The sequence below is a fragment of the Cibotium barometz genome, chromosome 51, assembly GCF_041138505.1.
Source record: "Cibotium barometz isolate CiBa-2024 chromosome 51, ASM4113850v1, whole genome shotgun sequence".
NCBI lineage: Eukaryota > Viridiplantae > Streptophyta > Polypodiopsida > Cyatheales > Cibotiaceae > Cibotium > Cibotium barometz.
In genome coordinates, this window is record NC_141096.1 from 19,197,424 (window position 1) to 19,269,512 (window position 72,089).

General features: G+C 42.8%; 1 protein-coding gene across 1 annotated transcript; it reads right to left on the reverse strand.

Moving 5' to 3' along the window:
- Window positions 1-19,628: 19,628 nt before the first annotated feature.
- LOC147609399 (calcium-dependent protein kinase 26-like) lies at window positions 19,629-37,876 on the reverse strand. The gene is made up of 7 exons (XM_086788018.1): window positions 36,397-37,876; window positions 36,005-36,148; window positions 21,017-21,169; window positions 20,805-20,920; window positions 20,451-20,618; window positions 20,014-20,238; window positions 19,629-19,908 (listed from the first exon to the last, which is right to left on the reverse strand). The coding sequence occupies exons 1-7, from the start codon at window positions 37,199-37,201 to the stop codon at window positions 19,771-19,773; spliced, it is 1,749 nt and encodes a 582-aa protein (XP_086644144.1). The 5' UTR covers window positions 37,202-37,876; the 3' UTR covers window positions 19,629-19,770.
- Window positions 37,877-72,089: the final 34,213 nt, after the last annotated feature.

Consider the following 72,089-nt stretch of genomic DNA (forward strand, 5'->3'; position numbering starts at 1 on the left):
TTTCCCTATCCTAATGTTTTTAATTTAATCTGCAGGGTACTGTTGAAAGAGCTTTTGCCAGACCAGGCAAAGCAAGTATATATTTGTGATCCTTTGGTATCAACTATCCTGATTGACCCGTCTAGGTTTGTGTTGGAATTAGGGTTGCAGGAATGCACACACAACTTCAAGAAGATGAGGAAGCTTGAGCACAACACTGTAGTGTATTATGAGTGCCAAAAATGAAAGATCCCAACCCTAAAAGATAATGGGCGTATATACAATGCACGGGGGAAAAAACCTCCTAGTGAGGGAAAAAGTGCCCCGGCGGTCCTAAGTGTGTTCACACACATCACTACTATAATATGGTAACAAATCCCCCCTGGAGTGATGCGGTGAACAAGAGCTAGCACTCATGTATAGGGAAGTGTCTAGCTATGTGGACGAATCCACAAAAGGGAGTAAGCCCAAAGCTTTGCGAAAAGCTTCGAACTTTTCACGAGGCAGAGCCTTTGTGAAAAGGTCTGCAAGGTTATCCTGTGTTGGCACATAAGCCAAACTGATCTCTCCTGCAGAGAGTCTCTCCCTGACATAATGGTAGTGCACCTCAATGTGCTTCGTACGAGCATGGAACACTGGGTTCCGCGCAACTGCCAATGCGCTCTGACTGTCAGTGAAGATGGTGGTGGTAGATGGGTGCCCAACACCCAAATTAGCCATAAGGCGTCTGAGCCACACACACTCAACCGTAGCTGTGAAAGCTGCCCTGTACTCAGCTTCACAACTAGAAGTGGCCACAGTAGGCTGCTTCTTGCTCAACCATGATATGCATGAGCTTCCAAGCATGAAGCAAAAACCACTCGTGGACACGCGTGTGTCATAACAACCAGCCCAGTCAGAATCTGAAAAAACATGTAAATCTGGCGGCAATGATCCCCCCTTGGGATAAAACAACCCAAGATGCCGAGTACCACTCAAATAGCGAAAGATACGCTTCACTGCCTGCCAATGCTTAATGCCTGGGCTATGCATAAATCTGCTCACCTGTGAGACTGCAAACTGAATGTCTGGCCTCGTAATGCATACATAAATGAGGCAACCAACAGCTGTCTGATAGAGTGTGACATCAAAGTGATCTCCAGCATCATGAAGACTCAACTTCAAACCTGTCTCCATTGGAGTAGCAATAGGCTTGCAGTCTTCAAGGCCAAATCTCCGCAACAATGTTTCAATATACTTTGTCTGACACAAAGCAATACCTCCATCACACTGCTTAAATTGTATCCCCAAATAATGATGCAAATGCCCCAAATCTGACATCTCAAAAGAGGCATTCAAATCAGCCTTAAAATCAGCAATATGACTCTCATTTGGTCCTGTGAGCAGCATGTCATCGACATAGAGAGCAATGATTAGATGTACACCATCCACACGTTTAACATACAAAGTGCTTTCTGTTGGACTATTCTGAAACCCATGTGCAGTCAAATATGCATGTATTTTTTCATACCAAGCTCGTGGAGCTTGCTTTAAACCATATAAAGCCTTTTTTAACCTGCACACTTTGTTTTCCTGCCCTCTTTGAACAAAACCACGAGGCTGCGATACATACACCTCCTCATGCAAATCTCCATTTAAGAACGCAGTCTTTATGTCCAGCTGATGTACATTCCAACCATTATGAGCTGCTAATGCACAGATGCTACGAACAGTGGTCATACGACATGTGGGAGCAAAAGTCTCATCAAAATCAATGCCCTTCTCTTGAGCATAACCTTTTGCAACAAGCCTAGCCTTATGGCGATCCACTGTGCCATCAGGCTTACGCTTCAATTTGTATACCCACTTAGTGCCAATGGCCTTCTTGCCAGGGGGCAAGTCACATAAAGACCATGTACCATTCTTCATAATAGCATCGTATTCTGCTTGCATAGCAGCCATCCAATTTTCTGAACTTTGTGCCTCATCAAATGAAACAGGCTCACTTTCATCGCACATACTAGAAACAGCCAATGCATAACAATCTGACGCATAAGAGGCACCATGAGAGCCAGAACGAGTGCGACTAGACAAAGGGGCATCCAACTTGCTGTCACGCAAAGTCTGCACCAGCCATCTAGGCATATTCCTAGAGCCCTCAATCTCTTGTCTCTCATCCTCAAGTGCATCATGCACATCTGCATCAGATATAGGCTGATCTGTGCCATCATTTAAAACCTGCATAGGCTGAAAAACTGCCTCATGAGGTATTGCACTTGACTGTGCACCACTGAAAAGAGGCAACAATGTATCATAGACATCACGTGAGCTGATATCTGTCTCCTTAGTACATGAAACCAAGGGCTGAACTGCATCTTCCACAAATACAACATCACGGCTAACCAAAATGCGCTTTGTCTGTGGATGATACAAACGATAGCCTTTGCTCTCAGCACTATATCCAACAAAAATACATTTGACAGCTTTGTCATCCAATTTTCTGCGATGTTGCACAGGCACTAATGCATATGCCAGGCAACCAAAAACACGTAAATGGCCAACAGATGGCTTGCGGCTATGCCAAGCCTCATATGGAGTGACAACCTGTAATGCTTTGGTGGGACACCTGTTTAGTACATAAGTGGCACACATGACAGCCTCAAGCCAAAAACCATGTGGTAGACTTTGACTCTTAACCATACATCTTGCCATTTCCATGAGAGACCTGTTTTTTCTCTCAGCCACACCATTTTGCTGTGGTGTATACGGCACTGTACATTGGTGTTTTATCCCACGCTCAGCCAGAAATGCATTAAATTCTGAAGACATATACTCCCCCCCTCGATCTGAACGGAGGGTGCCCATCTTACTTTCTGACACATTTTCAGCCATAACCAAAAACTGTTTGAAGCACAAAAACACTTCGGACTTTGCCTTCAAAGGATATACCCATGCATGCCTGGTAAAATCATCAATGAAAGTCACGAAGTAAAGGTAGTTTCCAAATGATGGAGTTTGCATGGGACCACAAACATCATTGTGAACAAGCTGCAATCTGCGTTCAGCTCTCACTGATCCATCTTTGGGAAAGGAAGCACGCTGCATTTTACCCAATATGCAGCCCTCACAAACATGCTTGACAGGTGCCTCAAGCTTAGGCAAAGAAGACACCTTTTCAGATTTCTGCAGGCGCAGCAAACTTGCAAAATTCAGATGACCAAAACGTGCATGCCACAGTTTTGCATCTGAAATAGCCTGCGTATCCATAATAGCACATGCTGAATCCTCTACACATTTGCCATCCATATTGAGCTTATACAGCCCTCGACATAGTGAACCAGATGCTACAATGATGTCACCACAAGAGAGATCATGAACAGTACATCTATCATCCACAAATTTTACAACCAAACCTGTTTTGGCAAATGCAGAGACTGACAGCAGATTCTTTTTGATCCCTGGCACATACAATGCATCAAAAAGTGTAAAGGTGTTGCCATTTGCAACATTCAGCACAATCTGTCCAACTCCTTCAACGGGATAAGAGGAGTTATTGGCACAAGTGACAGTATTCCCTGTGGGAGCAGACTCAAGGAAAGTGAATAAACTGCGCTGCGAGGTGATATGCTTAGTGGCACCACTGTCAAAGTACCATACATCTGAATCTACTGCAGACATACATGTGTCATGCAAAGATGGGTCATAACTGCACTGCGCATTGAATGCCCATTCTGTATCTAGCACAACATTAGCAGATTCATTGTTAGAAGGAGAGGCATCTGCAACAGCCATACCAGCCTCTTTCTTCTTAGCCTCTTTCGCAGCCAGCTTAGGACACGCTTTGATGACATGATCATTTCCCTTACAGTACTTGCAAAATGTCTTCTGTTTGTCACCCTTCTTCTCATCTTTGTCTTCCTTCTTTGGTTGCGCAGCATTTGCAGATTTCTGCTTACTAGAAGAAAAGCCAGCTTTACCTTTCCCGCTTCTCTGACTAGCAACGAAAGCTTGATCTGCGACACGCATAATATTCCTGTTTTGCCTTGACTGGTCTTCTTGCAGCAAAACAGAAACTAACTCCTCAAATGATAAGGCATTGGGATTGCCTTTCATCATCAAGCGAAGAGTGGAAGCAAAACCCTGATAAGAATCTGGTAGACCATTCAAAACAGTCTGCACAAGTGAACTGTCTGACAGGATTTCATCTGCAAAAATGAGCTGCTCTTTGAAATCCTTGATCTTTGTCAAAAAGCTATCCATAGAATCACCTTCGTTCATATGCTCACTCTCCAACTGTTTTCGGAGATAAGCAACACGAGCCTCATTTCTTGCCTGATACAATGTGGCAAGTACATCCCAAGCATCCTTAGAAGTCCTGCAGGAGCGAATATGTGGGATAATGGTACGTTTGACAGACAGCGCAATCAAGGCATGAGCCTGCGCATCTCTACCATCCCAACGAATCTGCTCTGCTGAAAGTGGTGGTTCTCGAACAGCTGCTACAGCACTTGTGCCTGCACCATCATCAACAGTACCTGTTTCTGATGTGTTTGCAGCATTCCCAGCCACAATAGGACGTGCATCAATACCCTGCACAATGTTCCATAACCCCTTTGCTACCAATACATGTCGCATCATATATGCCCACAATGGATAGTTGGTGCCATCCAACTTATCCTCAGCAGCCAACATGCGGAATACATCATTGTTGTCAGCCATGGCCAATGACTGTACTACTAGATGTAAATGCTGTCTGTAAGAGGTAAACCTGTATAAAATCGACCTGTGCTATGTAGCACAGCCCAAAACAGAGGAATGGGCACCTGTCCTGCAGATTTTAATCTTGACAGAAAATCTGCACAGTAGGACGATTTTGCCTGCGCAGTACTTGGAATGCAAAAACGGAGGGCGAAATGACTTCAGATCAAAATTCTGAAACGAACAAGCCCTATGGGCTATCCCACGGCATATACTAACCTGCAGACGCTCGTGAAACCTCGTTGCAATCGGAGGAGATGAAGCGGCAGGTGCCAGTGATGCTGCCCGGGAGGAGGAAGCCTGCTCTGATACCAATTGTTGGAACTAGGGTTGCAGGAATGCACACACAACTTCAAGAAGATGAGGAAGCTTGAGCACAACACTGTAGTGTATTATGAGTGCCAAAAATGAAAGATCCCAACCCTAAAAGATAATGGGCGTATATACAATGCACGGGGGAAAAAACCTCCTAGTGAGGGAAAAAGTGCCCCGGTGGTCCTAAGTGTGTTCACACACATCACTACTATAATATGGTAACAGTTTGAAGAGGACCTTGCTCCTTATTTCTAGGGAGTTAGTCCGGGTACCTGCTTTGTTATGCTGCCATATATAGAGAAGTATGTATTTTCTTTGGATTTCAAGCTGTTGATGGAATTTAAGTTATGAGTTGCCTATGTTAGGTTTCTTATATTTTTTGTTTACTTTCTCAATTTCAAAGGGCATTGGTCTTCTTGTTTAATAAATGTGGTGAAATGCCGAACAATTTTTATGAATAGCCTTCTCGGAATGCATGTACAGTCTAAATTGTAAGTCATTATACTTTATATCGTTTCCTTCTTGCTTCCTAATTGTTGATTGTAAGTCATTCTTTATATCGTTGACTGTAGTAGGGCATGTAAGAGGGCGATTAAACTCTCTGTGTCCTGAATTGAAAAAGGATATAGAGTGGAAATTTCTCAACCAACCCGTTCCTATGCAAAAGGATTCGCACTCTTGTGGCTGGCACGTAGTCTCAAATTTTTGGAAGTTCCTCCTTTCCAAGTACACTAATTTTGACAACTGTGTAAGTTTCTTGTGTCACTGTAATAATATAATTTCTCTATGTTCATTTCATGAGAGATCCCGCATTATTCTAATTGACTTTTATGTTATTTTGTAGTCTGTTCGTTCAGACAAGTTCTGGCTGTGGAGTGTGCGAGCAAAGGCAATAAACATTATCCTCAATAATGCAATTACGCCTGATGACCCTGACTCACCACTTCCACCAGTTGTTGCTGGCACTAGTGCATCAAAGAAGAGAAAAAAGATACCGTTTCATTCCCCTATTAAGCATTTTAGCTTTAAACAAGGAGTCCCTGCTGAGAAGGGAAGCAAGGGCAAGGCAAAGAGGAAGCTTCCAAGGGCAAGGACAAGGCAGGCAAGGTGCCAACAAAGGAGACAAAGGAGGAGGCCAAGGTGACGAAGGCTGAGTCAAAGGAGGAGGCCAAGGTTGAGTCAAAGGAGGAGGCCAAGGTTGAGTCAAAGGAGAAGGCCAAGGCTGAGTTAAAGGAGGAGGCCAAGGCTGAGGCTACAGAGCCCGAAACCGCTTGGAGGCATTTTGTATATGTCTAAAGACAACGTTGTAAAGATTCTGTATTTTTATTGAGCTCGGCTCATATTTGTATAAACATTCTATATTTTTATTGAGCCCTACTCATTATTGTATATTGTGCTTTGCCATAATAAAATAGATTGTTGAGAATTTTTATTCTCATAACTTATCTTTGGTTAAAACTGAATTTAAAGACGTTTGCTTCAAAATCGTTTATGAGTACTTTGTAGAGTAGACACATGTCCATGTAGAAATTTTTCATCACCACATTAGTCATTGCTAAGATACAACAGTTCAGTACAAGTCTTACAATGACTTCTATTGGGCCTAAGTCCCTTGATACAAGACCTTTCTATTCTGTACGACAGATTTTTCCTCCGTCTTCTTCTTTGGGTTGTTCATCTGAAGAATTCTTTGATGCACCTCTTTGGCTTCATCTATCAGTTTGTCTACATCTTCAAGGTCTTTCTTGAAGCTTTCAGATATCTGGATAGGTTGATCATCTGTATCCCCAACAGAGGAATAGGAGTCATCATCAGAAGAAATAGCTAAAATAGCTGGCCTAGCAACCTTGCTAGGAACACTCCTCTCATTAGAAGAATTTGCATCCATGGGTGGCTTTTGTATAGAGATTATAAGTTGTAAGATATTATGTTCTCAATTCCCTTATGGATTGGTCTTTATATACTGTTTTGGATGGACTCCGAAACCATCGACATAAAAAACCATGTGCTATAAATCTGTGTGCCACTAAACCATTTTGGAATAGGAACCCTAGTACCTACACTACTGAGCTGACCATTATTGTGCACATACAAGACAGCTTTAGAGTTGATTTGTTGAGTTATAACTTTAATATAAAAATCTAAATTCATAGCTGTTACAAGATAAAAATTCATTACTTAGTACACTTTTTTGAGGGCAAGGACTTTACAAAATTAACATACTTGAAGTAGCTTCAAAATTCACAAAATTTAAAATCCCCATTAATTGATATACCATCAACATCCCAATCTCTACCGAGGTCTGGCTCTAGTTGTTTTTAAATCTTCCTATTGTTTACCTTAAATTGTGCTCTGCTAATATCCTCACCTCCAATGATATTGAGGTGCTCTCTAATATTTAGGAGGCTCCAATGTCTACTTGCACCTATAACTTTCACTGCACCATTAGGCATGTCGACAGGCAAAACAACTTGTTCATCTGCCTGCATTGGGACCCAACAACTATTCTTTTTCATCCACTGCTCATAATAGAAGCGTATGTGTAGTGTGGCACGAGCTTTGAGATACCGAAATGAGACATTAGATTCTACTATATTGCACTTGAATGTGTCATCCTTATGTATCCCTTCTAGAGTCCTCCACTGGTCTCCAAGCAAGGCTACCATGTCATCACCTAATACCTTCTTGCACACAAACATGGTAGGTGTTTGTGAGAAACAAAATTGATTGAACATCTTGGCAAAAAGATGTATTGGGCATACCCAACTCAGACTCACAGATCAAGAGGGCTTTGCAAACTTCAAAGATCCTTGTATATCACAAAGCATCTTTGATTTCATGCCCATTACAGTCCAAGCATCTGGAATTGGCCATTCTATAGAAGATAGGGGTGGAGATGTGATTATATGTAGCTTACCAAACCCACCATTCTCATTTGGCACCAAATAGGAGTGCCGGTAAAAGAAGACCTTTTCCTTAAGAAGTTTTGCACTTGTTTTACAAGAAAACATTGCCAGACTAATGTCTGCATGCAATGCTTGAAATGTTCCGGTAAGACTTTCCAATGGCTGCTCCTCTACCATGTTTGAAGAAAAAATATCTGCAAAATAAGAAATAAGTTGACTTAGATTAAAACATCTCTGTTAGAAAATCTCACATGCCCCTTTCTTCCTACGATACTTACAATTGTATGGACATTGAGTTTGTTGGGGCGAAGATGGATATCTCGTGCTGTGTAAACATGTTGTACCGTGTGGCCACTAGTTTTCCATTGCTTGCCTTCTTGAAGCCTTGTAAACGACCTTTTTTCCAATGGTGCTCCATTACATTTCGCCGTCGAACTCGGTGAGGCCCCGATTGCAGCAGGCTGTAGATAAACCCAAGGGCTCGTACGAAATGCCTCTCCCACCCAAGCACCATCATTGTCCTTCTTGTTGTGCAAGGATATCTCCTCAATCTCGTCTTTTGGTCTTCTTGGTGCGGCCATATCTTCTTGGAAGCTAGAGTAGAAAGGTTAGGTTTAGAGTAAAAAGGAAAGAGATGTGCAGACTAGGGTTTTACGGGAGCCTTGAAGATAAAAGAGATGGAGCTCCGAGAAGGGAGGGAGATTAAGATGGAGGAGAAAGTTTAGGGTTTCGGGCTTTGATGGTTTCATTAGGGTTGGGCAAATGAGATAGAGATGGAAGAGAAAGGGAGGAAGAGTTTAATTTGGACGTTCAAGAGGGAAAGCGGACTTGAAAATGAAATTTTTGATTACAATGAAATTTGAGATGGGTTTTTTGGGGGGAAATGTGAGTTTTGGGGGGATCTCAAAAATTTCAAAATTTTAAGGATTTTTTGAGCCACAAAAATGGTGGAGCCATACCTACCCTAAACCCCCTACTTTTTTAAAGGGACAAGTGTAATTATTAGTACTGAAAGCCTAATCCCCCTCCCTATAGCCTAGTCTCCCTCCCTATATTCAAAGGAGACCAAATGTGCACAATCCTCTATTCCTATTAGTTCGTTGTTGCTAATTACTTTTATTAGTAAAAGACCCAAAATATGTCCAAATGCCCCCTAATGCAGTGACAATGGTGGCATAGCCGCCTCGTGTGTACAGGGTGTACCTTCTCTAGCCAAAGGAATTAATTCTTCTAAATCAGAGTGTGGAGCTCGTAGAGGGTATGGCATATTGTGATGCTGTTGGTGTGATCTCAGAGTAGGCTTTTGGCATGATTCGTCGAGTTGGCTCAAATGGAATGATTTGCATCATGAGGACCTTGAACATCAATTTTGGCTTTAAGAGAGGATTGCTAGGCACGAATGAAACCCTCGTACTCTGCACCAGATAATGATTCCAAAATTGTGTCGTTAGTGAATGCTTCAATATTATCCTATGGAATAGGATAGCGCACCTCTTGAGGGTGCCGTGTGGAGACACGTGAGGTGCCAGTATCTCCTCGGGGGGCAAGAGGGTTAGTGGGAAAATCTATCTATTGAGGAATGAAGGTTGAGAAAATGCAGTCAGCTTGAGATGTGTTAGTTAGGTGGTGTATTAGGATAGGGGTTAAGTAGCTTACTAGAGACATTAGAATAGATAGGGTAAGTTGACTTTGAAGATGAGGAAGAGGATTCTTCTTGACCGTGACTTGTGCTAGGGGGTGGGTGGGTAGGCTTGTGAGACTTTATAAATTCTTGTAAGTCAGGGATTTCCTCGAGATTGATAGTAGGATATTCAATGTGGGTAGCATCAAAATTGTATTGTACATTTGTTAACATGGCTTCTAAGTGCTTGTAGATATTAGAGTATAGCTTTAGAATGCCAAAAGGATGATACAAGGTAGACTCACATAAGTTAGATGCTGGTGAGTGTTATATACTTCGAGCCACACCCATGACTTATAATACACTCGTAACTATGTGCTACCACCTCATAGTTGGCCAGTGTCTCGAGAATGTCATCTGGGACAAAAAGATCTAATTTTTCGACACTATTGTCCAGAATTTCAAAATTTTGGAGGACCCGACACCAACAACAAAGGTTTAACACTATAGGATGTAATGGGTAAAAGAAGATGTCTTGTGGATTAGTTAATACTATGTCCCCCTGCAAAATTTCCATTATTATTGTAGGGTCAGCATCTTGTTCTCAGTATTTTAATTACAGTTAGTTCACCTAGGCCTATGTCTTCAGATAGATTTATATCGTACTAAAGTAAAGAGAGGGTTAGTGTAGACAAAAACAAAGTGAGAGTTTGAGGAGGGTCCTGAGGAGTTACTAGCAAAACTGACCCAACTCTGAGGCACGCTCAAGGAGTAGGCGTATGTCATCGTTAGGCTCCGGCCGTTGACTTCTATCTTGGATTGCCAACCGACATTCTAACTCTTATAAGCGAGAGTCATTGTTGCTGCTGAGAGTAGGTTTAAAATTGCAGTTTCCCGAACCATCCTTGCAGCATCTATCTCCTCGAATCTTTGGGTTGCGTCCTCTTGGGCACGCGTGGTGGCCATTGCTTCTCTTTCTTGAGCTTCAGTGATTTGTTGGAGCCTTTCAGTATAGCTAGCCTCTGAATGTCATGTAGTTGCTGTGTAAGTTTGTGCCATTGCTTCTTTGGTGAGCCAATTATTTCCTTCGCATTTTGACCTGGCTTGCACTTATAGTGTCATTAAGTGTTCTTATTTTTTTGCATGGGCCTTGTTTGTTTGTTCTCTCTCTTGCTTTGTAAGTGAGTTGCCTGCTCCTCCGCTACCTTCAGATGTGAGGTTAGCTCTTAGATCTAGCTTTGAAATTCTTTTTCTTTGTCCCTGGCATTGTGCTGGAGCTCTTGTACTTGGTGGGCATGAAGTGTAGTGAGCTTATTTGGTGTGGGTGACCTCCTTCTGAAGCTACTCCTTAGCTTGTTCTAAATTTGCCATGAGGTCCACATTTTCCTTGATTTTTGTACAATTGTTTGGCTGAGGAACATATTATTGCTTTCCATGGCTTTATACCTGTTCTCTTGCTCCTCCATGGCCTTCAAGCTTTTGATGATGACATCTTTATGTGTAGCTTCAGCTGCTGCTATGCCAAGTGGTCTTTTAAGGTTTGCATTTGTGTGCATGCGTCATTAACCTGCTTCCAAAGGGCAATGTTACAATCGTGGAGCATGTGAGTTGTGAGGAGGTGGCAACGCTAGACCTTTTGTTCATGCTCCGATAATGCACTCTTGGTTGCGCCTTCTTCTAGCCCAGCTTGTGGTTGGTTTAGCAGCTCATCCAGCCCTTCCATGGTCTCTTGCATGAATTGTTAATAGTCCATTTTTTGTAGGGTGGCCAGCTGGGGAATTCTTTCTTAGCTTCCAACCGCCTTCTTTTGCTTGGGCTTGAGGGCTCTGCACTTCTTTGTCTTTTGCTTGCTTCATTGTGGGCTTCTATTTCATGTACTTGAGCAGTTGTTGCCTCAATGCCTTGTGTTTCCTCAGCTTGTACTAATGCTTCTTATTTGGGTGTTGTCTCTGTTATTGGCGTGTGTGCCAGAGATGAATCTTTGAGTGGGGATAGATTCATGAATATCAGTTGGCGTCCAATTTTGTCATACCTGGACTACCTGATATATCTAGGTATACAGGGTATGAATTTATACCTTATAATATACATAAAGTCATGCCTGGATACGCCCTATCTAGGTATACAGGGTATGCATTTATACCTTATAATATACATAAATTCATGCTTATACAGAGAAGTGTGCTGCATTCCGTATCTTTGGATATGGCCGTGGTTTTTGGCCTTCTCGAGCAGGCTATTTGTTATGTTATTCAAGCTATGTCCTAGGTGCAGGAGTGGACGATGTAAAGTCACTCAAGGGCTAGTCATAAGAGGTTTTTGCGTTATAAAGGGAAAATGCCTACCGAAGAGGGGGAGCAAGAAGAGAAGAGACTCAAGAGCAATTAGCTCTTTTTGTGGTAAATATTTTCATTGTAAATCTTCAATATAATGGAATGGTGCAATTTTTTTTAATTTTCAAGTCAAAAAGCTTTACAACTTTCTTCTAAATGTTTACTTCCTAAGTAAAAAATGTTTACAACTTTATTCCAAATACTTTCAATTTCAAAGTGCTGTTTCTACTTCCAAATTCTTCCTATGCGTCTTCGTGAAGATCTCCATGCTGCATGACGTGCTGGTCATGTGATAGCTTTCCACTTTAGTGATCTTCTCTATTTGGCATTATTTCGTGCTGCCCTTGCTAGATTACTCATAGGTGCCCTTTCCACCATGGGTAATTTTCACCCAAATGTGTATCTATAAAACCAGTTAAACATATCCTTGAGGTAATTTGTACGAGTCTTCCCTCCTCCATGATGCTGGGTGTTTTTAAAATATACTCCTCTAGCTTGATAGTGAGATTTCTCCATTCCTTGTGTGCTCCACATGTCCAGAGAACCATACTCATTCATGAAGTATGCACCATGAGCATAAAGAATGTGCTGCAAAAAAATTAAGAGAGTCAGTAGTTATTCATACTCATTTCTTAATATCCAGTAGGAAGGAGCAAATGTGTTTACCATGTAGTGCGTAATGTTGGTTTCACCCCATGTATCAACCATGGACTTCGTAAAATTAGAAAGCTCATCTTGACATTTTTGTTGCTCCTTTGTGGTTGTCCTCCTTTTGGTCAAAAGTTTCACCATCTTATTGAAGTCTGACCAAACCTTCTCACGTAGAATTACAAGGCTTGAATTGGTGCAGTCAAATGTTGTACATTTGCATAAATCCTTCCACAAGTTCCAAGGCTTGGTTGACTCCTTAGCATTTTCTGGCTTCTCCAAAAAACATCTTGCTTTATTTCCACTCATGGACACTTGTTGTGCAACCTCATGATTCATGCTAGAGGTCTTTTTGTTAACAGTAATCTGCACATTGCCACCATGGCACCCAATTGAGTTGAGTAGTTGCTCTACTTTATGAAGAGCTTCTTCTCGTCGTTCTTTGCCTTGCAAGCATGGTAAATGCATAATCTAAACGGTCAAACACACGCATGAATGCATGCAGTGTATAGAAGTGGACATTCTTCAGGTCAAATGGAATTATAGGATTCCATTCTGGGTCTCTCAAATGCCTGTTTGGCACAGCTAGCATGTTGGCAGACAAGACACCTCCAACCCAGTCAGCAACATCGTCCATGGGGTCATGCTCAATATCTTGATTCTCAAGCATCCTCTTCTTTCTCGACTTTTGTTTGTTTTCCCTCACCATTCTCATGCACCACATGGACAAGGATTTGGGGTGTTGGCACCTTCTGCTGGTGGACACCCAAGCAAGCACTTTTTTGTCTTCAGGTCACCCCCCAAAATGCCAATCTACTGAATAAGATCCCTTGCCCTCTCCCTCAAGTTTTTCTCCCTGAATCTATGCTTTGATGATAGTGGTAATATAGGGTATCCTATCAAACATCCAAGCAAGAACTTCATGTGTCTCTTTTGGTACTTCAAATGCCCCAAGCCACCATATCTCTTTCTCAGATTGGACACTATATGAGGGAAGGTCTAGCTTGCAAATCCTCTCCTTATCCAGGAGTTTGGTTGATCTCAGTATTCCCCTCAAATGTGTCTTCACTGAGAAAAGACGATAGAACGTCTAAACGCACAAGAGAAGCAAGAAAGAAGATAGCAAGGTCATTGTAATGTGGATCTTTGGGTTGATGGGTATTTATATCCTAATGATCCTTCTTCAAATTTCTCTCCACCTTTCATAGACCTATCCTCATTCATTCATTTGTTGGAGAGGGTGAGAATGGGATCCTTGCATATTACAGACGCTTAAGTATATGTGATGCATGGAAGGTTCGATTTCTAAACTCACAAATTCATAGCTTGCAAGTCACTTTGAGTAGTGTGCAACAAGCTCTTGAAAATTGCATATAATAATATTTTACAGCTATAGAGCGAGGGCAAAGAGAAAGAGGACCACATCCTCAAGTTACAGGATACAATCTCGCGTATGAAGAGCACACCCATGGGAGCCACAGAGGGAAAGAGGACAATGAACAACGTTCAGACACTTGCAATTGGTGGTGGTGCTCTCAAGCGAAGAATTCATGCAGCAAGGTTTGTTTGATTTTTGGTTATAAGTTATTCTTATTAGAGTGTATCTATTGTTTGATTTCATTAACTATTAATTCATTATATAATATTGCTGCTATAAGTAATCTTTGTTAGTTCATTACATGACCTTTCTTAAAGATGCGTGTGGTGATAATGATCCTCAAGATATTGGAGATATGTTATGTAGCTGCGTGAGAAAACATGACATTCTTTCTATAGTTCGAGATCCACGCTACAAGAAGGTATGACAGATACTTGCAAATGAGATAATGAACGATATAACTAACATTTTAGGCATTGAGGAAGTTCAGAATGCATGTGATTAAGTGGGCATAAGCACAAAAGGATACCATGCTCTCCATCAATTACTGCAAGATACACTTCGCTAACAAGGCATCATACGAAATATTTTTCCTACCCCAAGAAGATTAAGATTGGCAAAGAGGACATGCAATGAAGATGTGCAATGTAAGATTGGAGAGTACCAGTTCATCAATGATGTGCTGACCATTAGAGCTTGGGAAAAAAAGCGAGGTAACAATGGTAATATTGTGGCTCCTTACAACGAGTTTAACAATATATTTGTTGATCTACAACATCTTCAGAAAGTTATGATCTTATTCTATGGATTACCTAATAATTGCAAGTAACTTTTATCTCTTGCAAAGTAGTAAAAAAAGTTTATGAAAAATCAAAGCTTATTTAATTTTATTTGTCATGCACCATCACAATACCAAAAAGGAATGCTACAAGGGAGACTCCGCTCCGATAGAAGGACTGTGCTAGAACTCAAGGTGATACCCCAGAGAGTGTCCTCCTCTATGAGAGTATGTGTCCCAGATTGTGTGTATGCTGCTGAGAGAGTGCTCCCCTTAACTCCTCCTTGGTTGTCCTCCTCCTCGGGTGGTGCTCAAGAGGATCTCTCCCTACCTTGGGAAAGGGAGAGGGGAAAGGAAGATGGTGCTCAGGATCTCGAAGAGGATCTCTCCCTGCCTTGGGAAAGGGAGAGGGGTGCTGCCTCCATGAGTGCCATCGGAGAGCTGGCCATGCACATATGAGATGTTGAAGGGGACTAGCGGTCAGAGGGGTCGAAGAGCACTGGCGATGATAGTAGTCAGAGGGGTTGGAGGGCACTGGCGGTGACTTTGGTTGGAGTCATCGGAGGGCACCGGCGGTTAGAGTGGTCAGAGCACATCGGCGGTCGGAGTGGTCGGAGCACACCGGCAGTCGAAGGGCACCGACGGCGACGACAGGGCGGTCAGAGTCATCGAAGGGCACCGGCGGTGATGGCGGTCGGTGGAGTGTGGAGGAATTGGCTTCCCGTCCACAGTGCTTGTATGATTTATGCTTGTGTGGGAGAGTGAGAGAGAGTGATCACCTTATGCGACGGTGCGAGCGACTCTATGGTGACAGCGTGGAGGTGAAGCTTGGAGGTTTGGAGCTTAACAAGCGAGCTTGAAGGCCTCAAGGGACTCAAGTTCGAAGCATTGTTAAGTGCCCTACGACAGTTGTGATCTATTGCTCATCCTTTCGGTGAATGCATTGAGTTCCCTCTTGGAGGTGTGGTAGCCTATAACACATGGTAGATGCTCGTAGTTAAGATGTGAGAAATGATTGTGTTGTTATTCATAAATGTCAACAATAGTACTTATGTTTTCCTCCATGGGCTATTCCAAATTGATTAAAATTTGGAATGAAGTCAAGGCTAGGTACTCACACATGTACAAAACAAACCAACTAGGGTTGATAATGTTTTAAAAGTGGGGGAGAATAAAGAGTTGCAAGAATATTTAGTTCACAACAATTTGTTATTCTGTAATGGAAACTTTTGTGTACGTTGAATCCATCATACATGATAACAATTTGTCATTCCATAATAAAAAGTTCAAATTTTAACATTAATGGCACATAGAAAAAGTTTTTGTACAAATGTCATGATGTTCCTAAAATATTTGAAGCACAACAATTTGTTATTCTATGATGGAAAGGTCTATGTTTCTAGAATCTATAGATCTATAGCACATGAAAAAACATTATGTATAAATGTTAAGATACTCCCTTTTTAAAACATTATAATGTGCAAAGAACATACATTAAGGTGTAGAAGGTGCTTTTTTTGTTGAAAGATAAAAGTTGATATGGAATGGTATATTTCATGTTGCCAATAATGCAATGTCAATAAAGTACAAGCTGGTTTGTTGCACCCTTTAGAGGTCCCTACAAGAGCTGGGAGAGTATCTCAATGGATTTTGTGATAACTTCAACAAGGAAAAATAAGGAGAATGATTTTATTGGTTAGTTAGGGACCATCTTAGTTGAGATAGTTATACTTTTAAAGCTTATAGAGAAAATTTTGAATTCAACCTAGAATCATTGTTGGATGAATCTTCAAGGTTTATGGAATGGTATCTTTCACATTGCCAATAATGCCATGTCAATAAAGCTAGATATTTGAGACAAGTTGGTTTATTGCACACTGTAGAGGTCCCTACAATGGCTGGGAGAATATCTCAATGGATTTTATCATAGCTTCAATAAGGAAAAATAAGGAGAATGATTTATTCAGTTAGTATCACTTGAGTTGAGATAGTAACATTTATACCTTTAAAGCTTATAGAAAAATTTTGAATTTGGCCTAGAATCATTGTTGGATGAATCTTCAAGATTTATGGTTTATTTAAGGATATCATTAATGACTATGATGGTGGATTCAAGTGTCACGTTTGAATAATAGTGTTCACTACATTGAACACCTTCCTAAGTGTGTGTACAAAGCATTGTCAATGTAAGAGATCATGTATATATGTGAAGATCTTGAAAGGGAAGCTATTTTTTTAAGGTAGGAAGTATTAAGAGCTATCAAAAAGGTATTATGCACATCTTTCATGCATGGAAGTCATAAATCACTCCTTGAAGAATAAAGAGGTCATGATTCATCACATTTTATGTGAGTTACTCCTTGAAGAGTAAAGAGGTCGGTCATAATTCATCTCACATTTTATGTGAGTCGGTTTCCATCCTTATGCATGATGAACTCATTAAAATTTGCCAAATATATCACATTAGAACCGAATTGTGTAACCTTACGGGGAATGAGTATCTTATCTAGTGGAAGGGCAAGATATAGGAAGATCAATTGGGTGATGAAGAGGTGTTCTCCAAATTTCAACCATAACAAAGAAGGCTTGATTAACTCAAAATAAGAAATCAACTTATGTAGAGAACTTGAAGAGGTGTTTTCCAAATTTTAACCCTAACAAAGAAGGCTCTTAAGGGAGGAAGTATGTTACATCCCTAATAGGATTAACTCAAAATATGCAATCAACTTATGGATATTATTATTATCCCATAAAGAAATGGAGTAATAATAGGAATTGAGGCATTTCAAGTGAATCAAATTGCCCCAAACAAGTGACAATCTTCTTGAGTGTGGTCTTGATTATTTCTATAGCCCAAACATGGTAGATCATGGATTTTTGACCTCTGTAGGCTAGTACCTTGTGTGTTTTGGGATGTGTAAGGTGGAAGCTTGAATGTCATTCTAGCTTTATACGTTGGTATTGTACATGGTATGGAATGTGTAAGGTGTTTGCTTGGGTGCATTAAATGGTTCTACTTTTTGTGTAATCTAGTTAATGTGCATTATTTGTGGTTGGGTTGTTGAGACATTAACTCTTGATCTCTAATGTCTCAAAGTAATTTATCTAGTGGTTGCCTTATGTAGGCTAAGGTTCTTGGGTTCTAATAGGGCGCCCCCTACTTTTGACATGCAAGGTGTAGGGTTACCATCATTGCCACCCTCTAAAACTTACTCAACTTCCTCTTCTTCTTGGAAATAAACACATGGTTTGCCTTTGACTTGTGACCACCAATGTTCACAAAAAACCAAGGTTTAGGGTCAAGTGAACATAAAATTTTGGAAATTGTCCTTCAAAAATAAAAACAAAGGTTTTAAGAATTGTATACTTCAGGGGTATATAATTTTCTGATCGACAAAGAAGAAATTAGACATATTTTCAATCTGATATTGGAAGGGTGTTAAAGGTTTAGAATTTTATATAGAATATTTCTCTCTCTCTCTCTCTCTCTCTCTCTCTCTCTCTCTCTCTCTATATATATATATATATATATATATATATATATATATATGACTTTAAGACTTAACATTAAAGTATACGGGCTACTCAAGGTGGACACTTGGTCTACCAATGAGGTGATAAGTAATGTGATGTAAAATGGGTATTATGACTGAGTGAAGTCTCAATTCTCCAATTGTATCTTCCTCTTCCTTCTATTACTTTAGTTTACAACTTCATCTATCTAGTACCAAGGTCCACCTTGAAATCACCTCTTTAATATGTATGCGTTTATTGTCTTGACTATTCTTTACTATTGTTTTGTGCCAATTGCAAAGGAAATGTTGAATGCACCATAACCATTGGATCTTGAGAGAATAAAAGCTAGCAACAAGTTCCATTGTATCAAAGAAAGGAGCTTTTCTTGCCATTGGTAGGTAGCCTTCCCATATAATCTCTTGTGCTCCCTCTTCCCCGTCATCATCAAAATTTAAAGAAGATGACCACACCATAGTTGTCAAATAAGGGTTGTTGTGAACTAAGTTTTTCAAACATTGTAAGTGAAAGATTCTTTATGGTTGGACCTTTTTGCCATTCTTTCACTATTAAAAGGCTATGTCACCACTGCCATCCATCAACAAACCAAAAAAAGATAGTTGGCCTCTTCTTTGCATTCCTAGTGATTGTTCTAATGTAGCTTATGAGTAGAGCTTTCAACTCCACCTAATGCATTAACCTTGTCCTTGACGTGTGGATGGCTTCTTGTGTTAATGTACAAAACTCTCCAAAAAGCTTCTCATCAAAGAACCAGTTAAGGAACATAGGTGATCATGTAAGGCAAGCTCTACTGGTCAAGCACGTCTAATAGGGTTGGCAACATACAAAACGTGCAAGACCTCGTTAGGTTTAAAACATTGTGCATAACAACAACACTCCTAGGCCCCAAAGCTACTCAATCCCTTGGATTCAATCCTTCGTTTCATGGAGGCAACCAATTTGTAGCCATAAAGTGCTATAACCCACCTCATTAATAAGTGTGAACTTTCTAGAATTTTAAGTGATATAAATGGTAATTTGTACTTTTGCTTTTTGTGCTTTGAATCTTCTATTTCATGTGTTTAGTTTTAGAAGGGAAGGTTCTTTAATTTCTTATACGAGGAAAAGATATTTATTTATTTATTTATTTTTGATTTCGTGAAAAATTCGAAATCTAGAGGAAAAAATGGTTTTCCCAAACAGTGATAGTCACCTCCATGTATTCTGACATTAAGCATGCAAACACATAGCACACACCCAAGCTTTCTCGCCTGTACATGTACATTATGGACATTATGCATGCGAGAACATAACACACATGCACGCAAGCACATGCGTCCCTCTCACCACAGCAGCTTGAACCCCTCCCCCGCCCGTGTGTGTGCGTAACGCTCCTCGGGAGTGCATGCAAGACGTCAACTTTGTTGCAAAATGGCAACAACAATCTCTCTCTATTTCAAAAATCTGGTCTCAGAGTGATTGCCTTCGCTTACAACTTCAAGCTCGAAACAAGCTTTTTATCTTCCCCAATCAACCACTCGTAGTTTGATTTGTAAGCAAGATTAGCCCATCATCAAAGCATCCCTTAAACCTCCACCTCTTGTGCTTGAACTCAAGCTGTTGCGCATGGTCTTCCTTCCTATCCCACCATTACCTTTCCTCATCATGGCCACAAACTCATTGTAATCAATTCGCCCATCCTACAAGGACAAGTAAAGGCCATTAAACAGCAACTTTGGTAAACATTAAACTTGAAAGGCAGTGGTTTTAAGAGTGCCCATTATGGGAACAGCAGCACAACTCACATTATCTTGATCCACCTCCCTTATCATCTCGTCAATGCGCACATCACCCATATTGTATTCTATGCAGGCTTGCTGGAGCTCATCTACCGTAATATACCCACTACTGTCCTTATCAAAATATGAAAAAGCAGCAAATAGATTCTCCTCACGCTCTATCTTGTTAAGATTGAGAGTAGCTGCAATAAACTCTCCATAATCTATGGTGCCACTGTTGTCTATATCAGCCTGCAAATCAATGCATGATAGCATTATTGGCTTGGCATTACCAGAAGATATGGGAAAGGAAAGTTACCTACGTGGGTGTGTGTACATATGTATGTAGGTATGCATGCATGTAGGTATATATGTATGTCATTATGTACGTATGTACATTATGTGCGTGTCTGTAAACCATATGTATGCATGTATTTATGTAAACCACACACTTCAGAACTTACAGCTTCCATAAGTGTTCGGATTTCAGTATCCATGAGACAAGAACCAAGTCTTCTCAACCCAGTTTTGAGCTCATCAAATGTGATGGAACCACTGTCATCAGCATCAATCATTTTGAACATTTCTTTCAACCCCGCTATCTCCTCTTCAGATAGCCTTTCTGCTATGACCTGCATTTAAACAAAAGAAAGTTTTTTTAAAAGATCTTTAGGTGCACTTAGGTGCCCAAAAGTGTAACGTGCCACAGGTGTGGGATTAATCAGTTGTAGACACCTAAGCCCGGACATCTACAAATACTGAATCAAAAGTGCGCATGCCTGCGCACAACCAGAATCAAAAAATAAATGAAGGCATACCCTCAGAGCTATTTTCTTCATCTTGTTCATTGCCGTAAACTGCTTCATTCTTGAGAGAACAGCTGAATCTATAGGTCTGTCTGGAGCCACACCATCTTCTCTAATCCAAGGGTGGCCTGGTGAAGGCAATAGAACCCGATTGTCCCTTTTAAATGGATGCAAATAAGATCAAAGGAAGCGTAGAAAGTACATGATAAAAGCAATTTGCTTACACAAAACTTGATGAGCTGTGAAACGCTTCTCCGGATTTCTGACAAGCATCTTCCTGATCAAGCCTTTTGCACTCTCTGAGATAACAGGCCAAGGGTCGGACTCGAAATCCAGATCTCCCTTGAGAACCTGCTCAAAGATCTGATGCTCCGTCTCTGATTTAAAACCCAATTTGATGCTTTAGTATAGAGACAAAAGAGGGTCTGCAGGCATTTGGTTCACGACATTGCAACAAACCTCATAACAAATGGTATCTTTACTTCGATATTGCATGGGCATTGCCTTGATTTTGTTGCCTAGTCATGCTTCAAAAATTCTAGTGCACAGTGGACTGGAGTGAACTTTAAATATAAGCAGTGTGTGCTCTTTAAGAGTTTTATGTACTTAATCAACTTGAACAAGCATCTAAACATCAACAGCATTCATAAACCATTATAGTTCAAGGTAGAATGCTGTGGTATAGCTGTTGTGCTTAGGGTTTCCAGAGATAGAAAGAGACAAGTGCAGCAGAAATAGAACAACGCAAGCGCACACACTATACCTAAATCCTCTTGTTTATATTATAGGAACAAGTACTCAGCCCGGCACCTGATCAGACCAGCCGTCTCCCACACCAGGGAGTCACTCTGCTTGTGTGCTTTTGGAGACGAATGGGATGATTATGGCTGGGGGACCGGGGACTATTTATAGTTCCCCTTGTACTAGTCAAGTAGGCATACAACCCCATGACTACTGGAAATAAACCCAAGACTGCTGAAAATGTCCACGACCACCATTAATGCTGCGTTTACACTTGGGGGTGCTGCCTGACCTGACTGCCCCTGGCTGCTGCCTGAGCCTCCTGTGTGCTGCCTTCTGCATCTATGTGCTGGCTGACTGCTCCTGATGCTGGTCGCCTGCTCGGGCCTCCTTGTAAGCTGGCCAGCCTGTCAAGGTGGGATCTGACCACCTGCAGGCATGTCACTCTCCCCCACTTGGTTCGCAGTTGTCCTCAGCTGCATGGCCTCTTGGTAAGCTCTCAACTGTTGGGGTAAAGGCATTATGCCCACCCTTATAGTGTGTACAAGCCCATAAGTTATAGTACATAGTACACTTAGTACTTTTAATGTACTAAGTGCACGTACTAGTGCAATATACATGTGTGATAGGGGAGCCACACCCTCGTATGCTATTTATTGAGTTGACTTATCCCCACAACTCTCTCTCTCTCTCTCTCCTTCTTCTCTCTCTGTATGTCTCCCACATGAATAACCCTAATTAACTGCGTATAATCTTTCTATTCACTGGATCCCAAAGTCTATACCCCATTTCACCTCTGTCACCATATCCTAGGAATATGCATTTGTGAGACTTAGGATCAAGTTTGGTGCGCATTTCCATGCGTATGTGCACGTACGCAACGCAACCAAACACTCTCAAGTGCTTGTATGACGGAGGCTTCCCTGTCCATACTTCCTCTAGCACTTCCCCACCAAGCCTCGTGTTAGGTGACCTGTTTATAAGGTGAACGGCTGTCATAACAGCTTCAGCCCAAAAACCATGAGGTAATGCAGCATGTGACAACATAGAACGGACCTTCTCCTGAATGGTCCTGTTCATCCTCTCTATTGTCCCGTTTTGTGGAGGATCATAAGGAGTAGAGAGCTCCCTCTTGATGCCTTTAGCATCACAAAAGTCCTGAAACTGTTTGGACATATACTCTCCACCATTGTCGGAACGCAAAGCCTTCAGTGTTTTGCCAGTTTGATTCTCAACAAGAGCAACAAACTTCTCAAACACTGAGAATGTATCACTCTTCAAACGAAGAGGATAAACCCACACCTTGCGTGTGGCATCATCAATAAAAGACACAAAGTATTTTGCCCCTCCCAAAGAAAGCTGAGGCATCTCACATACATCTGTATGCACAAGCTCTAACTGAGCATCTTTCTGTCTAAGAGCTTTCTTGTGGGGGCACTGCAGTTGCCTGCCATATATACAATGCTCACAAAACTGAAAACTTGAAAACTTTAGAGAAGGCAAGTAACCCAAACGAGACAATTGTTCCATTCCTTTGACACTCATGTGTCCCAACCGGCTATGCCACAGAGAGATTTCCGGCAGCTCGGTTGCATTTACATTAGCATGGTGACAAACACCTGCATGCATGAAGTAAAGAGTGTCCACCTTAGAGCCTCTGGCAACAACCAGTGAGCCCTTACTAATCTTCCACTTTCCACGACCAAATGTGGTAACATAATCAGCATCATCAAGCTGTCCTGTAGAAAGCAGGTTCTTCTTGATCTCAAGCACATGCCTGACATCATGGAGCATAAGCTGTGAGCCATCTAAAAACACAAGTCTCACATCACCTCTGCCAAGAATCTTGCATGCATGGTTGTCACCCAAATAAACTACTCCTTCATTGCCAGCAGTATACCTGACAAACAAGTCTCTACAACCTGTGACATGAAAGGAGGCACCTGAATCAATGATCATTTTTGATGAAACATGCATGTATAAGGAGCCTGCAAGGCAACAGGAGCCTGGCAGAGTCATCTTTGATGATGATGGACATCATGGACAACAACCAAGGGCTGTAAATCAGCCATTACAGCAGCAAAACTAGCCCTTAAATGGTGCTGAAAATGGTCCAAATGGACAGCCAGACATGGCAGAAGATATCCCTATGGATATACCACAGTTAGAGGAGATACCGGGCATGATTTTTTAGCCTTATGGCATGGAATAGGAGCAACCAATAGGTGATATGCAGGCTGGACAGCAACCTGCAAATGATGGTCATTGGGTACGGAGGTCCACAAGACCCTCCAGAGCCCCTGACAGGTTTGTTCCAGGGGTTGACTACTTGATGCTCACTGACTGTGGGGAGCCCTTATGTTATAAGGAGGCTTTACAGAGGGTAGACAAGGCTCTTTGGGAGCGTGCCATGAAGTCAGAGATGGATTCTCTGCACAAAAATGGAACATGGAAGTTGGTGCATTTGCCTGTAGGCAAGAAGGTTTTGCCATGCAAGTGGGTTTACAGGCTCAAAGTTGCACCAGATGCAAAGCCAAGATACAAAGCCAGGTTAGTGGCTAAGGGCTTCAAGCAGGAATATGGTGTGGACTTTGATGAGATCTTCTCTCCAGTGGTCAAAATGACCACACTTAGAGCTGTATTAGCTTTGGTTGCTCATGATGATTTGGATTTGATTCAGATGTATGTGAAGACTGCTTTTCTTCACGGTGATCTCCATGAGGAGATATATATGCAACAGCCAGAGGGTTATGCAGTAAATGGAAAGGAGAAGCTTGTATGCAAGCTGAAAAAGAGTCTTTATGGGCTCAAACAGGCACCAAGAGAATGGTATCATAAATTTGATACATTCATGAAATCCCAAAATTTCAGGAGAAGTGACATAGATCACTGCTTGTACAACAAGAAAGCTTTGGATGGCAGTCTATTGATCCTCATCTTGTATGTTGATGATATGTTGATTGCCGGGAAATCTCGTAAAGAGATGGATGCCTTGAAGAAGAGGCTGCATCAAACCTTTGATATGAAGGATTTGGGTGATGCAAATCACATCTTGGGTATGCGGATACTTCGGGACAGAAATCAGCATGTGTTGTATTTGTCTCAGAAGGAATACATTGGCAAAGTTTTGCAGAGGTTCAATATGGACGGGGGGAAGAAGACTAGTACTCCTTTGCCTCCATATGTGAAACTCAGTGCTATGGACAGCCCACAGTCAGATAGTGACAGGGCTCTGAAAGCCCGGCCTGTTCTCGAAACCACTCTGTCTCGGATGAAGATCTATGCATTTGTTCCCTCTAGTCCACAATCCATTCCTGCCCTCACTCTGAACACCGTCTTGGTCTTCATTCCTGAGAAATGAGTCTGGCACTCTCACATCACCCTTGGAGGGTAAACCTCCCTTGGGACCGTTGCCTGAGAACCTATCTGGCTCACAAGACTGCCATCCCCTTTGGCTTTGTGGAACACCACCAACAAACCTCTTGGGATCTCTTTCCGATTCTATGTTCCTGGCCTTGGGCTTCGTATCCGTGTACTTTTCATGTACCTTGGACCTGTACACCATCATATGGGACTGATTCAGTGTTTAGCTTTGCTGAGCCTGATGCTCTGATACCAATGTAACGCGCGGAAGCTCTGGGAGTCTTCTTTCAGCCCTAAACACTCTTGGAAACCATCTGATGCAAAACGCAGATATGGAGAGAGAGTAGAGAGAGAGACATGCTGGAAATTCAGTATATTCATATAGTACAAAAAGGGTACTCTAGTTCTACAGCCAGAGGCTGCCTTATAAAAGCTGAACATCACCAAAATCTAGCCTAATACTTGATCCACTCCATAGGGGAGAGAATGATCTTCTCAATGAGCATCCTTGCCTTTTATAGGCTCTTGAACAAATAGATGAGCTGGCCGACTGCTGGTCGGCCAGCCGACTGGCAGTATTTTCCATTAAACGCTGAGCGCCTGTAGCCGTCTTCATCAGGTACAGCCGACTCCACTTTGTTCAGCCGACAGCACCTTGTCTTGCAGCCGACAGCCTGTTCCAAGTCTTCCACACCTTGTACCAAGTCCAACACTGCCTCTTCTGCACTTTGTGCTCCAAAATCCTAGTTCTAGTTATCTTTTACCGGTTGCCTCTTCTGGACTAGCATCTGGATATGTCCATGGCATTTATCATGCACATGACATCCCTCTCTGCTAAACTTGATGACGGGAATCCAACCTGCTCTTGGATGACTGTCATCATCCCAAACCTTTCCCGAAGTCCCTCTGTCATCATCCATCCCTGGCAACCCTTTTCTCTGAAAGCCCGGCCTGTTCTCGAAACCACTCTGTCTCGGATGAAGATCTATGCATCTATTCCCTCTAGTCCACAATCCATTCCTGCCCTGACTCTGAACACCGTCTTGGTCTTCATTCCTGAGAAATGAGTCTGGCACTCTCACATCACCCTTGGAGGGTAAACCTCCCTTGGGACCGTTGCCTGAGAACCTATCTGGCTCACAAGACTGCCATCCCCTTTGGCTTTGTGGAACACCACCAACAAACCTCTTGGGATCTCTTCCCGATTCTGTGTTCCTGGCCTTGGGCTTCGTATCCGTGTACTTTTCATGTACCTTGGACCTGTACACCATCATATGGGACTGATTCAGTGTTTAGCTTTGCTGAGCCTGATGCTCTGATACCAATGTAACGCGCGGAAGCTCTGGGAGTCTTCTTTCAGCCCTAAACACTCTTGGAAACCATCTGATGCAAAACGCAGATATGGAGAGAGAGTAGAGAGAGAGACATGCTGGAAATTCACTATATTCATATAGTACAAAAAGGGTACTCTAGTTCTACAGTCAGAGGCTGCCTTATAAAAGCTGAACATCACCAAAATCTAGCCTAATACTTGATCCACTCCATAGGGGAGAGAATGATCGACTCAATGAGCATCCTTGCCTTTTATAGGCTCTTGAACAAATAGATGAGCTGGCCGACTGCTGGTCGGCCAGCCGACTGGCAGTATTTTCCATTAAACGCTGAGTGCCTGCAGCCACCTTCATCAGGTACAGCCGACTCCACTTTGTTCAGCCGACAACCCCTTGTCTTGCAGCCGACAGCCTCTTCCAAGTCTTCCAGGCCTTGTACCAAGTCCAACACTGCCTCTTCTACACTTTGTGCTCCAAAATCCTAGTTCTAGTTATCTTTTACTGGTTGTCTCTTCTGGACTAGCATCTGGATATGTCCATGGCATTTATCATGCACATGACAACTGTCTAGAATCCACTCCTGAGTATCCGTAGCGGCGAGTCCTCCAACCTCCTCCCTACTTGAAGAAAATGAAACATCAGTGTCCATCACCTCTAGGTGCACAAAAGCTGGAGTCTTCACAATTGTTGCTGAGGATTCTTCACCCTTCTCAATGTTCCACTTGGGACACTGCCTCCAATAGTGGCCTTTCTCGCCACAATCATTACAGGTCCTCTCTGCCTTTAGTTTCTCGCGGTTTGAGTCGGACATCTTCTCAAAAGACTTCTCCGATGAAGCCTTCCCTTTGCCCTTGTTGTTACGGCCTTTCAACCGTTGGCCAGTTAAGGTCTCCGAACCTCCGCCCTGTGGAGGGTTCGAGAATCTTTCCTCCTGGTCCAAGACCATGGACACAAGCTCCTTCCATGTGATGGTGCTGAGCCTGCCACTGGTAATCAAAGACGAGTAAAATGCTGAGTACCCAAAGGGCAAATGCAATAGCAACGTTATGGCCATATCCTCTGATGATATCTCCTTCCCAGCCTCAATAACTTCCTGCTGAAGAGCCTGCAACTTGTTAATATGCTCCCGCATCGTCAACGACTTTGCAGGACTCATAACCCGCATCTGTACTTCCAAGGAAATCCTCTTCATGGGCGATACCCTGTTATAAAGAGAAGCCAAGTGCTACCATATGCCTCTAGCCACCATCATATGCTTAATATGATTGATTACCTGCGGTGTGCAGTTGAGGAAGATAAATGAATAGACCCTGGCGTTGACACGATCCCACAATTGTGCCTGTGTCTCGCGGTCCTTTCTGGTTGACGGTAACTCCCCTTTCTTTACTTCCGGTCGTGGAACCCCAACAATGATGAAATCAGCACGGTCATATGACTCGAGAATAGATTCCATCACCATATGCCGTAGTTGTTCCCGTCCAACTGACGGTCCACTGGGAACGTGGGAAGTGTTGGGATCTTCACATGCTTCTCAGCCATCTCTAACAAATCTGCCATTGCGGGGATGCAATCTGAAAAAGGGTGGGTGGGTGGAAACAAAGAAGAACTTACAACTGCAAGTGGCTGTCGAGCAAATCAGCCCGCCGTCTTCTTGCTTCTCCTCTTCCCGAACAATCCCGAACAGTCCACCAATCAGCAACGCAACAGTCCCCCTCTTGCTCACACAACTCCCAAGATCTATCAAGAGCCTAGGGCTCTGATACCATGTCAGAATACGCAGCAGAGATGATGACCAAATCTGGGAACACGAGCAAACACAGTGCAGAAAAACAGCACAAGAGAAGGAGAGAGATAGGGGCGTGTAACTCTGCTCTACACAAGAAGATCTGCAAATACAAGATACACACGTGGCAAGGGCTGTGGGGCCATTTTATATGGCCCCCAAACAGCAGCAGTCGGCCTACTGTAGGACAGCCAACAGGGGTCCAATCTCCACGACCAGCATAATGCCCATTCGGCCAGCCCTGTATACTGTCGCCAGCATCAAGAAGGTGTCCAGGTGTCCACACACAGTCGGCCAGCACCAATAATCACTCAGATGCAGTCGGCCAAGAACTAGGACCTCTTGCCACCTCAAGGCTGCCCCCCAAGCCACAGAAAAATGGGAAAAATGGGGGAAAAATACGGGGAATAAGGAAAAATCAGAAAACACCTACAATGGGCGGGCACACCCACAACAGAGGCCCTAGTGTCTAGGTAAAGACAGGAGATGACTTCTAACATCAATGATGATAGATTGATCAATGAATGAATATGACTAAGGCCTAGACTCCTACTTATAGTAGTCTTATGTTGGTGAGTTGGCTATCAACTCTACCAACCCTAATAATCATGTCCAACTAAGTGTGTTCACACAATAACCCAATAACTCTGCCCACACTTGCTCATTAGGCGCTTAGACAATATTACAATGATATGGCACAATAGCACTTACAAAAACATGAATCCCACCACATACTCGACCTAAGAATGGATAGAAGCAAGTCCATGACAACATTCTCTCCCTAATGAGAAGAAGACTAGGACAAAATCTAGATATTGTTGTCAGAGAAGCAAGATTCTCCCGAGTGTTGTCTTCATCTTCTCCATCTTTCTATCTAATCAACTACTCAGAAACTGATCTGATCCTAAGGGTTTGTTCCCTACGATCAACAACCCCAACCGGCTCATGGACAACATAAACGGATCAACCGCTTCTAATCAAAAACCAAATTATCCCCTACACCCACCATCTCTTTCAATCTACTAATATGAAAGACTAGATGCACACGTACTCCCAACTCATTTATCTTTTCAAGGTCATACAAGATAGACTTTTCCAATCATCATTAGTTGAGAATCTCTTTAGGAATTCTTAAGTAAACCCAATGGTCTTCTTCTAGGACTCTAGCTGATCGTTTTTGGTTAGCATAAAATTGGACTCTACCCTATGCACTTTTTATGCTCTTACAAATTGCAACATCTCTTCTTGCTATTTCAAGAAGTCAACCACAGCACCAACTCGGACTCTCCAGGTCAATCATCCATGGGGCTTTAGGCTAATAGCCATACATCAGCAAACAGCATATATGGACTCATCTTAGTAGCAGAATGCTTAGCACTATTGTAAGCAAACTCTACTAAGGGAAGATACTCTTCCCAATTAGTCTCTTTCACAGAGACGATGTGCACGCAGCATATCTTTCATTGTCTGATTCACACACTTTGTTTGTCCATTAGAGTCAAGAAACACACAAGCTCGTACTCAGCTTTGTATCCAGTTCTTGAACACCTCTTGCCAAATATGTCTAGTGAACTTAGGATCACGATCACTAATAATAGCAACTGGCAAGCCATAAAGAATAAACAACTTCTCAACAAAAAAATCACTGGCATCCGTTTCAACCATGAAAGGTTTACTTGGACCACAGTTTAAAGCATATGAGTTGTAGTAGCCTCATGTTTCAACTCATTGAAACATTTATCCAACTCTCAGTCCATTCCACAAGCTTGTACTTATTGCACTTGCCTTCTTATACTTATTGTCACATGCAGAAGAATTGCCCGTAAGAACTATGCAAAATGCAAAGATGAAAGAGAGAAGAGAGAGAGATGCTGCTCTAACAATGCTTTCTATATATATGTATCAATGTGTACATATATCCTAGCCAACATGGCCTCCAAAAGGAAACACCTAAGCCTATGACCCGTCCCACAAATCAAGGATCAGATGACTACAAAAGGGAATTAACTTGCCTATTTATTTGTTCCCAACCCTGCCTACGTTCGGCCCAACTGTGCAAAGGACAAGCATAAATACATATTAAATGCCAAACAGACAATAAATGCCCTCCTGCACCTTCTAACTACCTTGGGTAAAATCCCTAGCATAATCCTCGCTAGACAATGCTTGAAAAGGTTATAATCATAGTCAAAATTGGGGATTAAGCATGTCCACATGTTGTGCACGTGACATCCCCTCTTGATGGCTTGATGACGAGAATCCAATTGTTCTTGGATGACAAACATCATCCCTTTACTGCATGTGGAATCCATCCTCGACATCATGCTTCCAAAACTTGAGGCACTCTTGACCACTTGCATCTTGTCATAAAAACTTGTCAAGTGCATCCTGCACTTGGATGCCACGTGGACATATATGTACAACAGGTGCAGGACCTGGTCCCTTGTGAGCCCCAGTTTGGGACAAGTCAGCCAAGGTTCCACTCTAAGCATCCAAGGTCAGGTGTACAAGCCCCTCGAGCAAGGACAGGCTTTTGGCCAGGCCTAGGTGGCTTGGTCGACCAGTCGGCCAACCATACCAGACTTGGGCAGCCAATTGGCTAGCCCATAAATGGCCAACACAGTAGGCAGCCAAGCCATGGGCAGCCTGGACAACAACAGCAAGGCAACCAATTCAAATTGGACGAAAGGCGCCTCATTATATGACACACAAACAAGTTGTGGGCTTTTATTCAGCAAGCCGACTGCCTTATTAACCCACCGACCACCATCTTTTTGTCATGTGCATCCGTTAATCCCGATGCTCATAGACATGGATATTCTCATTAGCAAATATATGGGCAGATTTAGAGTGGATTTTGCAATCCTGCAGGCTCCTGGAAGTGCCCAAGACATAGCCCAATGATTGGGACACCTTTTGGACATAGTTTGGACACAAAATATGACTTTTTGGACAATGTTTTGCGGGAAAATAGGCAAAACTGACTTGATTACGAATTCGTATAAATAGGTTCATTAGACATTCATTAGGATCATCAATCAAAGATCAAGAGGATCCATTTGCCAGAGTCTGCAAGGCAGCAAGGACACAATGGTGGATCAAAGGAGCTTCTCTTGTCCGATTGCACTGAAGATGCTCTACCCACTCCACAACAACAGTCTCAGGGTTGCTCGCAAGCCTTACACCCATGAATATCCCGTAGGACCCACGAGACTGATGGTACAACATGAGCATATGAAAGCACTCAATGCATCTGAACTATACATCTACTAAGTACTTTCCACATATGTCCCGCTTGATGCTTTACATACTCTACTTATGGCCATCTCGCAGGAGCCACATTCAGTGATACACCATGAACATGGTAAAGTACCTGATGTATCATATCAACATACATGCATCTCATCGTGACACATCCAGAGTATTACCCATGTATTCCCAAGGGTACCAGAATACAATAATACCTCCGGAAGTGTATGTATACATGCACAAATAGAGTTCAATCCATATATGAACCAAACCAATCTCTAGGGCTGCTCGCAAGACTTATGCCCTTCATAGAGTCTTGAAGTGTTAACTCAAGTTGCTGCAAACTTTGAGTTCAGCTGCTTCTTGTTCCTTGCTAACTACTTCCCGTCCTTGGTGTCTTTTCTCCAGAGCTTCATCCTCAACTTTTGCTCTTCACCTCATATAGGCAAAGACACACAATCTTGTACTGCCTCCTGTACTTCCTTTCCAGTTTCCACATGTTGAAGCTTTTGGTGTGACAACCACGGGCTCGCCTCCTTGAGAAAGTCGACGATATCCCGGCGATGGAACCATGAAACTGGCCTTCAAATAATATTATCAGGCCTTTAAGTCATCAAAGGTTTAAAAACCTTAGATTATAAAAATCTCTTTTGTCCCCTTTCACACTTGGGCTGGCCACTAACATGGCTTTCCTTTTCACATTCAGCTGATGCCTGTCCACACTGTGCGTCCCATGCCCGTGCCCACCTGCTTGTTGTCGAGAGGGAAAAACACAGGCTCGTAAACAGATATCCTCATAAGAAAATATATGGGCAGATCTAGAGTGGATTTTGCAGCCCTACAGGTTCCTAGAAGTGCCCAAGACATAGCCCAATGGTTGGAACACCTTTTGGACATAGTTTGGACACAAAATATGACTTTTTGGACAATGTTTTGTTGGAAAAATAGGCAAAACCGACTTGATTACGAATTCATATAAATAGGATCATTAGGCATTCATTAGGATTATCAATCAAAGAACAAGAGGATCCATTTGTCAAAGTCTGCAAGGCAGCAAGGACACACTGGGGGATTTTTGGTATGTATCATGAAGCTGTGAATCAGCAAGATCATTGTATATATAGCATGTTTTGGCCATATACAGTAGATTAGGTCTCTCACTCCTTCTCTTATGTGTCTTTGCTAAACATAGGATTAGCATTAGTCTTCTTTGCTTAGCATTAGTCATGAACACGCTTCCGCAACGCATGTTACACTTTTCTAGCTTATAAAAGCATGGGCTAGAGTCGAAGCATCTCATTACTCACAAAGTGCTGAAGTGTTCCAAGGGCCAGGACAGCCACGGGGAACATAACGCAAAGGTAAATTGAAGGTCAAGAACGGGTCATCTTCAGGCTAAAGGTTTATAGCCAAGGGAAGATCTCTAGAAGTTGGTCTTTTTCTCATCATTCAATAAAGCAAATACACCATCCTTGCCTTGTAGAGGGTATTTGGGACCCAATCGAGTGTACTCTCTCTCTCTCTCTCTCTCTCTCTCTCTCTCTCTCTCTCTCACACACACACACACACACACACACACTCTTACTTCTGTTGCATTGTGCAAATCGTCATGAACGAAGGGACTGAATATGTTGGAAGGTTGGCAATTTCGGGCTTGTGATCTATGGCTAGAGCGAGACTTGGATTATCCCATAAGTGGAAGCATGGGAAGTTGAAGCGCCATATATAGGGTGTGGTGGCACCTTGTCATAGTCATCTCCTCCAGTTGGTGTTTTGGGAGGCAGCTCACCGGGAGATGGGAGCCCGGTGGAGGGATGCTGCAGTGCCCGTTGGGGGTGTTCGTGGAGCTCGATGGTGATGCGTCTCCTACGTGCGTTAGTCTTCTGCTGCGCATTCTGACAGAATATTCATTATCTGAAGTATAATCCTATCTGTAAGCTTCCACATGTTTCAGTGGTATTAGAGCTTTGCCTTTTGGTAAAAGATTTAGCCAAGGGAAAAAAAGAAATCCGCTTGTGTGGTTGGTTTGCAGACGCTGGTTGCACTCCCATTCCGGTGTGACTCTTGTCCCTCGAAGGACAGTTGGTTTATAGCGTCCGCACGCAACTGAAAACATCTCCCACACACAGTGGATGGTATTGTTGCGGTCTAGGAAAATCTGACCACTCCCACTATGGCAAATCCCGACGATGAGAGAGAACACCATATCCCCACAGAAACTCTTTCCTCGACAATGACTGCTTCTAGAAGCCAAGTCATCATCATTGACGACACGAATGCCATGTTCCGAGAATTTATGCACATCATATCACGACAAGGGGAATAGATGCAAACATGTATGGCTACTTTACAAGCCTTCCACTTTCCCATCTTCCGTTGTAAATTCTTCCATGGTTTCAAAGCGCCGGTGACTTGCAGTGTTAGTTGCTCCCTCCTCTTTCCTGTGTTTTTTTTCGGATCTCCTGCTGGTCAGTTTGCCCTCTTCATGGCGCTACACCGTTGCAGCTTTGTTGTCAATCTTCATTAGCACCTGTCCCAAGGACTCCTATATTGCTGTCAGCCTGCTCTGTGCAGGGCAGCAGCAGTGTAAGTGCTGTGTTTTCCTCCTACAGGCTTGTTTGTTGATGCTGATTGGTTGATCTGAGGCTTTGTGGTACCTTTCACTTTTGTGTTTCCAAATTCTGCCCTATCTACTGTCCCTTTCACCTCTGCGTTTTCAGATTTGCAGCCCTGTTTTGCTGCGGTTTTTGGACTGTTCCTGCTGGTAGCTCTACCTTCACCTGGGCTTCATCAGTTGGACCCGAAGGTACCTTCTCTTCAGCATTTTTCCTCATAAGAGGTGTGGAATCTGGTCAATCTGTATTTTCAGGTTTGCAGTCCCCTGGTTGGCTGCGTTTCTTCTCCAGTGGACACATATCACTTGCAGAGGAGATCTTGTGTGGATTGTGGCTTTGGTGACAGTTTGGTACTTGAGGAGGACACTGAATTTCTGATTTCAGTCAGCGTTTTGCTGATTTTTGGAGCATCTATACTTGTGTTTTGTTCCTGGCCTACATAGTTCCCCCGTTTCTTCATGTTCCTTGCCTTCTATTGGCAGTGGAGTGCTGTTTTTTGCTCGACAGCAGTGTTGGCTGCGTTTTGCTTCCCAAAGGAGTTTTCTACACTCAGAGGGGCCCATCTCTAGCTACTTCACTTGAGGATCAGTTTTCGGGACCTGTTTTGTATCTAAAGAGATTTTCTTTTGTGACAGGAGTTTCTAGATTTTGGAGGAGAGTAGTTCTTTCTTGATGAGAGTAGTGATCTTTTCAAAGATCATGAGCACTGTTTATTTTGTCCGAGTCTATGTTCTTTGCAGTGTTTAAAGAGAAAGGAGGGTGTTTTGCATGTGAGGTGTGATCCTTTCACAGGGATCATTTGTTTGTTGCTAATTCTTGGGATCTGATTCTATGCAAGAGTCTTCTACTCTCAATGATGCTTTTGAGGACTTTGTTACCACTGCAGTTTATATTCCTGCTTCCCTTCCTCATTGTGAGGAGTCTACCTCTGCCTCTCTTTGTGATGCTTCTAAGGTTGCCCCTCCCCTTGCTAGTTCTACATTTGGTTTGATGCGGTGTGCATGGTTGTTGTTTTGGAGGATGGACTTTTAGACCCGGTGGGATGCTTTGGATCTATGGTTGCTAGCCGTGCTTGGGGCACAGTGGTGCTTCTGGAGTTTTTTGTATTTGGATCAGAATCATGTTGGGCTTGTACCAATCTGACGACGTCATTTTTCATAGGGGGATGTGGAGTCCTTTCATCTGACAATGCCCACCTCAGTGGAGTGTGCTTGTGTACGGCATTGAGCAACTCATGGTATGAAGTTTGAGCAAATGGACCCCATCTTTTCTACATAGTCTTTACATCTTGAGCTGCCGACCTTTCCAGAGGATGCTTCTTTTCACCATTTGGCAACTCTTTTTATAGAGTTTGAGCAGATGGATTCAAAGGGTTCCAGTGAGGAGCAACCTGCTTCTCACAGGATTGATTATCTACAAGATCTGATCTTGGTTGGTTCTGAGGCTTTACAAACCTTCTCCAAGCTAGAAACACGACATTCGACTTCGGGGAGTGTTTTTACACTTGGGAGTGGCACCATTATTTGGAGCTGCACAACGCATCCTACATGGTTGTTTTATTCCAAAGGAGCGGTGTACCTGGCAGCTTGTTCTATTGCTTTTGTAGCTGACTTGCCGAGGAGATTGCTTGTGGAGCTTTCTTGGTACCTGTTGCTACAGCCTTTCGTCTATGATCAAGGATGGCATCTTTGGCTTCTATGAAATCCTGAATTATTGGCACACTCCCTCTCAAAACCAAGGTCCAACCTCATGAAGTATAAAGAGTGAACATGCATCCTTGATACAGCAAGCTGAGCTACAGCATCCCCTGGTTGGAACAGGACTAAGAGAAAATTACAAAAATTGATCTCAAACTTTTCTACATGGTAATCCAACAAATAGGACACCAACACCAACCTACTCTCCCATTGGCCATTGTGATAGGTGGAAAGGTAATCTGGCAACTCCTGCTTTAATTCCTCATCATTCAAAGGGAGCAGAGAAGAAAAAAAGGGGTGGACAAGATATCACATCCAGCAACCTCACAACCTTAGCATTCATAAACTACTCTAAACAAAAATGTACTGACATTTGTACCAAACTCAGCAAAGCAACCACACATACAAAACTGAACCCATCATGTAAACTGACCTGCCCAAAAAGGTGGAACTCCACTAAGTAAAATGTAGAGTATGACTCCAGCACTCCAAACATCTGCTGCAGGCCCATAGTTCTTGTGCAAAACTTCAGGAGCCACGTAATAGGGACTTCCCACGACATCATGAAAAATCTCATCTAGCCAATTATAAGATTAAAAAATCCAACCAAACCTTCAGGCTTCAATAATGAAGCAGAGAATATAAACACATACATATATATACACCTTTGTATGCCTAAGAGTGTGTGTGTGTGTGTGTGTGTGTGCACGCGCATGAGCACACACACACACACACACACACATATATGTCTTCTCAATTCCACCATCTACTTTACTGAAGCCAAGGAGTCGCACATAAAAATTCAGTACTCAGAACCAAAAATACCTGGTTGGAAGAAAACCGACAATCCAAAATCGGTAGTCTTCAGAGGAGAGTCCTCATTTTTATTTGAGAAAAGAAAGTTCTCGGGTTTCAAATCACGGTGCATTACACCTAAAGAATGGCAAGCCTCCACAACCCCCACAATTGTTCTAGTAAGTTGAGCTGCTTTTCTCTCACTGTAATGACCTTTTTGAATGATCCGGTCAAAGAGCTCTCCTCCGGCACATAGCTCCATCACTAGATGCACTGAGGTCATGTCCTCATAAGCTCCTTTGATTGTGACAACATTGGGATGTCCAGATAAGTGATGCATGATATGAATCTCCCGCCTCACATCATCAACGTCCTCCTGCGAGATGAGCTTGCGCTTTGCAATGGACTTGCAGGCATACTCTCTACCTGTACTCTTCTCGATGCATAGAAATGTTGTGCCAAACTGCCCCTGCCCCAATTTCCTTCCTAGGACATACAGATCCTTCAGATTCTCAGTTTGCCGGCCCAGTACAGATGCAGTGAGGCTCTGACCAGGCATCACAAGGGGTTCCTCAGACCGTTGCATAGCTTGAGGATCTGGCCTGGCAGCAACGACGACAGGTGGGTGGATAACAATGGTATCAGGAGGCTTGTGGAGGCTCTCAGAGTGATTTTCGGCGTTCGTCTGCTCGGTAAATTCAACGGTGCTGGAATCCCTACGTTGGGATAACTGGTCAGCAGAGGCAGGGCCTGATTTCCAGAACCTATATGAGTTGGGGTCTCCAGGGAAGAAGCCGTTTTTGTTCAAGCTTGAGGTCATACAAGTGTTGCCCATTTATGACATAGACTAGGGGAGCTAAGGTTGATATTGAAACCATGAAAAGGGCCAATGCGCATAGCTGGGTGAGAGGATGGATGCATAAGAAGTCGGTTTGCGCTAGGACCCGTGAAACAAAGAAATCCAGATTCGGCGTTGATCCAATAACATCAGAAGAGGAAGTACTGCTGCAAGCTGAAAACACAGAAGAAAACTGAACGAGTGGGCGATAAAACTTATGCCACAGCTGTAAGCGTTCAGAGGAAGACGAGGTCAAATGCGAGGTGGGTTTCTTCTGAAACGACAACCTGATGGAGACACGAATGGGAAAACACGGCATCCGCCATAGCTACCCTCCAACCCAAGCTTTTCACGCGGAGTTCCGAAGAACACAGGGGTGGGGACACGAACCAACCGGGCCCCACGACCGGCCGGTTCGCCGGTCGCCTTCATGTTGACTCGATACACAGGCTGAATCCGCTCTTTAGAAGGTTTATCTGCCTGCTTTTCGGATATTTCGGTGCGTTTTAAAAGCTTGACGATAAGCAAAGATAAAATTGAACTAGGGTTAGGGCCTTAGGGTACACGCCTTCTTTGTTGCTTCCTCTATCAAGTCTGATGCTACAATTATGTCAAGAAGGGCCTTTGTCCAAGCTCTGTCCCCGATGACCACAAGACCAGAGGGAGCGTCGAATGGAACCTCGCTAGCACACAAGACGTCACCAAGCCCGCAAAAAAGTCTATATTGGACACCCATCCCCCAAATCAATCGGGCGTTCAGGAATATCGAATCCAGCAAGAAAAGCAAGGTGTCTCTCCTGTTGAACATGCTCCAAGACAAAGGTTTCCCTCAAAGGAATGGAATGGAGCATCCCTTGGACCCCACGAAGGTGACCTACTGCTCGACAAAGGGTGAAATGTAGGGACAATTGGCACTCACACATGCAGGATTTCCCTTCCACCAGTTCTCGAATGAGTTTAGTAGGCAACCATCACACATGGCTAGTGTGGCAGCCTTGCCCTTTCAAAACTCCAATTTTCCTCTGCCCTCACAACATCTCGGCCTCTCCTCTCCAATTTTCCTCTGCCCTCACAACATCTCGGCCTCTCCTCTCCACTTGCCTTTTCTCGAATAAGTTTAGTAGGCAACCATCACACATGGCTAGTGTGGCAGCCTTGCCCTTTCAAAACTCCGACTTTCCTCTGCCCTCACAACATCTCGGCCTCTCCTCTCCACTTGCCTTTTCTCCCCCTTAAAGAGACAGCCCCTTCCATGTTGGAACTAAGAGCAAGGCCCCTTCTTGAAAGTGCAAAAAAACGAGAGGAGACGACAAGGCGAGCTAGGTTCGGGTGATGATATATGTATTTTTATCATATGATGCATGTCTTAAACCCAAAACTGAAAGTATTTTAGATGGAACATTAGTTGATGTGAGAACCTATACATTTGGAGTCCTTGAGTTATCTTTAGAGGATGAAATGATAACCTTCACCTTCGATCACCTTCTTTCCTTGGCACGTTACGTAGATTGAGTCACCTTTGGCCAACACTTTGAGAGCCTCTACTTTCTAACTGGTGTTGATTGAAGATATAGGTGGTACTCCGGACAGTGGATCATGGAATCATGTAGCTAGGATAAGTGATTGGTGGAGAACATTTCCCTTTGCAATGATCCTTACTTGACTGGATTTTGTGAGAGGGATAGTTCTCTACAGACCACTTTCATGAGATCTTAGAGTACATAGATTGATGTAAAGAAATCTTTGGCGTTATATTCATCAACATAGGATCTCAACTACTAGCTAAGCCTTTGAACGAGTTTATTATAGCATGTCCATTTGCATGTACCGTAGTCACTCCATGAAAGCTAGGCTTGGTCGTTTGATGACCTCTTTCGATGTACTCAAATAAAACTTTTTGAAATAAAATATATATTGCCTTGTCTTTTGTTTGAATCTTGTCTTTTGTTTTGAGTAATGTTGTGTAAAATTAAAAATGTGGTATGGCCCAGAACTTGTCTTCTTCCCTAGAAAATGACAAGTCATCTGAGTTAAATTTGAACATTAGCCAGTGTGACAAAGTGATGGTTTTGTGACCTTCTATTACACAAAATATTACTTCGGGTAGCCTTATTAGCTGCGTTGTTTATGTGGCATCACCAATGGGACATGGACAAAGAGAAGTTTAATGTGGTGATAGACATAGACTGTCTTCCATGCTATGCCTTGAATTTGAGCTTGGCCATGATTATGGAGAGTTTAGATTTTGTAAAGGAATACATGATTTGTGGCATAAGTCTCTTTGCCTTGGGTAAGTATATAGCTAGGCTTAATCATCTTAGTCTTTTTACCGTAGATGAGCATTTAGCGAGGTTTAATCCTCTTAGTCTATATATCCCTCGTATAGGAAATTTGTCATTATAGGCCAGCATCATCCCTTTCAGCTTTTGGGATCCCAGGATTGAAATCTTTCCTTGGCAATGTCTTAAAGTTTTGAGGAAATAAAGGAAATAATTTTCTTGTTATATAATCATTGCCAAGATTTTGATTCAAGAAGAGTCTTTTCTTTCAAAAGAATCATAAGACATGGGCACAAAACTTTGTATTTGAAATTGAGGCATTGGATAACTCTATCAAAGAAGCACTCCATAGGTCTCAAAAGCTAGGACCATTTTGAGGTGAGGGTAACAATCTTGGAGAGGTGGTTTTGAATTTGATCGATTCCATGAATAAGTACTTTGACATTACACACTATTATGATATAAGCTGCTCTCGTAAGAGGCTAAAGATTACTATTGTTGCTTGAAACAATTGGAGGACCCACGTTGAATCCAATCATCTAAACCAAAGACCAACTTGAAACAATTGGAGGACCCACGTTGAATCCAATCATCTAAACCAAGACCAACTTAGATGTAAATACATGAAGGCTTATCTCCATTAAGGGTTTTGTCCCCCTAGATTTCAAGAGGAGAAGATGAGTGAGTTCTTAAAGTTATCTTGGGCAGGTAAACCTATTGAGGCATATCATCAACCTTATGTAAGCCTAGTCCGATTTGCGATGGATGATGAGACCCTTCTCCATCGTTTTATCAAAATATTAGATCCTCCCTTGAATTGGTAAAGAATGTAAAGCCCTCTTCTTTAGATGAAGTAGTAAGGATGGCTGAGATTTTACGTAAGTTTTTCCTAAGGAGACAGCCCAACGAAAGCCACTTTTTGTCCCCTCCGCTGTGAAGAGAGCTCTACCAAATTTTGGTTTGTTGACGCCAAGGAAAAATTAGGGACATGATCAAAGCCAACTCACACAAGCCAATGGACCCCAGAGGCTAGGATTCTTTCCCTAGAATGCCTTCAAAACTATAGTTTCAGCTCAGCAAAAGCCCCTTTTGTTCCCTCCCCCGAAGATAGCTCCATCAAATTTTGGTTTGTAGAAGCCAAAGAAATTGGGGACATGATCAAAGCCAAATGTCACAAGCCATTGGACCCTAGAGGCTAGGATTCTTTCCCTAAAATGCCTTCAAAATTATAGTTTCAGATTAGGAAGGAGCGAAAGTGTTTTAGAAGTGATTGCTCAAATTGTGCGCTTTTGCCGGGCTGGGGACTTGCCGGACACCGTATGCAAGCCACGAATGGCTGCAAGCATACAACCAGGGAAGGAAGCTCAAACAGAATGCAAAGGGTGTGTCACTCACCGCTCAACTGCCGCCTTGAAGGATTCCCGTGTCGCAGTAGTGAAGAAGGGGCCGCCGTCGCCGCTCTACCGCCTCTCCGCCGCCGTGCCGCTACACAATGCTCGATCGCTCTCTCACTCACTCTCTCTCTCTCACACACACGCAGGAGAAGGAAACCAAGGAGATAAGGCAAGAGCACTCTTGTATTCACAACACATGAGAATGAGGATTTTAGAGTTACATTTGACTCTTATAGGTGACTTGGCCGTTCACACTTGGGCGCCCATACATGGCCGGCCGACCCTAACCCTTATCCTACTGATATTCAAGGTGCGCCTCTCATCGGCGATCACCCAATCCCTTCATCCTTAACATATGGTGCCGACAAGCTCGGCCCATGACTCAGAATATTTAAATTAATGACGTAAAACATAGTACGTCTCAATGTCCGTCATAGGTTAATATGCCCCTCTTCCTGATGTAGATTCCGTCCTCGGAAGCTATGGTATGGTAAGCTCGAGAGGGTTGTTGTGGTAGACGGTCTGCAAAACAGGGAAGTAGAGTGAAGGTATGCTGGAATTCAAAAGATATAAAGTGTATAAATTCAAGCATGTTAGACCACAATGGATGTTGCTCTGAGAACTTAGTTTAAGGGTCACATGAATGAGCTAGTGTAGCAAATTAACAGGAGTTTAAAATTATTGAAAGTAAATCAAGAGTAAGCAAGGTGTCAAAGGTTAATCAAGGTTTATAACTGGCCTAAGTCAAGGAAAATAACCAAGCTTAATAAATAAACACATGACCACACTGTGTCTACTCTAAGAACAAGTTAATACCACAAGCCTAGGGAAACAAGAAACATCAGAGTTACACGAGCTTTTTGCCTTCTTTTTTTTTTTTGTGCACGTGACAATTTTTACACACAATGGCGACCTTCCTAAGGCAAAACTAACATCGATCCTGGTACCATGTTTAACACAAGGCATTATCCAGGAATCTATTAGCTCACTTTAGGCAAGGCTACCCCCTACCAACCAAGGCATCGGTCTGGAGTAGAATACTCCTCGCCTACCAAGTATCAATAAGGCGATAGGCCAACATTAAAGCACATCATAGACTTGTATTGCCATTTATTGTAGGCTTTTTAAAAAAAAATCTATTTCTTTTGATCTTCACTCCTGAACTATAATTTGTCTTGCATCCTTTCGACAAAGGGGTAATAGCTATATCCTAGAGGTCAACACACACATGGCCAGGTGTCAAACATTAAGATGGTTTGACCCTAGACCTAAGACAATCGTATTCCAAGGTTAACTAAAGACGTCATACTGCCTAGGAATATTTCCAATAAAGTTAAGCTCATTAATGATTTACACTAGCATGCAAGCAACTTCAAAAACTAAGTAGTACATTGACAATTTCCATGTGGTCATGCATTATAGTTTATGCAATTAATTGAACAGTAAAAACGAAAGAGAGTGGGTATGGAAGAATTACACCTGTAATTGGAGATCTCCTTGATTTGACGAGACAGCTTGCAATTTGATGTAGATATATTTTGATGAACGTTGCGGCAGTCTCAGGACTTGAAAGCGAACCCACCTCAAACGTTTCAACCTGTACAATCAACTAACAAGCACTATACCTCGAGAGGCACATCAGTGTGAAAATTTCAAGACTTGTTTAAGGAATCTAAACTAGAAAAAACTAACCTACCTACCAGTCACCACACTACTACTGAGGATACGGTAAGAGGATGTTGTAGAGTCCTGGCTCTAGCCCTAAGGCTAAGCCTCTATCCGCATCATCCAAACAAATAAAGTCAACCTCAGTAGTGCCATGAGTTTCATCCGTCCATTCATCATTGTCAGATATTTTCTTTTCATTTTCCCATCCACATAAACTCATCAAAAATGTAACCATGCGAGGATAGTCATCTTGTGGAAAAGGAAAGCATTGGGCTACGGGATATGTCCTCTACGGAGTAGGGGTCAGTCATGGTCAATAGGCAAATTAGCCATTCTAATTCCTCAACATTTTCTTCTTTGGCTAGTACATCTATATGATCCCATTCAATTTCAATTACAGGATAGCACATGTGGAATATCTGAGAAAGGTACAGATGATACCTCTCACCAAAGGTAGGAGTGGATGAAGTGTATGATGATCGGGCATCTGCCATATCTGCAAACACAGATATAGCATCAGTAGGTTTATGACAGGTCAATCTAGTTCTTGATTGTATACGGATATTTCTCTTGTTTTTGTGCTCTTGCTCTTTTTACTATTTTTTGTTTTTCTTTTCTTTGTTTTTTTAAAAAAAAATGTATGAAGCTATATATATACATCCCCTTGAATTTGGCAATTACATGGTCAGGGGAGAAGGTTAAGGAGGAAGCATTAGAATGTCGAGCGTGAGTACATGCTCCCCCTTTCCTTGGGTAGATCATATTATTTACAATGATGTTGCAGCCTCTTGGAACCAATTTGTCCAGCGGGTCATAGGTTGTGATATGGGCAGATAGCTTTTTATGACCCTTGTGGCCACATCCAATTGCAGAGATGGTAGTGTATGCTCCCATTGACGAATGGAGGAAATGGTTTCCAATGATACTATTACAAGGGGAGACGTAGACTCATCAGTTTTTTGTTGGGTGTTGACAAGAGTAGGTGTAGAGCATGTAGAAACTTCTATATGAGTGTGTGCCTGGCATGAGGAGCTAGAAGCTTCATGTGGCTCCCCCCTTCCTGATCTAGGTGGTAATGATCGATATCGTTTGGGAATCCAAACTAACTCTGGAAGAAGTGGTGCGGAGCACTCTATTACCTTTCCCTTACCACGGTCTTGAATTGTCATTGGGGTGGCAACAATTGGTTTGCAAGGTTTTACAGGTGATGTAGAGGGATTCAACTTATGTTTAGGGACCCAAATCTGGTCATTCCCCTCGTAGTACCCTTGGGCTACTAATAATTTTTTAGGGATCCATCGCGATGTTACATTGCCCTTTCTCGGGTGGGTAGCTGCTTTCCTTTTACGAGGCTTCTTGGTGGCTGAACGAGATTGAGCAGGGGAAGTAGCTGTTAACGAAACTTTGGGGACCCATTTGTATGTACTCTTTGGCATAGTAAGCGAAGCTTTAGGGACCACCTTGCCTGTTTCCACTCGTGGCGTTGAAGCGTTAGAGGGGTGGCCAACAATCGAAGATGGTTTTGCCACTGGACTTTGTGATTTTTTGTTATCTAATATTTGAGTGGATGACTTAGGTGCGGGATTTTGAGCGGTCAGACCTAGTGTTGGTTCTTGCGTTGTGACTTGTCTGGTTGCCCAATCGATATTGCACTTGGTGGCCATCATCCATTTGCGCCCTAAGATTACAGTCCCTTCCATGGTACCAGCAGGCATAACCAAAAAGCTTTGAATTATGGTTCCCTTGTCATAAGCAACCGGAGTGTGCAGAATTCCTGAGACAGGGGTTTTCTTCTTGTTGATTCCTTGAACTTGGATAGAACTCTTGGATAAAGGTGGTTTTCCCAGTTGACACCACACGCCATATGATAGCAAATTGTGTTGAGCTCATGTATCCAATAATGCATTATACAGCACCTCCCCGTAAGGACTCTGTAACTCAATTGGGTATCTTAGAGGTGGGTCAGATTCTAGTGCATCCTCCTCTGCTTCCTCAAAAAATACTTGCGTAATTCCCAAGTTGGCTTCTCGTTGTCTCCTAGCACGCTGTCGACGTTCTTTGGCTTCGACTCTCGCTTGTATCTTTTTAAGCTCAGCTTGTTCTTTAGCTGCCTTCTTTTGATGGATTGCATGTAACTCCTCCTGGCTCAGGGGGTCATAGTATCTTTTGAATTTACTCCCATTAAGGAATCCAATGGTTTCAACTCCGTTGAGAGTCTCCACTCTGATGGTACCTTGCGAGGTAATTTCACATACTCTATATGGCCCCTTACCAGCATATTTGAGCTTCTTCTTTTTGTTACGCACTCCATACATCAGGACTTTATCCCCAACCTTGATGTCCTTGTCCTTTAGGTGGCGATCAAACCATTTTTTCCTTCTATCCTTCTCCACAAGGGCATTGTACACAGCCAATTGTCTTTCTTCATTTAGCCGCTCAAGCATATACAGATGCTCTGCTAAGGGATTACCATCCCAACCCTCTTGAGTAGCAACACGAAGACTAGGAATGACAAATTCCCACGGCATGACTGCTTCTTGGCCATATACCATTTTGAATGGTGTGCCACTTTGTACGCAGTACAATAGGCCCATAAAGCTGTCGTAAGCTTTAGATCCCAATCCGTGCGATGAGCTTCAACTGTCTTTGTCAAAACAGAGATTAATGTCTTGTTTGTACTCTCGGCTTGGCCATTCGCTTGCGGATAATAGGGAGTAGATTTATGATTTGGCACGATGACTATCGGAGAAACCCATTCTAAGTGCTCAATTGGGTATATGAATCCACATTTTACCAGCTTTTCGATTTCCTCTTGTATAATCTTTGCGTACTTAGGATTCATTGGGTAGGGACGTTGCTGGACTGGTTTAGCAGTGCTAATCATTGGAATCGTGTGTTGCACCACCGAGGGTGGAACACCCTTCATATCATGATATGTCCAAGCAATTATGTCCTTGAATTCTTTGAGAATCTTCGTAAGTGCAGCTTCTTCCGCCTTGGTGAGGTCTTGAGCAATAAAAACTGGTTTAGACTCCTCACCCGGATCTGCTAAGTCTATCTCCTTAACTACCGCAGGGCCATCGTAGACACCGCTACTCCCATTGGTAGGCGTTCGTTGGGCTTTTGTGTAGACCACTTTACGTTCCCCTGTGGGGTAAATGATTTGAAATGCTTGGGTGCGGGGTGTAAGTCTATTGGTTGTTGTTGTGCCAGGCTTTTTTCTTTCAATTCCGCTTCCTTTTGTTGCTGAGCCAACTCTTGGTTTTGCCGCCTTCTTGCAGTACGACTTAGTTTTGGCTTCTCTTCGATTTCTAATTGGGCGACGTCATGAGGTTGCGGAATACACCACATGACACTTTGGAGGTATTGTCCCCAATTATCCGCTATCTTCCGATGAGCGTCAATGGCTCCTACATAACTAAGCCATTCTGCAGTGGTCCTCTCCTTATTTATTGTAGTTCGTACATTAGCTCGATAGCGTTGGTGCTTATCTCTCGTTTTCTTCTTACCAAGTTTTTGATTTTTGTTTCTATCAGATTCGGACTCACTTGGTCGATCTTCACTTTCGGATGAACTGCAGGAGGCCACTGTCCTAGGCCTTGAGCACCTTGCTTCCACATTTGGGTGAATATTTGATTCATTTTTCCCATCAGGCTCAGGGTCAGTTTCTTCTTGAGATTCATACTCAGAGTTGCATTGGTCAGAGTCTTCGCTACTTTCAGTGTCGGTGGAGTTTGCCACGTTCTCGCCATCAGGAGTCAAGTGCATAACACCTATCATGTTTATTGGCACTAACGGTGGCATATCTTGCCCCTCAGGTGTTACCCAACTTGTGCCTCTATTTCCCCATGTGTCTATGGTTGCCGCTAGGTGTACCCAATCCACGTTATCCGACTCAGTCATACCCGGTAGGACATCCATGTAAGGAGAATCCTTCCCATCATCAGTCTCTTTTTTGCACGTATAGCAATACCTTAATGGGGCGGAATGAACAGTGGTATCCGATCGATTATCGATGATAACCTTGCTTCCTAAAGGATGTGCACGACCATTCTCAAGATCAACTCGAATGACAGAGTCCTGGAATTGTAGGTAAACATGGTTTTTCGACCAGTCATGCACCATTTGTGCTTCCCTCATGAAAGGACATCCTAAGATCATTTGATATGACATAGGATGCTTGGAGAAATCCATTACAATGAAGGTATGTTTTACCTTGTATCCCAGGACCTTGATCTTAAGGTCCCTTAACATTCCAATAGGTTTAGCTATGGTTCCGTTTGCCATCTTAACCACTATGTTTGTGACTTCAAGGTGAGGTCTTCCCATAGATTCCCAACAGTTTTTAGTCACAATGCTCACGCCAGCACCACCATCAAGGATTCCCTTTAGAGTTAATCCCTTGGTAGTAATGGGGAGGGTTGCATTAGATTCGTCACCTTCAAAGTACTGTCCCAACTTGTTCACAGGTATTTCAACGACCGAGTCTTCATCTAGGTTAGGTTGTAGATCCCAATGTTCCCCTTCATCTTGAAGCGTGTCGGGTTTATCCATATTTGCAAATTGTGGTAACCCCGCCTTTAGTTCTCCATTGAGAAATGCCCGAAGAGCTAAGAATAGCTCAGGATCTCCGTATAATTTGGATATGATCATGGTTCTGATCTCAGAGGACATGAAATCCATTAGCTTGGACACATTCAACAGTACTTTTCGAGACATCGCCCCTTGACTAGGGACTGGTGAAGATGGAATCACTTCCTCTTCGATGGGGTCAGGCATTCCCTCACTAAACATTCTTTCTAGCAAGAAGGGTGTTTGCCCACTTCCGGATGTCCTATCCTCACTTTCTTCCCGAATGATACTCGGTATAGCTAACGGTTTATGGTTCTGGTGAGGCTGAACTTGCGTAGGAAACACTGTGTCTGGAATTTTGATTTTTCTCGAGTTTGGCTCCAGTTCTCTTTGTGTTTCTTCCACCAAACCCCTTAAGTGTTGCACTTGTTCAATCTCCTCAACTGGGTTTGGGTAAGTTCCAATCTTTTCCTTGAGGGTTTTTGGCCCACGTGGCTTGTCTTGGGGAGTCTCAGTCAGTTTGGGTGGTCGAGAGGGCATTAACTGACTTGGTTGTGGGGCCGAGGAAGTTTCCTTCTGTTTTCCCTTATTTATGTACTCACTTGATTCTCCTTCATTGAGCTCCCGTGTGGGTTCCTCCCTTAAGGTAGTGGCTTTGGTCCCCATGGTTTCTATTGAATCAGAATCATCTTCAGGATCATTCATATACACGGGGTCGTCTTCTGTCCCTATGTTAGTCTTTGAACTGGGCTTGGAGCTCGTGGCATTAAGCGATCTCTTTCGCCGTGTTTTCTTTTTCTTTGCCTGAGCGATTGATGCAGTATCCCTCTCTTCAAGAATGTAGTTTTGATTTTGAAGCATTGACCGTGTAACTACATTCGTGGGTACAACGAGTGTGGTTCCTCGTGCTTGGTTGGTGACCTCAACCAAATTCAATGGCGTAATCTTGGGTGCATTAGGATTATGTGGACATTGAGCGATTAAATGATCTATGCCACAACGATTACATGTAAGTACCGGCATTCCTAATGTGCCCCCTTGAACTGGTTGCATCTGAGTAGTGATCTTCTGTAGCCTATTAGGGCACTCCGCTACACGATGCGGTCCACCACACTCGTAGCATTGAAGAGGTGGTCTCCTCGCCAAGGTATTAAGGTTTTGCCCTCTTGTAGCGAGAGCAGCCTTGATATACAGGCTTGACTTGCCCAAAATGATCCTCCATGTAGTACTGGGGAATCATTTCAAACGTATCAATCCCATATGGAGCCGTGGGGTCTATCTCCTCTTCATAATCCCCACACGCACTATGTGACTCACAACCCATCTGGTTTATAGGAGTAATCCTTGGATGTGGAGGTTGTGGTCCTAGCGCACTGGCGGTGGTAACGGCACAGACTGGACTACATTCGGATTCCTTGGAACTATGTGCTGTGAGCTCGACAGGTTGTGCAAGCATTAGCGCGGGTACTTGAGGTGTGTTTGACCAGGCTAGTGGTGTCTGATTTGCCAACATTCGCTTAAGTACTAGGCAATCTTTAGATTGATGGCCATACTTACCACATGCATTGCAATTCCCATTGAATTTGACTCTGAATGTGGGACATTCACTCGTGCTATGTGGTCCTAAGCACACCGAACACCATTGTTGCTCTCTCCTTGGGTACATATGGCTATTCTGAGGAGCTCGATTACCCCTAAAGTATTCTTGGAGAGCCTTAGTAAGGTCGGTCATCACAGACATTTCAGATATCTTGGGTTCCTTGGCAATAGGTTTCACCGTCATTGGCTCGTGCCCAGATACTTGCGAACTAACGGATTTTGTTTCTGAAGACACCTTTTTACCTGCAATCATCAAGTTGTCTTCTAACTGGATTGCATTGGCAGTGACTGCTTCCCACGTTGTAAGACCTCTAATGACTAGGCCATTGTAAATGTCCTCGTGGCGCAATCCTCGGATGAATCTATCGAGGAGCTGGTTGTTATTGAAGCGTTCATCGGGAGTGCAGCGAGAATTTAGATGCTTCAATCGACTTATAAAGTCTCTCACTGACTCCCCTTCCTCGCGTTCAGCTTTTTGAAGTTGAGATGCTACCCCCCAAAGCACACCCTCGCGTATGTATTCTTTCAAGAACAATCTCTTGAGAGTGGGGTAGTGAGTGCGCTCTTCAACCCTTAAGGTTCGATACCAATCTCCGGCCTTCCCACTCAAGGTTAAGCCTAAGGCTCATAGGGCCAGTGGAAACTAGGTTCACTCCCCTATTTTGCCTCTCAAATTGGATAATTCTATGAATAACCTCACATATCATTTGTTGTTGCTCCTCTAGATTAGTGGCACTAGATGTAGATCGTAGGACTTCTAACCAACCTACATGGTATGTGTAACCCGTGTATAGGTCAGTTAGAGTCTCTGTGTGTAGATCATATTCCCAATTTTCATTGAGAAATATCCCATCTAGACTTGGTGTGCCAAACGGTTCTCTTGAAGTGGACGCAATGTCACTTCTTATGGATTGGCTTCTAGGGACCTCTACTTTAGGAAGAGCATCGGAATGTGGTAGCTCAGTGGGTAGAATATCCACATGGACACTCTTTGGGAGGGTAGGGTCTACATGAGATGTGAATGGCGAATCCACTACCCCACCTTCTTCATTTACTTCGCTTGTCGCATGTTCAGAGCGTGTAGCTCTACTAAAGGTCTCTATTAGACGACTAAACATGCTAGATCCGGGTTGTGGGGGCCAACCTGGCATGTTTTGGCTTGTCTCCTCAGGGTTCTTGGTAGGGTGTCCTTCCATGGCTTTTGAGTCAGAGGACGAGTCACTATCCATTATTTGTGGATCTTGGGTTGCACTCCCTTGGGTTCCAGCCGAAGGCCAAGATGCTAACATGGAGGGATGGTGTGAGCCTGCGTAAACTGAAACACTTTCTAGTGGTTCAGGCTCTAGCACCCGACCAGAATGTAGATGCATGTGACGTGGGTATCCTACGTGCGTTGGTAACTACCCTTGAAACTCACACAAGTGGTTTCTTAGGTGTTTCGCACCCCGTTTTTACTTGTTTTTAGATTGTTTTTAACTCGTTTTTGACCCCCTTACTTATGGTCGAACCTGGACTAGGGCGTGTGATAGCTCGAAACGAGCGTATCGTTTAAAGGGTCCTAGTGTGCTTTACAGCACTGTGTTCGCCTATCTAGAGCTCCTGTAGTCCTCAAAACAGTCTGTTTCCTTTGGGGGGAAGGGGCAAAAGCCTATTTGCTTGTGGAGGAAAGGGTGAGGGCTTTATCCCACATGCTCACTTTACTCCTTGGGGAGTGGGCTACATATAGGGCACGACTTCCCATAAGCTCTCACTTGAAAGAAAGCTATGGAGGCTCACTCTCCTATATATATATATATATCAAAAGACCGAGACCGAGGCCGGGGTCGTGGGTCAATTGGGGTTCTTTCTTTTCAAAAAAAATTTCTCCAATTAGAAAATCTTTCCTCTCCACACGTTTGGTTCTTTCTTTAAAAATAAAATTTAATTTTTTATATTTTTTTAATTTTTAATTTTTATTTTTTTAAATGATAAGTTTTCTAGGGTTTCTTTAGGGTTCAGCCTTGGCCGCGGTGCAGTTCGCACACAGCACAGGTCTAGGGATTCAGAAATCCCTCCTCACACACAGAAAACCAGATAACAGAATGCACGCCCACACGCGGAGCGGAAAAATAACAAAAGAAACAGAAATGCAGAAGACAAATTGCAGAAACAGAGATTGAAAACCACAGAAACACCTCAACAGCAACACAGATGCCTTTCCTACAGTGTAAATTAAACTTCACGCAGCAGCCCGAGCTGCAAACTGGAGCTTGGTGCAGGGCAACTCCCCGACAGCGGCGCCAAAAATGTGCGCTTTTGCCGTACAGGTCGTGGCTGGGGACTTGCCGGACACTGTATGCAAGCCACGAATGGTTGCAAGAATACAACCAGGGAAGGAAGCTCAAACAGAATGCAAAGGGTGTGTCACTCACCGCTCAACTGCCGCCTTGAAGGATTCCCGCGTCGCAGTAGTGAAGAAGGAGCCGCCGTCGCCGCTCTACCGCCTCTCCGCCCCGCCGTGCCGCTACACAGTGCTCGATCGCTCTCTCTCTCTCTCTCACACACGCAGGAGAAGGAAACCAAGGAGATAAGGCAAGAGCACTCTTGTATTCACAACACATGAGAATGAGGATTTTAGAGTTACATTTGACTCTTATAGGTGACTTGGCCGTTCACACTTGGGCGCCCATACATGGCCGGCCGACCCTAACCCTTATCCTACTGATATTCAAGGTGCGCCTCTCATCGGCGATCACCCAATCCCTTCATCCTTAACATATGGTGCCGACAAGCCCGGCCCATGACTCAGAATATTTAAATTAATGACGTAAAACATAGTACGTCTCAATGTCCGTCATAGGTTAACACAAATGCACTTGTTATTTTGTTGCTACCTTTCTAACTCCTTCTTCTCCAGTATCCCATTACCAAAGGCTTGCAAGTTCAGTCTAGAGGAAGCCAATTTTAGCTTAGTCATAGCAGCTTCAAATGCACTTGTTATTTTGTTGATACCTTTCTAACTCCTTCTTCTCCACTATCCCATTACCAAAGGCTTGCAAGTTCAGTCTAGAGGAAGCCAATTTTACCTTAGTCATAGCAGCTTCAAATGCTATTACAGTAGTTGACCATGAGAAAGAAGAAAGAGGTAGAATTTATGATGCCATTGAGTGCCAGGGTCACAACCAATAGTTCTTAGTAATCTAGACCCCAACCAATTTCCAATGTAAAGATTTTAAGCTTTTGGTTGATTCAAGAAGCACTCATTCATTCATTTCACCTAGATGCTTGCCTAAATTAGTAATTGACCAGAAGTGGGGTAAACCAATGCAAGTGGAAAGGTTCTTTTCACGCGCCATAAGACAGATGTAATTTAGTTCTTCTTAGATGTGGAAACCTAATTGAATGTAAGTTTAGAGTTTTTTCCTTGGGTGTATATGAGGGGATTGGCTCACACAAGATCATGTTGATATTCATTATCACAAAGGGACTATTTCTTTTATGGATCTTCATGGAAACAAGGTGTAATTGGAGTGACTCGCACTCCTACCTTGTAACTTGTAAGTTATTGAAGGAAATCAAGAAGAAACAATAATTTTATGTTGTTAAGCTCAATCGTGCAGGGCACTGCGTTAGCAGGAATTAGCAAAATAGATACTACGAAACCTAGTTGATTTCTACATTTTCTACAAGTTCTACATTTTTTTCAATTTCTGCACTTTGTTCAAATTCCTGCATATTGTCCAATTTCTACTCGTTTTTCATTTTCTCTGAGTGTTGCAATTAGCTTAATTCCTTTTTCACATTTCAATTGGCAAGTCCAATTTCTGAATTCTGCATTTTCTAGTTTTTCATGTTTTTTCAATTTGAAATTAAAAACAGTTAAATCAAGCATCACAAATGGAAAGAATTGGGTAAAATAGACCATAGAATTGGTTTCCTAGCATAGGGATTATTCCAATTTTGACTCCTTATGTGGAGAAATTGGGATAATAATAGAAATTAGAGGAGGATTTGGTGCACAGATATTTTTATTTTTTGCATTTTCTATAATTTTGCATTAGTGTAATTAACATGGGTTATTTACACTTAATCCTCTCCCTAAATCAGGGCATCTTGATTGGATGGCCGCATTTAATGTGCACGATTTTAGGCCACTAGCCACAAATTTCCAAAATGTTTTGTGTGGTTGGATGCATTTAATGCGTGCAGGCCCCAAGTCAAAGATTCTAAGAAAACCCTCTTTTTGGTGAAACCAAAAGGTGAAACTGTAAATAGTAAATAGTAAATAGTAAAAGTAAAACAAAAATAACAAGTAAAAAATAAAAAATAAAAAATAAAAAGTGAAAAGTGAAAAGTGAAAAGGGAAAAGGTAAAGAGAGAAAGGTAAAAGGTTAGAGAAAAAAAGAGTATAGAAGTTTCTCAAAAAGTGCTCACACAAACTTGCCTGTATATGTTTAAGGCTGTTGCAATCACATTGACACAACTTGTGCGACACCCAAAAAAATGTTAATTTTACATAGTTAAGAAGCTTAACTATGGGAGCCAGTGCCTGCAGCGCTTGACACACCCGAAAAAAGTACACTATTTCTAGTGCCAGACGAGTTAAGAAACACAAAACACGTGTTTCGAAAAAACTTTGGCCAATCCAACAAAATTTCGAAAAGTTTAAAAAATAAAAAAATTTCAAAAATTCCCAAACTTGTCCAGGGCATCTGTAGGACCTTCTTGCACCCTATAATTACATGCACCTATGATATGGGCGTGTATTAGAGGCTGAAATAGACGATAGTGCATCTATCGAACTAGGTACGTACCAGCGTACACTAGACTCAAGACCTTTGGTCGCCAGTTTAGCATTATACAAGGACCTCTACTAGAGACCAGTGAGACATCTTTAGATTTCAACTCAATGGAAGGATCCCTAGCCCCAAGAAGTGAGAACCCTAACCAGGTCTCACCAGCCAAGCCAACCACCAGTATTTTTGTTCGAGTAGCAAGCTACCTCAAAGGTCTGGCCTTAACCGCCCCTACCTTTGAGCCAAACCTTATGACCTACAGACCATATGATGAAGGAGTTGAGGTTAACTCCAAAGAGACACATGGTGCACTCTCATCATTGCAAGCAAGGAGCATTCGTGCTGATATCCCTATCCATTTAGCTCCTGTTGCACCTGCTCGTGCAACTGTGAACATCGAACCACCCCCTACACAAGAGCTTGGCAGGACATTAGAAGAAATCTAGGTGGTAGAGGAATTGATCCAAGCTGCTAGAGCAAAGGAGGAAGAGACCTTGCAATTGGCATAAAAATGATTAGCAGCCCAATATGAGTCCCATGCCAGGACTATGCAAGTAGTGCCCGATAGTCTCGATACAAACAATAACTTGGCGTCTACCTTAGGGAAAGAGCTAGGCATGCAAATCATGGATCAACGTCTTCTCACAAATGATTGGGAGTATGTCGCATCCACCACAGAGACTCTTGTGGATTTTTCCACAGGCCAAGTGTATGGCGTTAGTTGGCGGAAGGGATCTTGTGGGTTAACTTGGCTATCTGAGTAGCCTTCCCATGGCTCTATCGACCATCATTTCTCACAATAGGTGCTATGCTTTCCACTACCGCTATTCCCACGGCCTGTGCAAAAGCAATTGGGTTTGCGAGTAGAGTTGGTGCTGGCATAACTGGAGTAATGATAAGATCAAGTGGAGGTGCAACACGTGGCACTGCATGAGGTTGCATTGGTCTAAACCATGGTGGGGGTAGATGTGTGACATAAGGCATGTGCCCTACTATCGATGCCCCAATAGGTGCTCTAGCCATGGCATTAGGTGCAATTAGTCTCGTAGTAGGAGCTGGTAGCCCACTTACTCTAGGGAGGGGATGTGTCATGGGTGCACTAGAATAAGATGTGACCCCTCTAGGAATGGTCAAACTAGATATGCCAGCCATAAGGGGCTCCATGTGTGAAGTGGTATTGGCTACCGTAGTAACCGTGGGCATGTGGCTCAGAGGAAATTTTGCATCGTCCTAAGTGCCATAGTTGATGCAATGCCATCTAGTGGAGGAGGCAGTGAATTAGTATTATCTTGGGCGGGGCAGCTCTGGGATCTAAGAAAGTGAAGCTCATGCTACCTGGATTGAGTTTTGGAAAATGCTGAATGCTATGGTTAAGAAGTGTGGATTTGGAACTCTAGAGTTTCGAGGGTTCATGTGGCCGAGGCTAGTGCTGATTGGTTAGCTGTGTGGTCTGTGTATAATGCAAGTGCTAAAAAGATCATGCAAGGCAAAGAGAGATCTTATGTTTTCCACTAGGAACAAAGAATCTTCAATCATATAAAAATATGTATATGTGCATCCTCTCAAGAGGACCACAATATTTTGTGTAGAAAATGGAAAGAAGCCCCCACAGAGGTGGCCGTCAAGACAAACAGTGTAAGCAAGAATTGCAAAAAGTTTGGAGAAATAATCATGCCATGAAGGGAGAGATTCCTTGCTTGGAAACTTGGCTAGAATGGTGGGATTCTAGGGCCTTCCATTGGGGGTCATGGTTTCTTATGCAAAATGATTACAACTTGTTTGTGCCAACAACAAATTTGGCTGAGGCAAACCTCTCTAGCATGAGAGCAAGTGTGGGATTCAAAAATCACATTTCCTTGTATGAAGATCTTGGTGGTGTAGACTTGTCCTTGGTAGTTTTGCAAAGCTCAAACTACAATGCATTTCTTATAAGAAAGCACTTGGGAATTGGTCCGCAAACTGGAGGGCATACAAGACAAGTTCTTCAGTGGTGGGGAGGTTGTCGCATCCTTCAAAAAAAAGCTTGCTGATTTGGCTAATTCAACAATGGATTAACTCTCATGAGATACATCACGTTCATAGGGAACAATGTAGTGTGTGACATAAGCGGCCAATGTTAAATAATCCCTAATGTTGTTCCTGAGAATGATAGCCACATGCCAGAGTACATGACCATAATAGGAATCAGCAAGAGTGGGTCCACGTGTGCCACAAAGACAATTTAGTATGGATGTTGTGGAGGCAAATGTCAATAAGACCATGTAGTCTATTCAAAGAACTGAACCGCATAGCATGGTCATGTGTTTTGGATTATTGCATAGAGAAAAATGAGGTGTGGGAAATTTATCAATTCTTTTGGGAAGTCTGGAGATGAGGGTGTTCCTGCACCTAGTTTTTGGGTTACTGCTGGCAATACCACGGTTGTGCAACTCCACCAACACACTCATGGGATGTGGATACATCCAAGGTCTTGGGGCCATCTGGTTTTGCTCCTAGCATTTGGCTAATTGCCTGCTGGGACAAGCCTCACCATCATTGAGACTGAAGATCTTCATGCAAGTGGTTTTGTTTTGGAGAGAGGAGGCTCAAGCTCCAATCAGTAGAGAGATCACCACACCACTCCAAGGTCAGTCATCACAGCAGTGTACGGCCTAAATATAGAGACGGCAAGGTATTTTGATGAAGGAAGAAGTTGACTAAGGAGTTCAATGAAAAAAATGAAAAGGGAAAAAATCTCTCAGCTGAAGTGGCTTGGGAAGCAATCGTCTTGTGTAATGAATCGCACATATTTTATGTTAGCATAGAGGGGTCATGAACCAAGGGTGTGAACTATTCGGTCACGATTTCAGAGCTCCCTCATTGTACTTGTGAGGACTTTCAAAAGAGGAAGAGCAAACACCTTACTTATGTACCTTGTAAACACATGTACTTTGTGTTCCTGCAAGTGCCCAATTTAGGTGCACAGACTCATTCCTTCTTGCATTAGGCTGCTTTGTCTAAGTGGAACTATTCCAGGCCTTGTTAAGATGCAGGTCTCACACTGCACCTTGCCAATATGTCTTGATGCTGGATGGGACATCATAATCCCCTGTGGAAAAGGATAATTAGGACAATTGAGTCCAACTTTGTGGTGTTGGATAGAAGTAAGTTTTGGGTTTGGGTTGTTTGCCCATTATTTGGTCCTTTGAAATCCTTGTAGACTATTTATGCGAAGAGTGTATTGTGGTCAAATGTACCTTGTTTTGAGGCATTCCACAACAGTGAATTTTTAATTTTTGCAATGAATCTCTTGCTAATATGGAGCTATAAAAATTTAATTCTATGAGGACTCAGGAGGAATATGAAGGAAAGTGAAAGTTTTATTGTAGTGTTGGATGTAGGTTTGTTTGTTTGATGGTGTACTGTTCCATTTTTTACATGCGATTGAGATATATTTCTGGCTTGCATAGGTCAAGGGTGACAATGAAGCCAAAGAGATGATAGTTTTGGATTCTTACTTGATGGAAAAGTTGAGATCCATTGACTTCTTGTATTTAACATGGAAAATGTATGTTTTGATATCATCATTGGCAAGTTCGTTCGCTAGACTTTTTGCACTCTCTTAGAGATGCTTCCTGCTTAGTTTTGGTCACTTGGAGTGTTTTAATCCTCTCATCTATGCCTCCATGTTTAAATCTATGGCAAAACAAGTAGAGAGAGAATTCAATAACATGTCATGCATGCTACCTCTTCAATGTTACCATTGCAAGGGCCACTTCATGTTGTTGAGTATCCTCATAGAGCTATCGCACAAGTGCCCCAACTCCATTCCCAACCTTATGGAGGCACATTTTACGAGTGTGGTTAAACATTAGATATAAACATTCTTTCATGGATTATCATAATAGAGTGACAAGTCTCACCTTAGTGGTGGCGGCAAGAGAATCAACCAACTTCAACATGCTTGCTCGTCAAGATGTTAAAAACTCAAGGCTTCCACAAGGGAAACCATTTTGTCTGGGTTCCAAAAACCTCATGGTTTTCACTCCAATATCCTAAACCAATGAGAGTCAAGAAATGATCTTGAACCTCTGTTCTTGACATATTCCATAGGGTTCCAAAACCAAGGTTCTCTAGAAGTGCAAGGGTTCCATGAATAGAACCCCTAGATTTAGATTTTGAAGTTGAGAAATCTTGCACCACAATCCTCTATAACCACACCATCACAAATGCTAAACCAAAGAGGGAGTGGAGATAGAAAATGTGCCTCCAAATCTAACCGGAGTATTTAAGCAGGATTGTAGAGCAGTGATTGCCACCTTGTTTTAGGTGCTGACACCACCCACTAAACAAGTGGAGGGGTTGTGGACACCAAAGTGGGGAATGAATGAACAATACCTAGCTTGTGTGGAGTGGCCCTTGCCTAACCTCATTCCTATCAAAGAAGAGCCATGTATGGTGCCAAGCCCCTAAGAGAGCCATGCACACCCTTCCTTGGCACCACTAAGCACCTTTGGCCCAAGGGGATGATTAAAATATCATGATTATAGTGTCACAATACACCCACATATGCCACACGGTAATAACACCATTTTCTTAGCTAGAAAACTGGAAGGACAAAGCTTTATCAAGCATGCTAGAAAAGCCAACGATGGTGGCATCAAAGCTTTCATAATAGTGGATGAGCAAGAGGTTCTCTACCTTCACTTAGTGAGCCTCCCCCATAGTAAAAGCTGGAAAACTTAAACCCTAGTTATATATATTCAATGTAATACTCTTGTTAATTATATAGACACATCTGTCAGGAATGATTGAAATCTTAAAAGGCCAAATTAAAACTAAAAATAATAAAAAACCAAACAACCACATGTGCACACATTCAAAAATACACTCACACATGTGCCCATGCTCACCTGCATATGCACATGCACAATCACAACGTTAGGTTGGGAGGTGTTAAAATAAAAAATCATAGGGGTGGTGGGAGAAAGTTGAAAGGGGTCCTGAGAAATTAGGGCCTCCTAGGGGGGTCTTATTTTAATGAATGTAAGTGTGCATGTATGTATGCATATGCAGTGTACGATAGAGGGGTGTGTGTGCACATGGGTGGGTGTGCTTTGTGCGTGTATATGTGTACATATGTGCTGAGGGTGTTTTGTGTGTGCACATGCATGTGTGTAATGAGGGTATTTTGTGTGTGTGCATGTACATACATGTGTTTGTGAATGTCTCTGTTGTGTGCACATGTATTATGTGTAAATGTGTGTGCACATGCATGCAAGTACTGCTTTCTATTTTAAGTTTTCTTAACCATGCCCAAAAAAAAGAGGAGATAAAAAAAGAAAAGCAAGTGACAAAGGAGTTTGAAGAAAGGAAGAAAAAAGTGATAGGTGGAGTAGGAGAAGAAAAAGAAAAAGTAGCAAAAGATGACACAACTTGGAATCAGGATGAACATAAGGGGATAGTGTGGGCACGAAAGAAAGAAGAAGAAGAAGAAGAAGAAGAGGAAGAAGAGGAAGAAGAGGAAGAAGATTCGAGGGCACATGATGATGCACTGGGTAAGAAAAGGACAGTAAGAGGATTCAAGAGCTCATGTGTCCACTGACAAAGAGCTTGGAGGTAAACTTTTCTGCCCTAATCCCATGCCCTCAAACTACCATTTAATAGTGGTGCTCTTCTTCACCATGATTAAACTCTTGTCCCTTCATAGAGTCATTGTTAATGCTTCAATCCAACACACTTCTCCCACTGAGAACTTCTCACAAAAATCACATGAGCACTGATGATCTCATTGTCCTTTCATAGAGTCATTGTTTAGGTTTCAATCAACCCACTTCTTATGGCGACTAGCTTATGGGTATGACCCATTACTTGGATTCCATGTACCAAAAGTGCATGCTAAATAGGTCCTAAATTCTTCCATTATCATGGATATGGAAAACCTAACCTCATTCACAACTATCATATATAGACCACACCCTTGTTACACATTAACACTCAATTTCCTATCCCATACCATGTCTAAGAGACAAAGAAAGCAAAAATATAAGAGTAAAAGAAACCAGTGTGTTGGACTTCTCATTGGAAGGAGCTTCTACATGGGCACACCTTTGGCCTATTGCCCATGCAATATACATGTGAGGGATGTATATTAGACAGACACACACAGCACAAACGTCTCACATTTTATAGGAAAACAAGCCATAACATCTCTATGCACCAAGCCTTATTGTTGACAACCATCTAGGTAAAATTCTCAATAAGGGAACCATGGCGGGGAATAAGCCTGGCCCTTGGTATGGATGATCCATTGCATGGATCCTCCTCCAATGAACAAGAACCTCTTAAGACCTCTTCTTTAGCCATACCAATTGCTGAGCTGAATAGCCTCTATATCCTTATGGCTCAATAACGCCAAATTAATCGAGCAAGGGACACCATCTAGCTCTATTGAAGCTATGGGAAAAGTCTAATGCCATGCACATTAGCATCTAATGATCTTGACTCGCCAAGGAAAGGGATGTCAGGAGAAAGTAGTAAAGAGTTGAGAAAAGCAAGACAAGGATGTAGAGGTTATCACACCCGAACCAAGAGATAGGGGATGCATCATCCAAAGCCTCTCAGCTCTCAAAAGGAGCCCAAACCAACACACCAGTAAGAGTTCTAGTCAAGGACACAAGCATAGACAAATAACTAGAAAATCTACTTAACACAATAGGTCAGCAAGGGCCAGCCCTAAGGGAAACCTCAATACTAGCAGTTCCTCAAGGTGGACACCCACATTTACTTCCATGAGGAGATATGGTTTGGTGTGTAATTTATCATCAAAACCATACAAGTATGGAGTGTCCATTGCTAATGCCTAGATAATAACAATAATTTAATGCTAGAAACATAAAAGTACATAGTGTTCATTGCTAAGGCCAATTTTGTGCTCATTGCCACCACCACGAGAACCATGATGTAGCTGGTGTAGTTGGCTATAGTTGGACTTCTACTTGGACTTGGCACTGTAGTTGTCATACCAGAAGGTCCAAGAGTGCTATAGTTGGTTCTTCGGGGCTATTGGAATCTCCCCTTCCTCAAGATCCACCTTGTCTATGTTCACCATAGCCTTAGATAGAAAGATCTCGGAGAGAACAACTCCCGACATAACTAGCACAGGCAGCACTGTCAAAGCATGCATGCAGCACGCCTTGTTGCTACGAGATCATTTACACTGCTAGCTTTTGGGGTTGATGAAAAACCTTTCCCCAAGAAGAGAGATGTTGGCTCGTGGCTTTCTATAAGGGAAAAGCTCTCTATGTTGGAATTAGGGTTGCAGGAATGCACACACAACTTCAAGAAGATGAGGAAGCTTGAGCACAACACAGTAGTGTATTATGAGTGCCAAAAATGAAAGATAACAAGCCCTAGAAGATAATGGGCGTATATACAATGCACGGGGGAAAAAACCTCCTAGTGAGGGAAAAAGTGCCCCGGCGGTCCTAAGTGTGTTCACACACATCACTACTATAATATGGTAACAAATCCCCCCTGGAGTGATGCGGTGAACAAGAGCTAGCACTCATGTATAGGGAAGTGTCTAGCTATGTGGACGAATCCACAAAAGGGAGTAAGCCCAAAGCTTTGCGAAAAGCTTCGAACTTCTCACGAGGCAGAGCCTTTGTGAAAAGGTCTGCAAGGTTATCCTGTGTTGGCACATAAGCCAAACTGATCTCTCCTGCAGAGAGTCTCTCCCTGACATAATGGTAGTGCACCTCAATGTGCTTCGTACGAGCATGGAACACTGGGTTTCGCGCAACTGCCAATGCGCTCTGACTGTCAGTGAAGATGGTGGTGGCAGATGGCTGCCCAACACCCAAATCAGCCATAAGGCGTCTGAGCCACACACACTCAACTGTAGCTGTGAAAGCTGCCCTGTACTTAGCTTCACAACTAGAAGTGGCCACAGTAGGCTGCTTCTTGCTCAACCATGATATGCATGAGCTTCCAAGCATGAAGCAAAAACCACTCGTGGACACGCGTGTGTTATAACAACCAGCCCAGTCAGAATCTGAAAAAGCATGTAAATCTGGCGGCAATGATCCCCCCTTGGGATAAAACAACCCAAGATGCCGAGTACCACTCAAATAGCGAAAGATACGCTTCACTGCCTGCCAATGCTTAATGCCTGGGCTATGCATAAATCTGCTCACCTGTGAGACTGCAAACTGAATGTCTGGCCTCGTAATGCATACATAAATGAGGCAACCAACAGCTGTCTGATAGAGTGTGACATCAAAGTGATCTCCAGCATCATGAAGACTCAACTTCAAACCTGTCTCCATTGGAGTAGCAATAGGCTTGCAGTCTTCAAGGCCAAATCTCCGCAACAATGTTTCAATATACTTTGTCTGACACAAAGCAATACCTCCATCACACTGCTTAAATTGTATCCCCAAATAATGATGCAAATGCCCCAAATCTGACATCTCAAAAGAGGCATTCAAATCAGCCTTAAAATCAGCAATATGACTCTCATTTGGTCCTGTGAGCAGCATGTCATCGACATAGAGAGCAATGATTAGATGTACACCATCCACACGTTTAACATACAAAGTGCTTTCTGTTGGACTATTCTGAAACCCATGTGCAGTCAAATATGCATGTATTTTTTCATACCAAGCTCGTGGAGCTTGCTTTAAACCATATAAAGCCTTTTTTAACCTGCACACTTTGTTTTCCTGCCCTCTTTGAACAAAACCACGAGGCTGCGATACATACACCTCCTCATGCAAATCTCCATTTAAGAACGCAGTCTTTATGTCCAGCTGATGTACATTCCAACCATTATGAGCTGCTAATGCACAGATGCTACGAACAGTGGTCATACGACATGTGGGAGCAAAAGTCTCATCAAAATCAATGCCCTTCTCTTGAGCATAACCTTTTGCAACAAGCCTAGCCTTATGGCGATCCACTGTGCCATCAGGCTTACGCTTCAATTTGTATACCCACTTAGTGCCAATGGCCTTCTTGCCAGGGGGCAAGTCACATAAAGACCATGTACCATTCTTCATAATAGCATCGTATTCTGCTTGCATAGCAGCCATCCAATTTTCTGAACTTTGTGCCTCATCAAATGAAACAGGCTCACTTTCATCGCACATACTAGAAACAGCCAATGCATAACAATCTGACGCATAAGAGGCACCATGAGAGCCAGAACGAGTGCGACTAGACAAAGGGGCATCCAACTTGCTGTCACGCAAAGTCTGCACCAGCCATCTAGGCATATTCCTAGAGCCCTCAATCTCTTGTCTCTCATCCTCAAGTGCATCATGCACATCTGCATCAAATATAGGCTGATCTGTGCCATCATTTAAAACCTGCATAGGCTGAAAAACTGCCTCATGAGGTATTGCACTTGACTGTGCACCACTGAAAAGAGGCAACAATGTATCATAGACATCACGTGAGCTGATATCTGTCTCCTTAGTACATGAAACCAAGGGCTGAACTGCATCTTCCACAAATACAACATCACGGCTAACCAAAATGTGCTTTGTCTGTGGATGATACAAACGATAGCCTTTGCTCTCAGCACTATATCCAACAAAAATACATTTGACAGCTTTGTCATCCAATTTTCTGCGATGTTGCACAGGCACTAATGCATATGCCAGGCAACCAAAAACACGTAAATGGCCAACAGATGGCTTGCGGCCATGCCAAGCCTCATATGGAGTGACAACCTGTAATGCTTTGGTGGGACACCTGTTTAGTACATAAGTGGCACACATGACAGCCTCAAGCCAAAAACCATGTGGTAGACTTTGACTCTTAACCATACATCTTGCCATTTCCATGAGAGACCTGTTTTTTCTCTCAGCCACACCATTTTGCTGTGGTGTATACGGCACTGTACATTGGTGTTTTATCCCATGCTCAGCCAGAAATGCATTAAATTCTGAAGACATATACTCCCCCCCTCGATCTGAACGGAGGGTGCCCATCTTACTTTCTGACACATTTTCAGCCATAACCAAAAACTGTTTGAAGCACAAAAACACTTCGGACTTTGCCTTCAAAGGATATACCCATGCATGCCTGGTAAAATCATCAATGAAAGTCACGAAGTAAAGGTAGTTTCCAAATGATGGAGTTTGCATGGGACCACAAACATCACTGTGAACAAGCTGCAATCTGCGTTCAGCTCTCACTGATCCATCTTTGGGAAAGGAAGCACACTGCATTTTACCCAATATGCAGCCCTCACAAACATGCTTGACAGGTGCCTCAAGCTTAGGCAAAGAAGACACCATTTCAGATTTCTGCAGGCGCAGCAAACTTGCAAAATTCAGATGACCAAAACGTGCATGCCACAGTTTTGCATTTGAAATAGCCTGCGTATCCATAATAGCACATGCTGAATCCTCTACACATTTGCCATCCATATTGAGCTTATACAGCCCTCGACATAGTGAACCAGATGCTACAATGATGTCACCACAAGAGAGATCATGAACAGTACATCTGTCATCCACAAATTTTACAACCAAACCTGTTTTGGCAAATGCGGAGACTGACAGCAGATTCTTTTTGATCCCTGGCACATACAATGCATCAAAAAGTGTAAAGGTGTTGCCATTTGCAACATTGAGCACAATCTGTCCAACTCCTTTAACGGGATAAGAGGAGTTATTGGCACAAGTGACAGTATTCCCTGTGGGAGCAGACTCAAGGAAAGTGAATAAACTGCGCTGCGAGGTGATATGCTTAGTGGCACCACTGTCAAAGTACCATACATCTGAATCTACTGCAGACATACATGTGTCATGCAAAGATGGGTCATAACTGCACTGCGCATTGAATGCCCATTCTGTATCTAGCACAACATTAGCAGATTCATTGTTAGAAGGAGAGGCATCTGCAACAGCCATACCAGCCTCTTTCTTCTTAGCCTCTTTCGCAGCCAGCTTAGGACACGCTTTGATGACATGATCATTTCCCTTACAGTACTTGCAAAATGTCTTCTGTTTGTCACCCTTCTTCTCATCTTTGTCTTCCTTCTTTAGTTGCGCAGCATTTGCAGATTTCTGCTTATTAGAAGAAAAGCCAGCTTTACCTTTCCCGCTTCTCTGACTAGCAACGAAAGCTTGATCTGCGACACGCATAATATTCCTGTTTTGCCTTGACTGGTCTTCTTGCAGCAAAACAGAAACTAACTCCTCAAATGATAAGGCATTGGGATTGCCTTTCATCATCAAGCGAAGAGTGGAAGCAAAACCCTGATAAGAATCTGGTAGACCATTCAAAACAGTCTGCACAAGTGAACTGTCTGACAGGATTTCATCTGCAGAAATGAGCTGCTCTTTGAAATCCTTGATCTTTGTCAAAAAGCTATCCATAGAATCACCTTCGTTCATATGCTCATTCTCCAACTGTTTTCGGAGATAAGCAACACGAGCCTCATTTCTTGCCTGATACAATGTGGCAAGTACATCCCAAGCATCCTTAGAAGTCCTGCAGGAGCGAATATGTGGGATAATGGTACGTTTGACAGACAGCGCAATCAAGGCATGAGCCTGCGCATCTCTACCATCCCAACGAATCTGCTCTGCTGAAAGTGGTGGTTCTCGAACAGCTGCTACAGCACTTGTGCCTGCACCATCATCAACAGTACCTGTTTCCGATGTGTTTGCAGCATTCCCAGCCACAATAGGACGTGCATCAATACCCTGCACAATATTCCATAACCCCTTTGCTACCAATACATGTCGCATCATATATGCCCACAATGGATAGTTGGTGCCATCCAACTTATCCTCAGCAGCCAACATGCGGAATACATCATTGTTGTCAGCCATGGCCAATGACTGTACTACTAGATGTAAATGCTGTCTGCAAGAGGTAAACCTGTATAAAATCGACCTGTGCTATATAGCACAGCCCAAAACAGACGAATGGGCACCTGTCCTGCAGATTTTAATCTTGACAGAAAATCTGCACAGTAGGACGATTTTGCCTGCGCAGTACTTGGAATGCAAAAACGGAGGGCGAAATGACTTCAGATCAAAATTCTGAAACAAACAAGCCCTATGGGCTATCCCACGGCATATACTAACCTGCAGACGCTCGTGAAACCTCGTCGCAATCGGAGGAGATGAAGCGGCAGGTGCCGGTGATGCTGCCCGGGAGGAGGAAGCCTGCTCTGATACCAATTGTTGGAATTAGGGTTGCAGGAATGCACACACAACTTCAAGAAGATGAGGAAGCTTGAGCACAACACAGTAGTGTATTATGAGTGCCAAAAATGAAAGATAACAAGCCCTAGAAGATAATGGGCGTATATACAATGCACGGGGGAAAAAACCTCCTAGTGAGGGAAAAAGTGCCCCGGCGGTCCTAAGTGTGTTCACACACATCACTACTATAATATGGTAACACTCTATTCCAACTACATCCATGTGTTGCACCATATCTAATAACAGAGAACAACATGCTCCAAGATCTAGAAAAAGCTGATCACTAATTGGGGAAAGAGCTGCACACACCATATTGCAAAGCCATTACTAATCCAATTCAAGCATTCATAGTAGTTTGAGCTATGTGTAGGAGGCTCTCTACAATAACTATGTGTTTGGAAATCTTGCTCACCTCCAATCAATTCATTACCCTTCTTTCCACATGCCCTTTGACTTTATTGAAGAAATACATTTGATATTTTTCACATGTGTTCAGTTTACTTTTCCTCCCAGTGGGTTTTGGGCGAAGTGCAGTTTGCAAATATAATAAAATCTTGATATATTTTTTTGCCTTATGTGGTAGGGGAAACTATTGGTTGGATGGATTGGTACTTTCGTATATAAGAACTGGAGATATGGCAGCAGATTGTTATCATACATCACTCTCCGTAGGGTTAGTATGAGAGTGGGGGCTTTTAGACAGATGTGGTGTTGCCATTGTTGATTGGTTCTCTATGTTGAATGCAAACTTGCAACATTGTCTTAGATTCGACCATTTTTTGGGTTTATATACTAGCAAGGTAAGAAGGTAGGGGTTGCATACATCAGTATAGTCTTCTTTATTTGGACACATAGGAAGTCGGGAGAGCCATGGCCCTTCCGGATGCCTTATTGTAGGTGACACCCTGCAACTCACAACACTCTTCCCATGTCTTGAACTATGTATTTCTCCTTCTTACATGTTGTGCCACAACTCTCTTTAGATCTAGAAGAGCTTCTCTCTCTTACAGACTAAATGTATACCACCCTGTAACATATCTTATCAATACACCCAATATTAATTTAGAGGCTCAAAATACTTACACATTTTGGCATGGAGTGATGGAGGAAGAGAGAGAAAGAATCAAAACTAGGGGAAAATATACTAAAGTTTCAAGTTGTTACCAATTCGGCCTTATGCTAAGTAGGCCATATCATCACTTTAATAACTAAGTAGGCCATGGTTTTCGTGTTTGCTTGTGAGCCATGATTGATGATTTTGTTTCGGTCTTCTTCAATGTAGATATTGTTGAGCTCTACATTTTTTGGAGCCCATTAAGCATGGGTCATGTTCTGCAGTTGCAACAAAAATGTAGTTGGTGTAGTATTTCAAATTTCTATGGTTAACATGTGAATATTGCGTTTTGTTGATGTGCAAATCTAGTGATTGACATGATCTGTTTCAAAAGTTTGTCAAATTAGTCCTAATTTTTTGGGGTTTGTTGCTAAGTTTTGCTCTAATTTTCACCTCGCTCAGAAAAGGTTGCTTGGTGTTTGGTAAGACTCGTGTACACATGCAGGTGGGTGTGCTTTATGTGTGTGCATGTGTACGTGTGTGTCGAGGGTGTTTTATGTGTGTGTGTGTGTGCAAGTGTGTACTAAGGGTGTTTTATGTGTGTACACATACATACATGTGTTTGTGAATGTGTGTGTGTGTGTGTGTGCACGTTTGGTGTGGGTGTTTTATGTGTGTGTGTGCAAGTGTGTACTAAGGGTGTTTTATGTGTGTACACATACATACATGTGTTTGTGAATGTGTGTGTGTGTGCACGTTTGGTGTGTGTAAATGTGTGTGCACTTGTGTGTAAGTATCCCTTTCTATTTTAAATTTTCATGACATAAGTCCCCTTGAAGTCCCCCCTCTCCCCTTAATTTTTAATTTTTCTTATTTATTTATTTATTTTATTTATAAAAAAGCAACCTCTACTTTATTTTTTCTAATTAAAATTCATAAAATCTTGGAGAAAGATTTAAAAAAATTTGGGGGAAAAAATGAAGCAATGTAGGCCTTGATTGTAAGGCCACAAGGCCAGGGGAGGGGCATGGCCACTAAAAGTGGGCATAGGTAAAGCTTGGAGGCATGGCTAGGCATAGGCAAAGCTCAGAGGCCTCCACCAATGGAAGGTGCCGATTTCCCTTTGCACATAGGGGCATTCACAGGTAGATGCCTTGACTTCTTCTCCCTATCGATGATGAAACCTTGCCATCTGTTCAGCTCCATGATCAGATGGAGTCAAGAGAGAGAGTGTGTGCTATGAAAAGTGTGATCAGATGGAGTCAAGAGAGAGAGTGTGTGCTATGAAAAGTGCACCACTACCCATTAAAGAGAGAGAGAGAGAGAGAAAAGAAGAAGAAGAAGAAGCAAGGCAAGAAGGGAAAAACAAAAACAATAGAAAGAGAATATGGAAAAAGAAAAGCGAGAGAGAGAGAGAGAGAGAGAGAGAGAGAGAGAGAGAGAGAGAGAGAGAGAGAGAGAGAGAGAGAGAGAGAGAGAGAGAGAGAGAGAGAGAGAGAGAGAGAGGAGGAGGAGGAGGAGGAGAAGGGGGAGAAGGGGCAAACAAAAACAAAAGAAATAGAATATGGAAAAAGAAAAGCAAGCGATGAAGAAGGAGTACAGAGGAAAGAAGAAAAAAATGCGATACGTAGAGTAAGAGGAGCGAAAGAAAAGGTAGCAAAAGGCCACATAACATGGAATCATAGCAAAGAGAAGGGGATGATGTGAGGAGGAAAGAAAGGAGAAGAAGAACAAGACAAAGAAAGCAAAGTGTTGGAGTTTTCATAGGAAGGAGCTTCTACACTAGCACTCCTTTGCCCCATTTCCCATGCAATATACACCTAGGGGATACACATTTAACATACACATATAGTAGGAAAACTTTCACCAACATCTCTATCACTTGCACCAAGCCTTTTTTGTCTCGCTAGGTAAAATTTTGGACATGGCAGTGGGCACAAGCCTGGCCCATTGTACGGAACTATGGGGGAACCATGGAAATGGACACAAGCCTAGCCCATGGTATGGGAAGACCTATTGCTTGGATGCACCTCAAATTAGCAACGAGAACCTCTTGTGGCCTCTTTGGCCACACAAGTTATTGAACCAAATAGCCTTTATCCCCAATGTCGATATTGCCAAATCAATCAAGTAAGAGAGGTTGGCAAGTTCTAATGAAGCTATGTGAAAAGTCCCATGCCATGCATATTTGTATCTCATGATCTTAACTCACGAAGAAAAAGGATGTTGTGGGAGAGTAGCAAAGAGAGTGAAAAAATCAATTGTCTTTGAAAAATATTTGAGATTGGAGTAGTATAACCATAACCCTCTAGGTAGAATTCTAGATGGGGGCAACATGGTGGGCACAAGATTGGCCCATGGTATAACCCATCACTTGTATAACCATCAACCTTGCAAGTATCTCCAAATAGCTTAAAAGAACACAACCCCTACCTTGACTCCGATTCAATTAAACACACCTCCCCCTAGCCAATGTGAAGCTAATTTGGGTTAAACAAATCTAATCCACATATGAAATATGCTGACCAAATTTGATAGAATTGGAGATACCATTTAACACCTACGGAAGTTTGATCAACTTTACAAAGCCATGGATAGAATTAATGACCCCACCAAAGTCTATTCATTTAGACTTTGCCTTGAGGATAAGAAGGCCAATGGTTTAGGGAAATTAACCCACTTGAAAGTATGAGGTCTTGAGACACACTTTTATTCTTGCCCAATGGAGCCAGATGGGCCCCATAGCACATATCTATAGCTTAAGCATAAGAAAAAGGAGAGATAATGCAAGACCAAACGCGAGAATACACAAGTATCTCCACATGAGATATAGCCCCCACAATTGCCTAGATAACTAATCATTTTTTGATCAATTTATGATTGGTCTCAAGAGTAAGAGCCTTTATGACCATCTCTATAAGCTGGACACCCACATTTACTTCCATGAAAAGATATGGTTTGGTATGTACTTTGTCACTGAAACCATACAAGTACAAAGTGCCCATTTTGCTAAGGCCTAGACATCATTAATAGTTTGTGCTGGTTACCATCACCATGGGAACCACCATGAAATAGCCCATTGTTAGTACCAAAGGAAACTCAACATGATGGACTCTGGCACCATAACCCATGCTCCCAATGATGCCAAGGTAACCCCCACTATCCACCCTACTAGCCACCCGATGCCAAGGTAACCCTCACTATCCCACACTAGCCACTGTGATGGACTCTGCCACCATAACCCATGATCTCGATGCCAATGTAACCCCCACTATCCACCCTACTAACCCATTGTTAGTACCAAAGGAAACTAAAACACGATGGACTTTGGCACCATAACCCATGTCCTGATGCCAAGGTAACCCCTAGCACTAAATATCCACCTTCCTAGCCATTCCAAATGCATCTAAACCAGCACATAGTCTAGTACCCTTTATCAAAATCCCTTCCTGAGAGGTATGTATAGATCATCATTAACACCATACCCACCTTCGTACCCACCTCCAATATTACCAACCCAACAAGTTCATCCTAAAACCCACCTCCGTTCCCACCTTCAGTATTACCACCCCAACAAGTTCATCTTGAAACCCACCTACCAATAAACTCATTGACCTTGGACTCTAAGACTATGGAATATGAGAGATATCAATTATATAAGAATATGGTTCGTTTACTATGCCTCCTTGTTCAAACTATGGTGCAACAAAGACAGAGAGACTTCAATAACATGTCATGCATGTTACATCTTCACATTGTTTCCATTGCAAGGGCCACATTGTGTTGTTAAGTATCCTCATAGAGCCATCACACCAAGTGCCCCAACTCCACATCTAAACTAGCACATAGTCTAGTACCCTTTATCAAAATCCCTTCTTGAGAGGTATGTATAGATCGTCATTAACACCATACCCACCTTCGTACCCACCTCCAATATTACCACCCCAACAAGTTCATCCTAAAACCCACCTCCATTCCCACATAGTCTAGTACCCTTTATCAAAATCCCTTCCTGAGAGGTATGTACAGATCGTCATTAACACCATACCCACCTTCGTACCCACCTCCAATACTACCACCCCAACAAGTTCATCCTAAAACCCACCTCCGTTCCCACCTTCAGTATTACCACCCCAACAAGTTCATCTTGAAGCCCACCTACCAATAAACTCATTGACCTTGGACTCTAAGACTATGGAATATGAGAGATATCAATTATATAAGAATATGAGAGATTTCAATTATATAAGAATATGATTCGTTTACTATGCCTCCTTGTTCAAACTATGGTGCAACAAAGATAGAGAGACTTCAATAACATGTCATGCATGTTACATCTTCACATTGTTTCCATTGTAAGGGCCACATTGTGTTGTTAAGTATCCTCATAGAGCCATCGCACCAAGTGCCCCAACTCCATCCCTAAATTCTAATGTCATTCCTTAAAGAGGATAGAAACATGCTTTCTTGGATTATCGCAAGAGAGTGACAATCACCTCAATGGCGACAGGATCATTAGCCACTTCAACATGCTTGCTCGTCAAGATGCTGAAAGCTTAAGGCTTCTATAAGGGAATGGCTTCCATCTGTATGCCAAAAACCTCATGATTTTCACCTTAATCTCGTAAACCAATAAGAGTCAAGTGATGATCCCGAACCTGATTTCTTCACACCCAATAGATAATATTCTGTTGGGTCCCACAACAAAGGTTCTAGAAGTGCGAGGTACTATGAAGGGAACCCCTACATGTGTATTCTAAAGTTGCAAAATCTTGCACTACAAGCCTTTATAACCATGCCATCATAAACGCTAAACTAGAGGGAGTGGGAGACCAAAAGTTGTGCCTCCAATGCTAACCCCAATATTTAAGTAGGAATGGAGAGCAATGGCTTGGGCTACACCTCGTTCACATGGTTACACATGCCGACACTAGCACTGAAGAAGTGGACACACTAAAGTGAGAGACAATACCTAGCTTACGTGGAGTGGTCCTCTGCCCAAACCCATTCCCATCAAAGAAGAGCCATGTATGGTGCCAAGCCCCTAAGAGAGTCGTGCCACGCACACACTTCCTTGTGGCACTACTATGTGTTGGTGACCCAAGGGGACAATCAAGATTCCAAGTGTGTGAGTATTTTTGAATGTGTGTGTGTGCACATTCTCTCTCTCTCTCTCTCTCTCTCTCTCTCTCATTTTTGCTCTCTTCTCTTTGGTAACCTGTGTGCGTAGCTCACAACTCTCTCTCTCTCTCTCTCTCTCTCTAGTAAGGCTCCATATACACAAATACCTCTAGAAATGCCACCACTCGAGGAAGGGTCTATTGATCAACAAGTT

Excerpts from the sequence above, each read along its gene's own strand:
- LOC147609399 (XM_086788018.1), bottom strand. The coding sequence starts at position 37,201 with ATGGGCAACACTTGTATGACCTCAAGCTTGAACAAAAACGGCTTCTTC. Across the intron at positions 20,921-21,016 it reads CACAGCTCATCAAGTTTTGT|GCCACCCTTGGATTAGAGAA; the intron begins GTAAGCAAATTG and ends TGCCTTCACCAG. Across the intron at positions 20,239-20,450 it reads TCCGAACACTTATGGAAGCT|GCTGATATAGACAACAGTGG; the intron begins GTAAGTTCTGAA and ends ATTGATTTGCAG.